We start from the raw sequence: 72,089 nt of genomic DNA, 5'->3' as shown, positions 1-72,089 counted from the left end.
TCTTGAAAAATTATGGACATCTGCTGCTTTTAGCCATATGGTTGTCGCTCTCCCTTAAGTTTGTGCACATGAGTTGAAACCTCCATTTGCCCTTCGCATAATCAAGAATGGTTACACTCTCATTGAGCCAAGCAAGACTAATATAAGCCATTTGGGTGTTTGGAAAGACTTACCCTTTTCAGTGCTCAGAGCTCTATTAGATAAAGAGGAGCAAAGCAGGCTAATTAGAGTCTGACCATTTGGCCATTTCAGAGCAAAGATTCATTTGCACTGGCCTTACAATCTGTCTCTCTCCTCTCTCCTTTCTCTCTCTCTCTCTCTCTCTCTCTGTCTCTAATAGAAAAATAAGCTACTTCACTCTGCATCACTGGCAGTGACACCTGCAATGGAGGGGGTAATGGTGTTTAATGACCTTTTAAATTTTTATTCAGTCAGAGAATCATAAAAGAGGAGTCAGGCAGCCACTGGATCTCTTAATAATCCCAATGCTATGGCAACGAAAGCATACTCAGCCCTTGGACTTTAGGTGGCTAACCAACCCTCAACTGGTTCTCGTGTTGGGAGAAACGTAGAGATAAACAAAGCCGTGGAGAGATGGGATTGACAGATAACAGGGTAAAAAGTGGCTTTTTTTGGTGGTTCTAATAATAAAGATTTTAAAGTGTAAGTGTCGCCTGTGGATCTTTGGCATGTTCAGTAGGAATCATGGCCTGCTTGGTCAACACAGCCAGGAAAATGCTTTACATTAACAAGGCTGATGGAAAGAGGAAGAGAGAGAGGGAGGGAAATGGATGAAGAGTGTTTATGCTTTGGAAGGCTGCAACTATGTGTTTGCTCTCCGGGCTCTGGCGGGAGACACAAATCTAGATCTGATATGAGAGTTGCGACCTTTACACATCTGAGACCTGTTGTATCACAAGACCATATCTATTATTTGTTTATATAGCTGAGAGAGAGAGAGAGAGAGAGAGAGAGAGAGAGAGAGAGAGAGAGAGAGAGAGAGAGAGATATGCTTTCATTTGTAAGAATTTGACAAATCACGCTCATCCTAAACATGTGCTTTTGTGATTAAATATTGTGTACCCAATAGTCCTTGGAAATATTTTTATTTTGCTTTTGTTTCACAAAACTAAAAAAACAAACAAAAAAAGAAATAAAAAAAGAAACCAAAAACCAGAAATTACTAATTAAAATAAAAAGATTACACAGGGCAATTGATTAAAATAAGTAATTGTGTTTTAGTTAGAAAGAAAAAAGTAATTTAGTTACTTTTTAAATAAAAAAAGTAGAAAATGTTTAAGCCTTGATGTTATCAACTTAGTGTTTAACATATTTAATTTAAACACTTTATTAATATGATTTGATTTGAGACAGAATAACTAAATTATGTTTGGTTCATTTCACAAAGTGACTGTATCACTTCAGAAGACTTAGTGAATAAGTTGCATCAATTACTTTTATGGTATTATGTTTATTTATTTATTTTTTATTTTTTTGTCTTTTGAAGCTTGACAGAGTCACTATTCAATTGCATTACATTAATAAGTCTTGTAAAGAAAAATAAAAAAATAAAAATTCCAAAACCAATACCAACAATTTGGTTAGAGATGTTTGTCAGGCCTTTTTTTTTTTTTTTTTTTATCATTCTAAAAAATACCTGACAAAGGTCTTTTACTGAAATGTTTTGTAATTTAATAAAGATTTACAAGCTATATGGCATAGTGTGTGACATATCAACCCCCCCCCCCCCCCCACCCCCCCATGACCATCAAGTGTTTATTTAATTATTTTTATTTTCAAAGGAAATAAAACAAATTAATGTGTTTGGCCTTTTTATATATTTGTTTGGGTGACTCTCATAGCAAAACATATGTGCTATTTTGTGACTTTTTTTTTTAACCAACAGTATTTTTCTCTCTCTCTTTCTTCTTCTTTTTTTCTTGAATTTATTAATATTAATGATAATGCTAAATTATATCCAGCATGATGAGTTAAAAGGAGCACATTTCTTGTTTGGTGTCAATCAAAGGGTACTTACTGGTGGGGCTGTATGGGTATATAAGGTATATAAGACATAAAAAGTTTGGGAAACTGCATTAGATGACTGTGTTCACTGAAAATGCATAACTTTTTTGAAAAAAGTCTGCTCTTCCTATGATTGGTAAGACTTTGGTTCTGATTAATTTGAGCAAGACAATTTTGGAGATGAAACAAATGATAGTTTTGAAGCAGTCAGCAGTCCTAGTCAGTCCTCATATCTTGAAGATGCAGTCCAGGTCCAGCAGTCAATCTTGCACGTGGTCTCCTGTCCACCCTCAGTGGAGTAAATGCAGTGTTGTGTTGTTTTAATGTCAGTGATAGACATCAAACCCCGTTCTTTCCCAAATTCCATCTGCTTCATACAGATGTCTCAATCAAGCCAGCAGCTGTGTGGTGTCTGTACTGTCAGAGAGGGCTAGGGCTACACTTATACATACTTCTGTTTAGACACAGGAAATGTACCTGCCATACACCACATGCTACCTGACCTGCCCATCTGCTGCCTGTCACTCAACCCTCACATGGGCCCTCAGCATGCTAACACAAGCCTGGACTCTTCCTACACACACAAACACACACACAAATTTTGCAAACTCTTCTTCCAACACTCCGAATCATTTCTGTCGCTAAAAAAATAAAAAAATAAAAAGTTTAAATTGTTTTAGCCTACTCCAAATGAAGCCAATTGAAACTCTGAAGGCAATGTCAGAGGCAAAAGCCATTTCAGCATAAACAATTAAATGTATGTACCATCAGAGATTAAATAATGGTTTGCTGTTGCATACTGCAGATGTTATTATTCTATATGCTTATCACACAACAAACAACAGGTGATCTTTGGTATGGTTTGAACTAAAGTGTTATTTTTTTATGTTAAAATACTTTTCTTCTATACCAGCCTAAAGTGCAGAGACAATTATATGTAAGCCATTTGTAGGTTGATTTCTTCAAATCTCTAAGGTACTATCAAAACATTGCTCTGCCTGCTTGAGCATCCCAACCCACTCAGCATGGTAACATTGGCTCAACCATGACTGTGAGTTTGGGACAAGACTATCTGTTTGGCAACTAATTGCAGACAGGTGGAGTGTGCAGAAAATCGATTTGAAAAGCCATTTTTTGGGGGGGATTCCATTCTGTGACATAAGTGGCACCAAAATTACATACTGTTAAGTATCTAGACATCACTCCTTTTTCCACTGACATACAGATTGGATCGACAGCATCTGGTTTTCAGTTTGTTGTTGTGAATATACAGTAGAAGAATAGGAAAGAACAGAAGTGCAGAGAGAGAGAGAGAGAGAGAGCGAGAGAGAAAAAATAGACTCCTTGACCTTCTGGTGACACCATCATTCAGTCTCTCAGGGTACGGTTGGGCACTGGCTAGTTGTACAGCTACACACAAACATGGACAAACAGATGCTATTTCTGCCCAAAGGACAATACTTGCACACACTGACAACATATAAATTACATGCAATCATCTGACAGTGGGCATATGCTGGAAATATTACATAAAATACAGTCCATGTACTGCAATAAACTACAATAAGATCTAAACATATTGCAAACATCATGTGTTAGCAACATAAACACAAAAATTAAAATACATAAAAAGAACAATGACAGCATAGTTAATGAACATATGCATAAAGTGCACATACATACACACTCCTTATGATAATTGTCAACATACTGTACAAACTGTACACACTGACAGCTATCTAGTTTTGTTCTTTAAAGTTGGGTGGGTGTTATTTTTTATTTATTTATTTATTTATTTCAGGTTGATTAAAGATCTTCTGTTGATTTCCTTTAGAGTCACGCTGAACAGCCAATATAAAGCCGTGTGACCAGCTCATCAAACACGCCACATGATACCCACATTAAAGGTAATGTTTACAACATTTCATCTCACATTGTTTTATTTTGCTCTCTGGCTTTAATGAATTTGTCAGAATTACCATGCTTTACAACCGTCTGTTTTATTGTTCTATTTGTTTATCTATTTCTTATTTCCTCGTCTTTCCGCGCTTTCATCTGTCATTCTCCGCTGCTCCCATTTTATTAGCCGCTCTGCAGCGGTACCGTTGATCGCTGCCCATTTTCGGATTAGGAGATTAAGTTATTCATCACTCACCAAGCTCCCTGCTGTGCCACTGCTATCAGGACACCACCAAATCAAAACATCTCTGCCAACCATTTCAAAATAATTGAATGCACAATAATTTCCCTATTAATACATTTCTCATTTTTGAGATTATGCACGAAACATCCACATTATCTGTGGCAGTGTTTTCCTTTTTCTCCTCCCTCTGTGTCTGTTAATGCCTTGCTCCTCTCCAGTAAACCTAATAGACAGGATTGTATAGCTCATGCCACAATGAAGGGATAGCTTACAGATAGCCTCCTCGTTTTTTTATTTATTCATTTTTCCTATCCCTCTCTCTCCATCTCTGGTGGAAGATGCAAAAGAAAATGAAAGAAAATCTATCATTTTCGAGCTGTGTGGTGGAGATGAGCTGTGATGGTTGACAAGCCAGCAGTAACCCAGCCTCTCACAGCGGTCTCTGAGAAGTTGTTTTGTCATTTTCAGTAGTTTTTAAGTGTTAATAAAACATATCTGAATTCAAATTTTCACTGACCAACGACAGCCCATCAGAAAAGGTTAGTGATGCTGAGCCTCTTTAAAAATGTAATGAAACAACTCATGCCAATTTACTTACTAATGTCCATAATTTAGATGCATATAATGTTTAAATTTGACCAATCAGAAACGATACTGAAATGAAGCATCATCAGTTTCTGTCAAAAATGTGCAAGGAAACGGCAAATGATAAGAAGAAAAGCAATGTGCCTCCTTCTAAATTAATAACCAATAATAATCAAACACAAATATCAGAGGTAACCTTTCTAACCAATCAGCTAGCAGTGTTGGGCAAGCTACTCAAAAAAAATTTAGCTAGCTAAGCAAAAGTAAGTAGCTAGTTATAGTACAAGCTACATGCCAAAAGGAGCTTGCTAAATTTAGCATACTTCATATATATATATATATATATATATATATATATATATATATATATATATATATATATATATGTAAACAAAACAAACATATAAATTCATATTTATACTTGTTACCTATACAAATCCATGTGTCTAATATGCAAAATCACTGTTTTTATCCTTTATTTCTCATATGTATACTACTACCTGTACAAACCCATACCCCTTCACACTTCATTTCCTTTGCACATTGCTGTATATAAAAACCCTATGTACATATACAGTACTATTCATATTATCCTGCAATTATGTGTATAGTTGTTGTATATTGGAAGTATTTCTGAATACTAGAAGATTTTGTTCAGAGAATAAAATCCTTGTGTGTGGGCACACGTGGACAATAACACTCCAATATCTGATGGTATCAGATGGTAATAAATAATAAACATGTTAATGCCATAGTACTTTTTCTATACTTAATGTTATTTAGTGTTATTTCGTTGGAAAATGTCTCCACCTGCAGTAGTCATTTACATGCTGAACACATGTTGAACTTAATAAAAAGTTTCTTCACCACTGACAAACAATAGGGTGCATTTGCAGGTTTGGTTTCCATTGATTGAAGATAAATATCCACTGAAACCAGTGTTCTCTTTGATATCCGTGTTTTAAAGCATTTTATGTTAGTGAGTGAGAAACCACTCCGGGAGAGTTCTTCAGTGCATGTGTAAGCATTCTGAGTGATTCAGATTGAATCGTGAACTAATTTAAGGCCCAAACATACTCTACGTACAGTAAGTATGTGAATGCAAATGCATCTTGATATGCAAGCTTGATTTAACACGTCGATGCGTTCTGAAATGTGTCAGAATGCAATTCATAACCCAAAGCAAGTGCTTTGTCACTAATAGCAAAATTAGTGTGAACTGTCTGCTTCTAGGGTGTCTTCTCTTTCAAGTCAACTACTGTCAATGCGGAGCAACACTTCGAAGAGAATTTTGCTGAGCAAGTAAGTGTAAGTCAGTATATTTATAGCAACTTACCTGAATGACACTTCCAGTTTAACAGCACTGACGTTTGAAGGTAAACCTATCGCCCCGTTGAGTACTGAGGTTTATTCCGCCACGGTAACGCAAGAATGCATGTTAAGCATGTTTAACTGGACCTCGCGTTGGCAATGCGGTGGCCAAGCAATCTCATCTGCGTTCACGTACTTGTGTAGAGTGTGTTTGGCCTTTAGACCCCTTTGCTATCACGTGTGACAAATTCCTTATATGCCCACAGAGATATGCTATGATTCCGCATGGTACCTGTGAAATTTGTCATGGGTACTGTAGTTGCTCACATTTATGCAGTACACACAGACACACACATACACCAACGAATGACATATCAATGAATATGTAATTTATGCACGTATTAGCATGAGAACAGATAATTAAATCCATTGTAGGCAGCCAACCAAAACACCTCTGAATGGAATCACATGAACGGTCATTATGCTGTCATCATACTTCTGTGAATCGTGTTTTGCTTTTGTGCTAAGAATAGTCTTCCAGAGCAAGGACAGAGCACACAACAAAGCTGGTCACATTTAGAGGTCCTCAACAAAGATCACAGTGAGCCCTGGCTGTGTTAATCACTTGTGTTAAAAGTGCTGCAAGCTTGTAAGAGGGTTGGGAGAATTTAAGTTATACAAAGATGTGTTAAGTACACCACACCAGGTCACATGGCAGAGTATATTATGGAAGGTACAGTGGAAGTGAAGGCCATAATGTGTCTTAACAGCAGAAAAAGTGATGGCAAAATGCAGGAATTTAACACAGAGAACATGTCTCATGGTTATGAAGCCTCTCGTGTCTAATTATACACAGTTTAGGAATGGCTCTCTGAAGAGAGCTAAATTTGACATCTGAACAAGTGAACATTTTCTCCAATGAAATGCATGTTTTAGTTGGCTATTTTACCTGTGCAGAGACACATACAGGACATCCAATCAGTGATATATGTACTGTATTTTCTGTAAGTGAGAGAGACACTGTGAAGCTTATATACATAATACATTATGAAGTAATTTTAGATGCATTATAATGCATTCATAAAGCTTTAGAATACACTTTATAATAACTTGAATATTTTTCTTAAATGGATAGTTCACCCAGAAATTAAAATCATCTCATCATTTACTCACCCTCATGCCATCCCAGATGTGTATGACTTTCTGTCTTCTGCTGAACACATACACAGATTTTTAGAAAAATGTTTCAGCTCTGTAGGTGCATACAACGTAAGCTAGTGGTGACCAGACCTGTCAAACTTTAAAAATCATATAAAGGCAGCATCCAAGTTATCTAAACAACTCCAGTAGTTTTTATATTTATAATATATATATACAGAAAGAGATTTATAGTAAAAAAAGGGCTAAAATATTGATCTGTTTCTCACCCAGATCTATCATATTTCTTCTGAAGACATGGATTAAACCACTGGAGTCAGATGGATTAATTTTATGCTGCCTTTATGTGATATTTGGAACTTGCATTGTATGGGCTTACAGAGCTGAGATATTCTTTCAGCAGAAGACAGAAAATCATACACATCTGGGATTGTATGTGGGTGAGAAAATGAAAAGAGACTTTTCATTTTTGGATGAACTTTCCCTTTAAATAACAAACCCCAAAAATAAGTAATCTCGGTTATAATACAATCATATACTTTTAAAATATAATGCAAAACACTCTGTCAACACCATATTTCATGTGCTATATCATGTGCTAAATTGCAATAAACTCTTTAAAGGTGTAATCGTTATGAGTTACGTGTTATAAGTCTGGTTACAATAATTTATTAAATGAAATAACTAGGGATTGGGATAATAAGAATTTAACAATTCTGGTTCAACATGATCACACAGGAAGTAGGCATGCTGTTTCCGAGAGTTCAAGTACACTAGGATTGGCCACATTATACCAACTCAGTGACAAGCGCCATCTCCTATCAGACATTTTTGCATTTGCTCCAGCTTGTTTACCTTTCACTGTCGCACGACCGTAAGTGCATTGTGTCAGCAAGGTGGGAGACCCAATATCGGATCCTGTTTTGAAACCAGGAAGTATTCACATTCGCATAATCAGTGACAAGCATGATATGGAGGTTGCATTTTCCCTCTAACATTGCATTTTTACTCCGCTGATGGTTAGGTTTAGGGTTTTTGGGTGGGGGGGGGGGCGGTCCAGTTCATAAAATATGCATGCATCTTCACAGTATTTCAGCCTGTACAGCTGGAAACAACTCGCTTCACAACTCGCTATTGGCGCCCCTCTGTGCCTCTACACCCAACATCACTTACCGCTTTGGCCACTGAAGGCAGTGTTTCGAATTTCAGTAATTTGACCAATTTTACCTCAAGTCAACCTATTGTTTCCAATTTCACTGTCAGATCAGTCTGTCCGATTCCAGTTCAACTTATTGATTCAGGTATCTTAACAATTTAATGCTTCTCGTAGGTCACATCCACACTTATCAGTTTTCTTTAGAGAAAGCATTGATTTTGCTATGTTTACGCCTCACATCCACACTGGAATAGCGTTTTCCTCCACTGAAAATTGACACTTTCGAAAACGCTCTCCATAACCACATTCCTTAGAAAATGACAATGTTAAGAAGCTGAAAATGTGAACAGATTAGTGTGGATGTGGCCATCGTACTTTTGAGGAAGCATATACTAGTGCAAGAAACACTGTCACAGTATTTTAGTATTGTGGTGGGAAAAAGTAGACGTACAAGAACCGTTACTGGAACCAAACTTCATAAAAATCATTTGGGGCCAGTATGTTTTATGGATCTCGATTACCAACCTTAGATATAACAGTTTACAATGAGTATTATAAAGGCATTATGAATATCTTTATGATGCATTGAAGATCGCTTTATAATACATTTCATGTAGGCTTTATAGAAAGTGTTACCAAACATATTGCTGACTTGATTTGATTAATAGTGTAGGGCTTTACTGGTTATTTAGATCAGTGTAACTATCAGAAATAATTAATAATTATTTCTTTAGTTATTAATTAATATTTTAATTAATTAATTGAATCTAACTCATTAAAACCTCATATGGGGCTCCAGTAAATGTAGTGCACTACGTTTAGGAGCGGGTTTGGTTATTAGCAATAATTAATAATTATCAAAGACAGTTATTAATTATTAAAATCAATAGAACATTGATGAGAATCAATGGTAGCTTTTATTAATCCTTTAAATCAACAAATATCAAAGATAATCGTTATTTGTTAACATCGATGAAACATTAATTAAAATTAACACTAGCTTATTGATCATTCAAATTCAACAATCATCAAAGATAATTATCAATTATCAAAAATTAATAGAATATTAATAAGGATTAACATTGACGGGGCACCACCCTGGAATCAGGGACTAATAACCAGATAGTATAACAGTCTCAATATTAGATTGTTTTCTTAGGAAAATCGACATCCGAAGTATATCGATTTTCGGGAAAAAAACAATGAATGAAGGCTTGAATCCGAGCACTGACATCCCGTCAGCATGACACAGGTGTATGCAAAACAAACCAAAACACTTCTCTTTGTAATATAACAAAGTTTATTTATGCAGTAATATCAATTAATAATTAATACAATGCAGTCAATAAACTTCCAACTTCCAACTACAAACTAAAGATATGATTAGATATGGAAATCAAAATAATCCTATAACACATGAGGGTGTGTGTGTGAGAGTGTGTGTGTGTATGGAGGGACGCGCTCAAAATGGCGGACATGACTCTCGTGGAGAGTACGTCACGTGAGACTTCCGGCCAGGGAATATGACCGCGAATGTGGGCGGAGAGAAACCAGTCAATGGTAGCTTAGGGACAAAGCTGAGCTTTATCACGAAGCTATCTACTAGCCAAAAATGTGTGCCAGAATGTTTGTGAGGGGTCGCGTGTGTGTGCGGTTAGTACGAGAGAGAGAGAGAGAGAGAGAATTAAGTGACGGCCCCAAAGCCGATTTCGCGATCGTGGGAGAGAAAGCAGCTGTTAGTTTATCACTCAGAGATGCGGTGGACGGCTCGTAAACCGTTCCGTGTTCTTTGATTCTTTAATGGATAAACTCAGTTTGCCGGTCTCACCTGCGATGGCGGAAATGCACAACAGCCCAGTGTGGTTGGACCACAATACAGCAAATCAGATTTGTGATAATTAATACCCTGAGTATTAATAATGAGCGGACATGGCAGTCCGTAAACTGTACAAGCAAAAAGCTTGGTACACAAGAATAACACACTATAATATTCTATCTCTGCCCAGACATAAACCTCTTACTTGAATCGCATGAGGATGCAGAATGTGTGTTCATCCGTCCTTTAACTCAGACTCGGTTCCTCGAGGCTCGGGTGATGATGGGAGGCCGTTTCCTCCCTCTGTCGGCGGGCGGTATGGCTGCTGATTCTCGGCGGGCTGGCGGAGAAATTAGTGACGTTGACTTGATTGAAGATGGAAGAGAAATCTTTAATCTCTTCACTTCTGCAGGCAAACGGATGAAGATGCAGATTGCTCGGCTGTCTCCTTCGGATCTGTTAGAGTGTTCAGTGGAACACAGAGTAATCTCAACTCATCCAGCGAGATGGAGATTGTATGGCCACAGTTTCAAGTCGGATGTTACTTCCTTGTGCTACAAGGCTACACCTGAGAGCAGCGATGAGCTGCGTCTACACACGGCAAGCAAAGTTGCTGGAAGCAAATCCCGGAAGCATTTCAGAGGTATTTCTACTCCTGATGATGTCATGGTTGAGGTGCGTTCTGTTGTGTGCCTCATCCAATAGGAGTTGAGAGTTCGATCCTTTAGTGAGCAAGGCTTCATGGGATTTGTAGTCTGTTTTGGACTCCCTTTGTTTGATTTTGGCGTGATTTTTGTCAGTATAATTTATGACTTATGTGGGGGGGGGTGAGTTAGGTTTTACAACTGTGTTAGGCCTAACACCATTATGACAGACACATGATTTCACAGCAGGCAGAGAAATAAATAAATAAATAAATACATATATGTGAGTGAAAGTGTGTTTATGTGTGTGGACTCTGGAGCCACCCTCTCAAATGAACATGTGTTCTCTCTCTGCACAGATGACACTCAAAATGCATTATAACCATTAATGAAAAAGTTAATGGGCCATTTTCTTACATATCAATTTACATTTTACAATTTGGGCACACAAATGATGTCTGCTATGGCAGGCCCTTAATATTTTGCTCAAGGAAACAGTTCTAATGTGTTTTGTGGACATCAAATGTAGTGAATAATGATGCGTCCATCGCATGCAAATAAGATGATAGTTGGAATGGGCTGATCAACAGTGCTCGCATAAGAGGTTACAGCCTGCCATGTATTGCGCTCAGTTTCAGAAATATCATCTACCTTATCACAGTGTGTCTATGCTTGCAAACAAATACACAAACAAATACGCTCAATTACGATCAGCTCACTTGTGTGTATCTAGGAAATTATCCATTACAATGTATCCTAGTCTTCATACCTGTGCTGTAATGAGTTTCATAAAACACATGAATTTAATGCAAGCAGGTAGAGGCCACTGATGCACTGTATACTGCAGGCTTACATTATATTAACAAGTTAACTGATATACTTTGTGTCATACATTTAAAAAGTCCATGGAAACCCTCTTCTATCCAAAACACTGAAGCAAGTCTCAACATTAAGGATGGCCTGGAGCCAGAATGAGAGATTTTTGGGTCAGTTGATGAAACATCACTTGCCCTATCAGGCCAGTACAGTGTTGTTACTACATAGTGTATTAAATTTGTTGATCTTGTAAATTTGCTGTTTTGTGTTTTATGTCTTGCAAACTTAAACATTTGGATTTGTGTGGCATACTAAATTTTGAATTCTGATGCCTCATTCTGATTATTTATTTATTTATTTATATATTTATTTATTATGTCTGGTTGTTCAAATGTGTGACCAAGTTAACATTATCTATGGGTTGAAATTTTTAAACAAACCAGTGATGTTATAAAAGTGTGTAAATGTATAGCTGTCATGGACTTTTTTTTTTTTTTTTTTTTTTGCATATACAGTATATTCTGCCATATGTAAAAATATGTTGCTAAAAAAAAAGCTATTTGCCATATTTGAGTGGACCAGTCAAACTGTTGGCAGGGAAAGTACAAATCGGAACTACTTTTGTTAAGTCCTACTGAAGTGTGTGTATGTTTAACGGCAGTGATTAAATGCAGCATGGTTATTTGGGATCTACTGGGGGTATCTGCTGTCCCGTCTGCTTTCCAACACATTTCAACATGCTGAGCTACTTCTCAGCTTTACAGAAAATAATCATTTTCACCGTGGGGCGTCGTTCTCCATGCATGTCTCCCGCGCGATGGTGGTGCTGTATCTTGCACAGTTACAGCTGCGGTCCTGGGGGCCGGGCGACTGAGCACAAGGGCTTATGGGTGTGAATATATGTATCAGTGCCATCTGCATGCAAAGTGAGAAAACGCAGGGCATGGAGCCAATCACATACCCATGCACACCTGAGGAAGGCGTCATCACCACAACCTATTGTTTTAGGGCACATTTCTGTACGTGTGAGGCACATGGGAATGTTGTCACACCTTTTAAACTCACAGCCACTGACAAACACAAACACACACACACACACACACAAATGCAAATCTGTGTTGTTTGATGCATTTCACGGCTTCACAGGTCATGCTAAAAATGCCACTACATGACATTGTTTGTCTCTATCTTTGTGTTTGCGTGTGCGTAATGAGTATTCAACAATGCATTTTAAAATACAACTCAATTCCCACTCCAACTATTGCTTTGATAAGCACTATAAGTGAATGACACCCTCTGCTACAAGACGTATATTCGGTACTCCCCATATACATTAATGCAAATGAAAAGTTGCCCACGGTTTGACACTTTCCCTCTATATTCTTTTCCTTTCTCATTATTCCTCTACCTCATTCCCTCTCTTCTCATCTCTCTCCCTCTACCAGCAGCAGTCCAAAGCAATGGCCAATAACACAGCATGCTGGAACAGATACCTGCAAAGTTAATATCATTAATCAATACCAATGGAATTGTGTGGACGGACGCAGTAAAGTGAGCCTCGCAGCAGTAACAATCTCCCTCCTTTTAAACCTCATTTGCAAGCCCAAGATGGCCGCTCGAATGACTGGCAGCAAAGTTTTTCCAACAAATTTCATGGGGCATGAGCCAAAGATAATGGGTTTTCAGCCCAATGACAATCCAATTACAACGCCAATCAAAGCTGACTCCATGCAGGCTAATTATCAGCTTCAGCCGTCAGTTCGAATACTAACATACCACTTTTTATTTTAACTAAAATTCAGTTTAGAAAACCAGTCAGGTCTGTGGTCCCTGATGAGCAGAAAGCAGTGGAAAGGTCTACCTCTGTGATTTCTTCTACACTGATAATGAACAGCAGGGTCCCGTTTCAGCAGAACATAACTACAAATGTTTAGGGGTGGCTTCCACATGTCTGTGGAAGCATAAGGGACATTATGAGGATACTAAAAATGGGCTTGTCTTCAAATGTGGTTTAAGGTAAATCACACCTATGTAATTAAATATTTGGGTAAGAAAAAATTGGTTAAATTTAAGTATACCCAATAATATCCCTGATGTCTATTCAATCTTTGCATTCATCAGTAGATGTTTTCATGAGGTCTATGATTTAGAAAGAATTTGCCATTTTTAAGTCAACATTATATCAAAAATTATATATTTTTTACCTTATTTAATGTATGTAATGTATAAATTGTGTTCATAATCTTTAATCAAACTGTAATTCATTGCTCTTTCACAAAAAAGTCTTTCCATCAAAGCGCAAAGGGCTGTTGGATAATGTTCTTAAACAGCCAAATAGCTATTCAAGCATTGTTTCAGTGGGTCTGGCTAATTTATGGTAAGAAATGCGTACTTTTCTCGATCCAGTCATCCCCAATAAAATTAAAAAAAAAAACATTATGGGAGTAGAATGTGTTGTGAATGGGGTTTCACATTGGCTGTTAGTTGTAAATCAGATGTTTGTACAAAAATATGATGTTTAAAAATAGAATACTCTGCATACCAATAAAATACATTAGTATATTTCATGGGGATACAGTATAAGTATTCTATAAGTATATTAATATCATACAGTGCATTCTGGATTATGTGTTCTTTAATAGAGAACTTAAACAGTTCTTTAACATCTAAATTACATACCTGTACTAACTGGGTTTTGATTAAAATTGGGCAAAATTGAGACCGATTAGTCATTTCTCATCAGATTCGTTTAAAAATGCATTATTTGCTTTCTTTTTATGTTTATGTTATTTTCTATTTTCTAAGTGTGACATGAATTTGTGATTGGCTTGTGAATGGCTGTTCCAGAATCCAGGATTATTTTCAAATCACAGCATCCATGCAGTACAATTTTGAGAGGATAGCACAGATACAGCGGTGTAAAAACAAAGGATCATGAGTGTGTCCGCACCACTCTGAGATGCACTGGGATGAAATGCACTGAAGATATGGAGGGCTGGCACAGACATGACATCTAATAATGTCTTTCCTCTACAAGTCTGTCCAGCTTGAGTTGGATTTAGAGGAGGTTTATCTCCTTTATATAACCGACATTCACATTAAACTCACACACAAACATACACACACAAACTAACAAACAAAAACCTGCATCAATAACACAAATGATTAAACATTCATGGACTTTTGTAGGGAACATCTGCTCTATATAGAAGTCTAGCCTGAGGGACTGGCTAGAAAGAATTAGGAGGATTTCTCCCACAGAAGCTCAGGGAAGCAATAAGATGGTGCTTAGTCTTGAATGTGGCACACAGAAACAGACCCACACATGTGTGCACCATCACTCACACACAAGTTTGCATTCAAAAATAACATTCAGTTGAGTTATTTGTGTTTAACACTTTCGCATGTACGATCAAACCAGTGTGACTGCACTAGGCTGTCCTCAGACATGTACGATCAAACTGGTGTGATCTGTATTCATGCTGCTGTTTACCAGAAAAATCGGTTGTCATAATCAGTGGTGGATTTAGGCATGGGCGACAGGGGTCGGCGGCATCTTGTGGTGGGGCGGCACGAGGCACCCCACACAAACCGCACTCATTAACTGGAGTCACTATCAAATCATAAATATCCATGAATTTGCAATACAACTGCATTTCCACAGGAACCACACATTGCTACTGATTTGGCAACATAAAAATAAAAATCTCCAGAGTACCAAGACATTGTCCATTAAACACATAAACAAATTCTAAGTGTTCCTTAGTTTGACATAAAACTGGCAATCTATAATAAACTTCACATTATGCAGGCCAAATTGTTTTATTTTGTTAAGTGTACCCATGGATGGAGAGTGCATGCAAACCCAATGTTATTCTGCTAATAAAATCCTGTTGGCCTATCAACTTTGTAACAGCTAGAATAAGCCATTTGAAAGGGAATATTAACACAAAGTTAGTTCTAAATAAAAATACATTCTAAGAAAACATTGGGTGGCAGTGCTGCGAAACTCATGAATATTAATTATTTTATGCTAAATAAAAGATTCTTTGAAATCAACTATCTTGATAAACAGTCATTCTTAATGACTGATTCAAGCACTCAAATATATATTTCACATAATATGGTAATTTCATCTCTACACCTGCCACTATCAGTCTTGGGATTTTGTTAGTCAGTAGATGAACACCTAGATCAGCAATTCAATCAAGAACATGACTGACTAGTCTAGTGGTTACTTTTTGTGTCTAGTTTTTAGAGGTTCTGGTTTCTAATTCACCCAAATATAACTTTTTATAGTAATGAACCAAGATTGCATCTGTATGTCTGTGGATGGGTGTTACACTTTAAAAATAAAATGCAATAAAAGATGCGGGGAGACGAGAGTAGCGGAAACACAAACACATTTATTCACAGTTCTGTATTTGAAAAAAGAGCTAACTCTGACGTTCAGACAGCGACAACCACAAACTCTCCACTCCAGCAGCAGGAATCTGCACGAGAGCATCGGTGACCAAGATGGCACAGCTCATGAACACCCATCTCCCATCACACAACCCAGCCATGGAACACTCAGTTTATATAGGAAGGAAACACTGTGCACCAGTACTCCCCATTAACAATCAGCTAACCTTGTTACCCCACATCTGAGACCGATTAAGAGAGAGGGATAGAAAGAGAAAACACACTCTACATACACACAAATAATACGGCCGATAGGGGACATATTATGCTTTTCCATTTCCCGGAAAAGTGCGTGAGCTGCAGAAAAAACTGCTGACACTAAACACTGATAACAGACATAACGAACATTTATCATAAAATTCAAAATAACACATTCCAGCGCCGGATCGTCAATCGAAACATACAAAGATCAGATGAAATAGAAACTCCTACTTCAGAACTGGAGATGTTTCATCTGGATTATACACATACCTGACGAAAGCTATTTCACGCAATTGACCACTGATATACTTTCACGTGATTGGCTGCCGCTGTAATCAATCACATGATCAGTCTATGTAGTCATTTGTGCGTCCGGTGAGAGTTGAGGCAGTTTGGAATGAATAAACCCCTACACAATGTCAACATCTTACATTTATTATTTTATACATTTGTATACTTACACTGGGGTGGCAAATGGGGTGGCAATGCCTTTTCTTGGGGTGGCATTTGCCACCGTTTTCCACCCCGGTAGATCCGCCCCTGAGGGTTAAATCAATGCTGTAATTTATTACTATCCCTTTAAGTTAGCACTATGGTATGACAAGGTTTTAACACATCTTGAATACATGGAAGTGAGAGTGCGCAGTTACATATCCATTTTCTGCCAATATATATATATATATATATATATATATATATATATATATATATATATATGTAAAAAAAAAAAACATTTATATCAGCCAATGTAACCAATATGGTCACGATGTATTGTGCATCTCTATTTAAAACTAGAGCTCTTATATAAACAGCTCAGATGATATTTGGCCAAAAAGCATCTAACTACCAATAAGCTTCAATAATAAGTAATAATTTTGCTTTAAGTTGTATACTGTAGGTTCTGATATAAGACATGTCATGCAAGCTAGAAGAGGGGCCAATGAAAATGGAAAGGACAATTTTGAATAAACCCAGCACACCTCTCATATTTTACGAATCCTTTCGAAATAATGTGACTGGACAGAGCATTATTTAGTTCAGCTGATTTACTCTGCACTTGATAATAGCCAACCCTGTTTTTCTTCTTTATTTTCTCCCCAAACTGCTATTTCAGTAAGTGTTTCCTATTGATTGCCTCTACCGACTACAAACCCACACAGATCTGCCCCATCTGAGAAATTATTATCTTTGATTATCTCTGAGTTTGTGGTTCAATAAATGTATGAAAATTTGAGGCCTTGCTGTGCTCCCCACCAGAGCCGGAGCATACAAGTCTCTCTCTCAGTCCTTCAGTGTGTTATCACTGCTCTCTACACAAATTCCGCACTTCTGAGGAGATTAATGACACATTGTCTGTGGAGATAACATCTGTCGGCACTGCTCCTGAAATATCAAGCTTAATAAATATATTTATGAGCCTTGCTCTCTATAGCACTAATGCAATCAGCCGTTGCCGCTCATGCTGGCCCAAGACACTGAAAACCCATTGACTTATTTTGTAGCAAATTAGTCCAACACCTAATCGCTGAACCCTGCTATGCTTTTTGAATTACGACTTTGAAACACCCATCCGCTCTGCAGCAACTGTGGTTTGAATTATATCAATTCGCAGACTTGCCGGTGTCCAGATTTCATTAGCAACACATTAACAATGCTTTACATCTATTACCACCCTGACACATTCTATAAATAACTGGCATAGAAACAGAGTATTACCATTAAACGTTGCAGCGCTACGATAAAGAGATACATCATTAAAGCTGAACAAGGGTCACAAACAATAGGCATAATTGACTTTACGAAGATGAGAGAACTAGTCATTGTGTCAGTGTGGACATATGACACAAAGGTGTGTCTTCTTTATTAACAGGATGTCAGCCTCCCCCTTATAGTCCTCTTACTTTGGAAACATGCCACCCATGAGCATGAAGAGGTATTCAGTATTATTTTTTTTCCATACAACATTGGTTTTGTAACTTGTGCTGACACATATCAGTCAGTACATTTACATGCGAGGTTATAATCAAGCTACAGCAAGTTGTGCATAGTCAGGCTACTGTCTTCCTCTGTCTATCAAATTATACATGACACAATGCGTAATTAAACAATTCAAGAAAGAACGTCAGATGAGGATGATCCTGTAATACACGTTGTGCTTTACCTCTGTCTCTTGGAGTCTTGGAGTTCATACTATCTAGGTTTGTTAGTCCAACTTTGGTCAGTTCGGTCAATTTCAGTCAGACTAAAGCATTTACACATACTGTATACCTTGAAACACATGAGGTAGCTTAAATACACAGACAAATAGAGCTGAATTGAAATAACATTAAAATGTCTACACATGCTGGATGAAGCCAAGCTGCAATTGCATTATCAAGGTCTGATAGTCAGTCAGACTAAAGCATTTACATAAAAAAAAAATAATAATAATAAATAAATAAATAAAAAAAAGAAATAACTGAAATCAAAATTTTAAAGTGCATGTAAACATACTGACTGTGGATGTACTGTAGCATAAAGCAAAAGTTATTGGTTACTGAAAGAGAAAAAAAAAAAAAATGCTGAGTGCATCCTTAAGATAAAGGTGTAGTGTGTAACTTTTTCCAATGTTAAAATACTTTCCTCACTTAATCATATCCCAGCTCAATTCTGTCTGCTGAGACAACTATACAGTAAGCCATCAAAACATTGCTCTGTTTCTTTGAGCAGCCTGAGACAGCAACATTGGCTCAACAAATGCTGTGAGTCTGGGGAGGGACTATCTGTTTTTACAACCAATGAATAATGTGTAAAGCATGCAAAAATCCTATTTGAAAACAATCTATTGTTTTCGCAATTCCATTTGGTGACGGTAGTAGCAGAGATATTACACACTTCAGCTTTAAAGGGGTTGAGTTCACAGCAAGGAGCCATTTGTTGCCAGGGTAAACATGTCTCCCCCTCTTCGCCTCCGTCCCACGGTCCCTAAACCTGACAGAGCAGTAGCCAGGGGCTACATGAGACACTGGATACAGTACAAGGTCAATTCCCCACCCACGAGGACAGCAAGAGGAAATATGTGATTAACTCTTTATCATTGCGACTTCACAGCAGTATGAACAGCTCTGCAATGTGATTTGCCCCCCGATCTGACACCCCACTCTCCTGTTCTCTAAATATTAGTCTAATCTGAGATATGTATAGTACCTAAAGGCTGGGAGATAAGCCAAGAGGCTAAGCTAACATAAATTAATAACTCTGATGGAGATCTGCCTGTTTAGCATAATTTCAGTGCAAAAAGCACTCTGACCCCCCAATGATACTCTTTATCTTGATTATTTTGAACAATGTGAAACAATATAAATTTGTTTACTACTTAACCTTTAGAAGTCAGTTGCTACGCCAAATCTGGCACTCCTACAGCAATGTGGGATCACTCAGAATTCAATGTGTTTTAATGTACATCTCTCTCTGACTCTCTCTCTCTCGCTATTTTCACTATCACACTTGATAAGAAATGAAGTACAGATTCTGTTAATTTAGCTGAAAAGTCCCTTGATTTGTATATTTGAACATTTCAGTCTAGTCACTGTGTGACGATAAGGTGTGTTACACAGTTTCATTGTGCATAAAAGAAAGTGAATCACCATTCACTTTAATTTAATGGGGAAAAGATGCAATCAAAGTGAATGGTGACAGAGGCTAACATTCTGCTAAACATCTCATTTGAGTTCCATAGAAGAAGTTAAGTCATGTGGGCTTGGAACATGGGAGTGAGTAAATTATGATATTTATTTCATTTTTGGGTGATCTATTTATTTAAGCCCTGCTGATGTGTGGGGGTACAAATGACATAAAGGAAACACTGTTTTAGAGTTATGCTTTTAGATCATGGCTTGCTCTCTTGTTATGCACATTTTTAACTTTGTCATTTAATAATGTATTCAGTAAGGCCAGCATACCTATCAGTCTGAGATACTTTTGACCTAAACAAATCATAAAATGGGCATTCAATTTTGTTTCGAGCAAACTTTCAAAGACATATTACAAAAAGAAGGAATATCACACGTCTCATGAAGACAGATCTCACAAATCTCACAAAGAATCCCAGTGTGTCAACACTGCCAAGTTAGTTTACGAAAATCAATTTCTTTCTTTCCTGAAAATTAAGAAATGATCATATGCACATAAACAGACACGCGCAGAGTTGTAGAATGTTTCATTAAAGGCATTTGCACCTTGTGTGAGAGATGGGCAAACCGAAGCAGAGATGTTAACTGCTATGGTAACCAACCCCTGGGGAGTAAGCATTCTCATCGGATCACCTCAACATCTGGCTCTTAAATGTTCACTTACAAAAATGAAATGGACAAAAGATACTCAAGAAAAATAAACAAATAAATAAACAAGAACACTAATGATACACATGCATTTGCTTTACAGAATATCCATACACATACATACACAGTGTGGATTGGACAAAGTGTATACTCTTCAGTTACAATTCTTCTTCTTATTATTATTATTATTGAGTAAAATGAACTAATACAAAGATTCCAAAAAGAAAGAAATAAATAAGATAAAAATAACAATTAGAATAATTTTACCACAGCAGGTCAAAGAAACAACAAGACTCAGTGTCCATGACCTACAACCACACTCATCTTAATGTAAGGTTATATTTTATTGTTGAGAGGTAAAGTAAAATTCACATTTTTTTTTCCCCCACTTGACCTTGATAATGGAAGAAAAACTGCTGAATTTTGAGCACCAGTTTCCTTAATAATCTTTCATTGTCCCTCACAGCCAGTCCCAAAGCTTAGTCATGTGACCTCACCATTATCTACAAGATACGCCTTTATTCTGTGCTCCAGAGCTTCACAAACTAACATCTATTAATGTCCTTATGTATTGCATTTAAAAAAATAAAAAATAAACATAACTAGGAGGGCTTCTTCAAATGGATATTTTTAACAAAACATTATCATGTAATAAAATGAGCCCTTAATTAGGGGTACAATTGACTTAAAGATACTTCTCACAGATTAAAAGACCTGTTCCAGTAATTTAGATCAATGTGTGCTTGTTGAGTCACTCCCATCCCCCAAACACTGATGGAACATGAGTGTGAGCATATAGGGTACAATGTTATGTCAGACAATCAAAGCAATAAGACAGACTAAAATGGAACACTTCCTTGGAGTACCAAACGTACAACTGATAAAACGGGTCATTCACAATAATGCATGTTTGATGTTTATTGTTGTTTAGAAAACTTCCATTATCCAGCTTGCAGATTTATTATTTCATGCAAGGAAAATAAACTTTGAGAGTCTTGACTCAATCTGAGAAAAAAAAAATAAAAAAGTTGAAAGTTAGAACAAAAAATCACTTACTTTGGTATGACCCCTGATATTTTCTATTGTCCACTAAAAACAATTCACAGCCTTGACTGAGCGAGAGTGATGATGCACAGACAAATGTATTCAGGTGGAAATGACCCAAAATGTCAATTAGCAAATTATCATTGGCTTTAAAGAGAATGGGATCTTTTCTTTCTCTTTTTTCCCCTTAAACTGTCTGACAACCTTATCCCCTGAGACCATTACAGAGTGATTTTTTGAGGTATTGTATTCATGAGGGGTTTCCAGTAATTGGATTAAATTGGTTCCAGAATGTAGCAATTTATATTGTAATATCCCATTACTTCTAATACTGTTCTTAATTAATTAGTTCTTCTTTTTCTTGATGTATAAGTTAGCTACTACAGGAAGCCAGCTTCAGTTTGGCCCCTTCCCCTCTTTCTCTTTCACCTCTCCTTATCATCACTTTGCATTCTGAATATCAGAGGTTACTTGGTTGGTTAGATTCAGGGAAATGTGGTAAAGAGACTCATTTGAGATGATCATAATACTTTGTGTATTTTTTCAGCTAAGAAAAAATTTACAGGATGTATACCCTATTGTGGTGATGTGGCCATGGTCGAGCAACGTCTGTGGAGAGCGAGGCTGGGGGAGGAAGGGCAGTAAGGATTGACATCTGTGGGAAATTATCTTTAATAGCTGTTCTGTGTTACAGTGAGAGCTGGAGAGGGATTAAAAGGGAGTCCAGACCACCAGAGGTGAGACAGAGAGAGAGAGAGACGCATGCAGCAGTGATCGTGTGTGCCGTTGATTATGTTGTGCTGAAAAGCAAACTTATGTGTGAAACTGAAAAGTGTGAATAAAGAATTATGTGGAATGTTCACCTGACCCCCGCTTTCTCCTTCGTAGAAAAGCTAGAGACGTGTCACAGCTACGTATATTCTCAACATATGTCTATATTCCCAAGGAACACACAAACTGATAAAATGTATACCCTGAATACCCTTTGGATAAAAGACACCGCCAAATGCATAAATGTCTCTGTATTTCATGACACACTGGTTTAGCAACCTGATGCTGAGTCAACAGCAACCAAAATGATCAAAAACATAATGCATTTGTTCACTGAAAAGCAAACAGAAAACCTGCAACTTTTAAAATATGTAACTTGATAAAGCTGTGTTGTAGATGTTTGATCTTTCTTGTTGTTTTTAATATAGGAAAGACATTCCTCTTTGCCTAAAGGTTGCCTAAATGAATACAATGCTTAGACAATTTCCATAAGCAAATACACTGCCTGGCCAAAAAAAATAAAAAAAATAAAAATAAATCGCTTGGATTTAAATAATGGTTATGATATGGGGTTGCTTCAAAATGTTCAGGTTAGGCTCAGCAACGTTATGCGGCAATAAAATGAAGTCAGCTGACTACCTGAATGTATTGAATGACCAGGTTATCCCATCAATGGATTTTTTCTTCACTGATGGCACGGGTATATTCCAGGACGACAATGTCAAGATTCATCAGGCTCAAATTGTGAAAGAGTGGTTCAGGGAGCATGAAGAATCATTTTCACACATGAATTGGCCACCATAGAGTCCTGACCTTAACCCCGTTGAAAGTCTTTGGGATATGCTGGAGAAGACATTATGGAGTGGTTCGACTCTCCCATCATCAATTCAAGATCTTGGCCAAAATTTTATGCAACTCTGGATGGAAATAATTGTTGTGATGTTGCATAAGGTTGTCGAAACAATGCCACGACAAATGCACACCGTAATCAAAGCTTAAGGCGGTACTGAAGACGGAAGAGTCAAACCACTCCATAAAGTCTTCTCCAGCACATCCCAAAGACATTCAGCTGACTTCATTTTATTGCCGCATAATGTTGCTGAGCCTAGACCTGACCAATTGAAGCAACCCCAGATCATAACACTGCCTTATATCCAAACGGTGATTTTGTATTTTTTTTTTTGGCCAGGCAGTGAATGTTTTAATTAAGTAAATTAAATAATTTATATTTTCCTTTTACAAAGCCTCCAGGCAGTGTGTGTGTGAATGTGGATATATGACATGTAGCAACTATACACTCGCTCTCTTTTGAAGATGAAATACAAGTGATGGGCAGTGGGATGAAAGAGGCAGTCAAAGAAAGCTGTTTCAATGACAATGTCAGACCACAAAAAAATAAATATGCATTGTTAAGTATCTACTGCTGAAGTCAGGGAAATTGTGGCAAGGGATTAATTGGTTTAAATTACAGGATGTAAGTTTTCAAATGTATTACTTTTATCAAAAAGTGAATGAGCTCTCGATTGCAGCATTGGAGAGCGGGCTGTCCAGTCTGACGCTGAGGACTCGACTGGGATCCCACCTTCGGGTGTGGTCACCCAGTCGCAGCCTGACATGCAGCTGGCAGCCATGCTTGCCTGGGCGGCTGCGGGTGTTGAGCTGGAGTGGAACCCTCCACTCCCCCTGAACCCTCGCAGCCTGACGATTGATTCCTGGGCCCAGAGTGCCACGCACGGCCGCGCCCCGCCCAGGTCCCTTTCTTCCCGGAGGTGCATGAGGAGCTCACGAGGTCATGGCAGGCACATTTCACTGCCCGGACCCGGTCTCTGAGCTCCTCTGCTCTCACTACTCTCAATGGTGGGGTTGCCAGGGGGTACTCAGCGATTCCCCAGGTGGATAAGGCGGTTGCGGTGCACCTGTGCCCGTAAAACGCCGCCACCTGGCGGGGCCGCCTGAGATACCCATCCAGCACCTGTAGGGTTACGTCGTCTCTGGCGACTAAGGCCAGTGGTGCCGCTGAACAGGCCACCTCCGCCCTGCATGCCATGGCTCTCCTGCAAGTGCACCAAGCCAAGGCGCTAAGAGAACTGCACAAGGGTAGTTCTGTATGGCGCAGACTCTCGGGCAGATGATGTCCACCCTGGTGGTCCAGGAGCGCCACCTACGGCTCAACTTGGTCGAGATGTGGGAAGCTGACAAGGTACGGTTCCTTGATGCCCCTGTCTCCCAGGTCAGCCTGTTCGGCGACACCATCGAGGACTTCGTCCAGCAGTTCTCGGTGGTGAAACAGCAATCGGAAGCTATTCAGCACATCCTGCATTGGCGCAGTTCAAGACCTCGCACCTCGTCTGCTCGTCGCCAAGGCATCCTCCTGCCGCAACAATACCAGCTCCGCCGCAGCCTGCCCCCGTGGCCCAGCCCCGGCGTGGAGCCACCCGCAGGAAGCAGATGCCACCCGTCTCACGGCCAGCCACCAAGAACCCGAGGAAGGCTTTGAAGCGCCCCTGAGACGGGCGACCCAGGCACGTGGAGACCTGCTGCAGGCCTAGAGATGGTAAGCAGACCACTCCATCCCCTGGTGGAGGGCTGGGAGGAGAATCCTTTTCCTTTTTTTGATTCGCCGTGGTTTCTTCATTCCCTGGGTCACATATCCAGTGCCCACTGCCGTCGTTCTCATGACCACCAGCCACCGTTCCTTTATGGCAGGTATGGCACTCCGCCCCTGCGTGCCCATCTGTGGCACAAACATGCCCATGCCAGGCCGGTTCGGACAGACTGCGGGGATGACTTTCCTCCTCCCTCCTCCCTGATTGGCCCTATGGTGGGTATCCAGAGCCAGGTAAGTGCTTTGATGTTCCCAGACTCAGCACAGCCATGAAGTCGGGGCTCCAGACCCCTCGACGTGGCGCCTCAGGCTCCGCCCCTTTGCGAGGCCCCACCCGCCGGTACGTCCAACTCGACTGTCCCCTTGGTCCCTCTCACTCGGAGCTTGGGGGCGTGGCTCACGATTCAGTTCGCCAGGCGCCCGCCTAGGTTCAACGGCGTCCGCTTCACCAGTGAAAGGCGAGAACAGCCTCTACTTCATCGTACCCATAAAAGGCGGTGGGTTGTGGCCAATCTTGGACCTGTGAGTTCTGAACCGGGCCTTGCACATACTCCCGTTCAAGATGCTGATGCAAAAACGCATTTTGGCGAGCATCCGGCATCAAGATTGGTTCACGGCGGTAAACCTGAAGGACGTGTACTTCCACGTCTTGGTTCTACCTCGACACAGACTATTCCTGCAGTTTGCTTTTGAGGGCCAGGTGTACCAGTACAAGGTCCTCCCCTTCGGTCTGTCCCTGTCACCTCGTGCCTTCACGAAGGTCGCAGAGGCAGCCCTTGCCCCGTTAAGGGAAGTGGGCATTCGCATCCTCAACTATCTCAACGACTGGCTTATTCTAGCTCACTCGTGGGACTTGTTGTGTGCGCACATGGACCTGGTGCTCAGACACCTCAGCCGGTTGGGGCTTTGGGTCAACTGGGAAAAGAGCAAGCTCTCCCCGGTTCAGAGCATCTCTTTTCTCAGCATGGAGTTAGACTCAATCTCAATGATGGCGTGCCTCACGAGAGAGCGTGCGCAGTCGGTGCTGAACTGTCTGAGAGCGTTCAGGCAGAAAACATCGGTCCCACTGAAATTATTTCAGAGGCTCCTGGGGCATATGGCATCCTCAGCGGCGGTCACGACGCTTGGTTTGATGCATATGAGACCGCTTCAGCACTGGGTTCAGACTCGAGTCCCGAGATGGGCATGACGCCACGGCGCACACTGCGTGCTCGTCACGCCGGTCTGCCGCCGTCTATTCAGCCCTTGGACTGACCTAGCATTTCTACGGGCAAGGGTTACCCTAGAGCAGGTCTCCAGGCATGTCATGGTTACAGTGTATGACTTCAAGCATGGCTGGAGCGCCGTGAACAATGGGCGTGCAGTCGCCGGTCCTTGGACTGGCCCGTGACTGCGTTGGCACATCAACTGCCTCGAGTTGCTAGCAGTATTGCTCGCCCTGCGGTGGCTTTTGCTGTTGATCCAGGGCAAGCACGTGTTGGTCCAGACGGACAACACGGCAACGGTAGCGTACATCAACCACCAAGGCAGTGTGTGCTCTCATCGCATGTTGCAACTCGCCCACCGTCTCGAACTCTGGAGTCACCAGTGACTCAAGTCATTGAGAGCCACTCACATCCCGGGCACATCGGATGCACTGTCATGGCAAGTCACACTCGGGGGAAAGTGGAGACTCCACCCTCAGGTGGTCCAGCTGATCTGAAGTCGATTCGGCCAAGCATAGGTGGACCTGTTCGCTTCCCGGGAAACCTCCAACTGCCCGCTCTGGTATTTCCTGACATGCATGCAGCTGGCCCCTGGGGCTACGCAAGTATGCGTTCCCCCAAGTAAGCCTACTTGCACAGATGTTGTGCAAGGTCAGGGAGGACAAGGAGCAGGTCGTCCTAGTAGTGCCCTACTGGCCTACCCAGACCTGGTTCTCAGACCTCAAACTCCTCGTGACCAAGGACTCCTCCTGGTCCTTGGATGGGATGCGGAAGACCTAAGTGGCCTACCACTGCTGGTGGTAGACACGATCACTCAGGCCAGGGCTCCCTCTACAAGGCGCCTGTATGCCTTGAAGTGACGTCTGTTCGCTAAGTGGTGTTCTTACCGACACGAAGACCCCCAGAGATGTGCAGTTGGATCAGTACTTTCCTTCCTGCAGGAGGGGCTGAAGGGGCGGCTGTCCCCCTCCACCTTGGAGGTGTATTTAGCCGCTATTTCAGCAGATCACAATGCAGTAGACGGTAAGTATTTGGGGAAGCACGAGTTGATCGTCAGGTTCCTGAGAGGCACTAGGAGGTTAAACCCCTCCCAGATCGTGTCTCATCCCCTTGTGGGACCTCTCCGTGGTTCTTCGGGGGCCTATGGGGAGCTCCATTTATTATATTTACATAGAGTCAGCTGAGCTAAAGGAATTCTCTTTGAAGACTGCCCTCCTGACGGTGCTCACTTCCATCAAGAGGGTAGGGGATCTGCAGGCATTCTCTGTCAGCGAAACGTGCCTGGAGTTCGGTCAGGGTTGCTCTCATATGATCTTGAGACCCCGACCAGGCTATGTGCCCAAGGTTCCCAAGACCCCATTTAGGGATCAGGTGGTGAACCCGGGAGGAGGCAGACCCAGCCTTATCGTTGCTGTTTCCGATGCATGCTTTGCGCATCTATTGGGATCGCACACAGAGCTCTAGACGCTCTGAGCAGCTCTTTGTCTGCTTTGGCAGACAGCAGAAAGGGAGCGCTGTCTCCAAACAGAGGATCACCCACTGGGTCATTAACGCCATCACTATGGCATATCATGCCCAGGACGTGCCGCCCCTCTTGGGGCTATGAGCCCACTCTACTACGAGCCCACTCTACTCTACTGCGCATAGCGCCTTTTCCCTCCCCCAGGTGAAGACGTGTGCTTTGACTCCCAGTTGTGTCCACAAAGTTGTGGACCCTGGATGACTTTCCTCCTTAGCCCTGTGGCAGGCGGCTTTGCGGAGAAACTCGCTGCCGGCCCAGTACGTGTGCTAACTAGGACCTGTACTGGGGTAGGTGCTCCACATGCGCTGGTTCCCTGTAGATAACTCCATGTGATGTATCTTCTGCAAAATGGTTTCCCTGTTGGTAAACTATGTCTTCCTTGGGCAGAGGTTCCTCTGCCCCTGGTCACCATGTCTGTAGAGCTCCTCCCCCCTCGGGTAGGACCTACCACAGGACTTCTCCACATGACATACTTCCAACAAAACTCGGTAAGACCATGTGATGTATTTCCACTCAAATACCCCCCCGGACAGGGTGTGGTCTCTGCGGTGTCTTCCCCTTGGGAGTGACACCTTCCCAATGTGGACACTTATGGCCCCCTGTCAGTAAACGATTTGCACTCTTTTTGGGGAGAAAAAAGAGGAGAAGAGGCCATGGCTGGGCTAGCCTGTCCCCATTTTTTGGGCAATCGACTTATCCCCGAAGTACAGGGGACCGTTCGACGCTCATAGGAGCGTTGGGGGAGGTTACGTGACGGCCTGGTGCGCTGGCTACGAGGCACACAGTGGTAACATAGTCCAGTCATTGTGGCATTTTGTATAGGGACCCCTAGTGTCACTACATCGACACAACGTCGAGTGAGTGACAGATAGGGAATGTCCTGGTTACTTTCGTAACCTCCGTTCCCTGATGGAGGGAACGAGATGTTGTGTCCCTCTTGCCACAACACTGAACTACCCGCTGAAATGGCCGGGACCTTGTCTCGGCTCCTCAGCACAAAACCTGAATGAGTGGCTGCGAGTCAGCTCCTTTTATACCCGTATGTCCGGGGGAGTGGCATGCAAATTCCACTCGCCAATCCCCATTGGCCTTTTTTCAAAGATCAGAGGTGTTCGGGGCTCCCAAGAGCGACCACTAGCATCACTACATCGACACAACGTCTCATTCCCTCCATCAGGGAACAGAGGTTACGAAAGTAACCAGGACGTAAATTGCATTTGTTAGCATGAACTAACAATGAGCAATACTTTTACAGCACTTATTTCTTAATGCTAATTTTAACACATATGGATACATTATACTGTATATGTTAACATTAGCCTTATAAAAAATTATATAACAACAAACAATTGTATTTTACAAATTCACATTACCCAAGATCAGTGGCGATTTCTCAGGGCCAGCAAAGCCTTCTCTGCTGGTGTAACATAAATATTTTTTCATCCTTTCATTCTCATTCACCTTTTTGCCTATGTATTTTCAGTTGCTTTCCACTCCTAATTAATCTACAAACGAATAGCAAAAAACAAAAAGTTTATCCAATCAGAATTTATTCCTCGATGCTTACAAGTGAAGTGTGACAGCTGTTTCACAAATCACATGTCCGAAGCCATGCTCCTTAGCCGAAGCAGCACGTGAGTCTGAGCTCTACCCCATCAGGCCTTCAGAATTTCCACAGAATCCCTCAACAGTGCAGTGAATAGGCATCTAAAGTCAGATTGTCAGATTCATCAGCCAATCAGATTGATTTATTTATTATAGCCCAGGCCATCTAGCTGGCCTTGAGTGACACTATCATGCTTTAAGTGATATACGTAATTTGAAAGCGAAGAGCATGAGATGCTGACGAGTTGGCTGTCACTGCCACAACACCATTGAGAAAGATATCCTTATGGAAGATGTAAACAGGAAAGGAAGACTGATTTTCACTTCAAGCAAATTGGTAAGTGCTTTTTCCATTGTTATAGCAACATCAGGAGTTTTCTAAGTGTAAATTAGGCTGCTTGAGCATTCAGTGTTGGTTCAAGTTTTGAAAAGTAACCATGTACCCTTATGGAAAAATTTATTGCAAGCAAAATTTTAATCGCAAATATTAGATAGCTTTTTCTTGGTATTAGACATCCTTGGTTCTGGCTTTCGTGCGTGGATGTGTTTTAAAATGTCATATTGTATTATTAGTTGACTGCCACATAATGTATGATAGGCATACAGTGTCTTATTCATTGTGAAACTGTGTTTTCTTAATCTGAGTTTTAGGTAAAAGATTCTGTTAAGCTTGAAGAAGAAAGAAGAAAACAAGATTATATAAATCAACAAATAACAAAAATAAGTACATGAGAAAAAGTGCATTTGTTTTCAGCCACTAAGTTCATGAATAACTACAGAATGCGGGTCACATGAGAGCCAACAAGCTGTCACTTCAAAGAAACAGTCAATATTACATAAAGCCATGCTACTGCATGCTTATTCTATTAGCATGAATGCTAAGATGACACCTGAACAAAGGGGAAGGTGGCAGAGCTTGTATGCAAGCTGCCACGAGAGGATGTGTCTGTACATTCTGTTTTCTTCACAACAGCTGAACAAACACACATTCACAGTGGTATTTCTAAGGGGAAATAAAATTAGCACTGGCATTGGTGGACTGTGGGTTGTGGTCATTTTCGTGAATTAATTATATTTAAATTTATGCATTTGGCAGATGCTTTTATCCAAAGCCATTTACAGTGCATTCAAGGTAAACATTCTCTCAATAAGTGTGCTCCCTCAGAATCAAACCCACAACCTTGCCATTGCAAGAGCCACACTCTACATGTTGAGCTACAGAAAAAAAAGAAAAAAAAAATTGGGGCCATTCACACCGAATGTGTCTTTGTGTCCAAAGCAAGATACAGTGCAAAAAACAGAACACAATGCAAGTGTCTCATGATGTTTTATATACAGTATATATAGCAACAGTTAATTCCAGTCCTCATATCTGATTGGATGAGAGACGTTCAATGAGTGTTGATGGTCTCACACCATCATCACTCGGACGCTTCACTGTGTGTATCACTCCGCTTGTGTTCGTGCCATTCTAAACTAAAGTGTAAGAGCAACGCAGATGTGTTTAGAGATATGTCTCTTTACATTTAATTTTGTGACATTACATATTTTAGCCAGCAGGTGGAGGCAAAAGACCATTTTTTGTGTGTAATATGAGCCAGTTGGTGACATGAAGTGAGTCAGCATCACTCAGTGTTTATATTCAACAGCACTTCTGTGATTTCTCCTATTACTACTACACTACTAAAGCTAGGAAATAGCTTTAAATGGCTTTAAACTAACAACTTCAGCATTAAGGCTTATCAAGGCTGAGAGACACAACAGACTGATTAATTACACAAACTCAAGGTGCTTACCTCTTACCGGACTTTCCAAATTGGACAGGACAAAATGGCAAAGGTAATTGCGGTTTCTATAGTGAAAGACTCTTGTGCACCAGCTACCGTAATAGGGAGGAATACCATTGCTTGGACAGCTATTTTTCCACTGAGAAAATCGGATACATTTCACCAAAATGACATTATTTTCAGAACACACTACAGCATCATCAACAGGTGAATGCACATGCTCCATCTCTCTCTCTCTCTCTCTCTCTCTCTCTCTCTCTCTCTCTCTCTCTCTCTCTCTCTCTCACACACACACACACACACACACACACACACGCACACACAAACACACACACCCTTGTTTCTCCAATAACATGTTAGAAACAGCCCAAGCTGTGATACTAGTAGTTCTGAAGTTAAGTTTTTGAGAGTCTTGGATGCATCAATTAATTTGAACCAGCAATGGCAGATTCTGATCCGTCACGTAAGAAAGTAGTTCCATGCACAAATGCAAATATATATATACACCGATCAGCCCCAACATTAAAACCACCTGCCTAATATTGTGTAGGTCCCCCTCGTTCTGCCAAAACAGCACCAACCCACATCATATCTCAGAATAGCATTCTAGAGAATGTTGTGTGTGAAAATCCCAGAAGATCAGCAGTAACAGAAATACTCAAACCAGCCCATCTGACACCAACACTCATGCGGTCCAAATAATTAAGATCACATTTTTTCCCCCATTCTGATGGTTGATGTGAACATTAACTGAAGCCCCTGACCTGTATCTGAATGATTTTATGCACTGCACTGCTGCCACATGATTGGCTTATTAGATAATTGCATGGATGATTGTTGGTGCCAGACGGGCTAGTTTGAGTATTTCTGTTACTGCTGATCTTCTGGAATTTTCACACACAACAGTCTAGAATTTACTCTGAATGGTGCCAAAACAAAAAACATCCAGCGAGCAGCAGTTCTGTGGACGGAAATGCTTTGTTGATGAGAGAGGTCAACAGAGAATGGCCAGATTAGTTTGAACTGACAAAGTCTACGGTAACTCAGATAACTGCACTGTACAATTGTGGTGAGAAGAATAGCATCTCAGAATGCAAAGGTAAAACTTGAAAATAAAAAAAATAAAAAATAAAAATAAAATAAAAATTAAGATAAACATCATATAAAAGTAGGGCTACTAAATATTAGATCACTTTCAACCAAAGCACTAGTTTGGATGTGCTCTGTCTGACTGAAACCTGGCTTAAACTGAATATATTAGTTTAAATGAATCTACTCCCCCAGGTTATTGTTAAAAACATGAGCCTCGTCTGAAGGGTCGAGGAGGAGGTGTTGCTACAATTTACAGTGAAGTTTTTGGTGTTACTCAGAGGACAGGATATAAGTTTAAGAATTTTGAAATAATATTGCTTAATGTGACACCATCAGATACAAATAAGAAATCTCTGTCATCTTTTGCCCTTGCTACATAGATCTATAGAAATTTTGCCGCAGAGCGATGACATCTCAGATCATTACCTAATCTCTTGTATGCTGCAATCATGATGTTACTCAATCTACACCACGCTATCGTTCAGGTAGAACTATTCTTTCAACCACTAAACATAGCTGCACTAATAATCTTCCAGATCTATCTCATATCCTCCATAAACCACAAAGTCTAGAAGAACTTGATGTAATAACAGAAAATTTAAATACAGTCTTCTCTAGCACTCTTGATAGTAAACCTTCACCCACCTTTGATTACATTTTGTTTTAATAAAAAAGCCCCACACCATGGTACAATGATCACACTCATGCTCTCAAGAGAGCAGCTCAGAAAATGGAGCACAAGTGGAATAATACAAAATTAGATGTATTTCGCGGTGCATGGAAGGATAGTGTCTATAGCTACAGTCAGGCACTAAAAGCTGCCAGGTCAGCATGTTTTAGCAAACTCATAGAAAATAACCACAACAATCCTAATTCAGTACTGTGGCTTAATTGGTTAGGAACAAAGCCTCAACTGAACCAGATATTCTGTCACAGCCAACAGTAATGACTTCATGACATTCTTTACTGATAAAATTGAAATAATTAGAAATTAAATTGGAATTATGCAAGCGTCTGTCACAGTACCTCAGAAAACACTGTCTCAAAATTTTCCTCATGAGCAGCTTCAATCCTTCGCTGTTATACTGCCCTACAAAGGCAAAAGACCTTAACTCGCTAGAGTTTGGAACTGAGAAAAATGACTTTAAAGTTTTTTAGTTGTCCAGCCAAATGTATTATAGGTAGGACACTGGAAATCTGGCAATTAGATGTTTTAGTAATTAAATTTATCTACATAAAAAAATCTTGAGCTCAAACTTTACTTTTGACCCATATTTTGAAGTTACTGTACTCTGCCTTTGTATTGTCTGCAAAAAGCGAGAATTCACGCCAAGGCAAAAGGCAGTAACTTCCACATTATCAATATTTTGTTGCTAATCACCATTTACAAAATCATTATAGTAACACCTGTATAAAATCTAGTGATCGTGGCATTTATTTTGGATGATTTACAATTACTTATAGCCATGTACTTATTGCTGTCCTGTGCTTTGGTTGTATTCTGATGGCATTTTTAATACATTAGACATGACACATACCTCCATAGCGGTAAAGAATATCTTAATTTGGTGTGCAGCAAAACTAACAGGTTGACTGCAGATAGGTGACACTTAATTATATGAATAAATACAAGATAAGCATATTTCTAATGAGTAAACATAATAATTTAATTAATAATGTAATGCAAAGATATAACAAATTATGTACAAATTTAAAATGCATGGGATTGAAATAAGAGATAATAAATACAGCCACAGGCCTACAAGGTAGTGCCACAGCTGGTTAATCAAGGGTTAAGTTTGGCTACCATGATTCAGTGCACAGCTCTCTGACTGGTGGACTGTCTTGGCCAATCTCAAAGGCTATAATATAGAGTAATGTGACTATATTAATTGTTTTTCTGAATCTGACCATAACTGACATCCAGACAAAAATGTTATACATGAGGTTGGATACCATTTTGAAAGCAATTTATTTATTGCAGTGTTCACTAACATAAAAGGATACAAGACATAAGTTAGCCTATGTGCTTTTACATCGAATTGAATGAAAGTAGCCTAGCCTAAAAGATCGACTTGTGGATTAATATTAATGCCAGCAAGTAGGAATAATGCTCAGAAATCAGAATGCTTGTGGACTGTTGTGGATTAAACATCTGCAATGACGTTCATTGCCATGGATTTTATCGGGTTACTAGAAAAGGTAGGATAGATTTAATTGTGAACTGTTACTACTGATTTTATGTGTGATCATGCTACATGCTACGCTGTCATGGCATTCGAGTCCACACTCATGCAACTAGTGGGCAGCCCCAGACTGTCACTGACACTGATGTTGACAGCTGTCACTGACAGGCTGGCACTGACTGAATAATCTGCATTATGGAAAAAAAAACAAAAAAACTTTGAGAATATTTACAATTACTTATTGCTGGCAAGATATCTAGTCTTTGGTTGTTTACAGTGCTTTGTTATATGGAGCATTTTGGTAGCCTATTCACTGGAATCTTGAGGTCCTGAAAATGGACCTCAAGATGGCGCCGAGTATGGCTGCTGCGTTGCGAGCTCCGACACAACATAGCAATGTTTTGTTTGTTTTGTTTACAATTCTTATGTTTTTTGTCTTGGATGTTGTCTGCCTTATTGTCTACGACAGACAAACACTTTTGGACATTGGTTCAGCGATCTCACACCGAAAACCGGACTTTACATTCCTCAATGCCGACCCGCTGTTTACAAACACGCAAGCGGAGCCCTTTGTCTGGGCAGCACGGCCGCGGAAACGCAGGAGGAAAAGGGGAAACAGAGCCGGCGTTCTCATCAGAGTAAGACGCCGCGCAAATCGACCCCCTCTACCCACTATTCTACTGGCAAATGTTCAGTCTCTGGATAACAAGCTTTGCGAGCTGAAAGCGCGGATCTCTTTCCAACGAGAGACGAGGGACTGCTGCATTATCTGCCTAACAGAAACTTGGATGTCTGCAGAGATTCCAGACTCAGCCATTGAATCCGCGGGGTTCTCCATGCACCAAGCGGACAGAGCAAAAGACCTCTCAGGTAAAACTAGAGGAGGTGGTGTACGTTTTATGATCAACAAATCCTGGTGTGATCAGAGGAACGTACATTCCATCAAGTCTTTCTGTTCTCCTGATCTGGAATTTCTTATGCTTCTGTGTCGACCATTCTGGCTACCGAGGGAATTCACAGCGGTCATTATCACTGCTGTGTACATTCCCCCACAAGCCGACACAGACCGGGCACTCAAGGAACTGTATGAGAGTATAAGTGAGCAAGAAACCGCGCACCCTGAGGCCACGTTCATTGTGACCGGGGACTTTAATAAAGCCAGTTTAAAATCAGTCGCACCAAAATATCACCAGCACATTAGTTTCAAAACACGAGGGGACCGGGTTTTGGATCATTGCTACTCTCCGTTCCGGGATGGCTACAAATCCCTCCCCCGCCCACCATTTGGCAAATCGGACCACTCTTCCATTCTGCTTCTGCCCGCTTACAGGCAGAAACTGAAACAGGAAGCACCCACCCTCAGAACGATCCAGTGCTGGTCAGACCAATCAGACTCTATGCTACAAGACTGTTTTGATCACATGGACTGGGAGATGTTCCAGTCCACCTCTGATGACGACATTGAGCTTTACGCTGATAGCGTAATGTGTTTCATCAGAACGTGCGTAGAGGAAGTGATTCCGACCAGGACAATACAGATCTATCCGAATCAGAAGCCGTGGATCAATAGCGATGTTCGCGCGGCACTTAATGTGAGGACCTCCGCTTTTAATTCCGGGAACGCGGAGGAGCATAAACAAGCCAGTTATGCCCTCCGAAAAGCTATCAAAACAGCAAAACGCCAGTATAGGAGCAAGATTGAAGGACAGTTTAACACCACCAACTCTAGAAGCATGTGGCAGGAAATTAACATCATCACGGACTTTAAAGGGAATAAAAACTCCGCCATGAACACCGCTGCCTCTCTACCGGATGAGCTAAATACTTTTTATGCTCGTTTCGAGGGAAATAACACCGCCCTCGCGGAGAGAGCTCTCGCGGCTGAAGCTACAGAGGTTAGTTCACTCTCCGTCTCTGTAGCGGCTGTAACCCGATCCTTCCGACGGGTGAATATCCGCAAAGCCGCGGGCCCAGACGGCATTCTGGGCCGCGTCATCAGAGCGTGCGCGAACCAGCTGGCTGGTGTTTTTACGGACATTTTCAACCTTTCCCTCTCTTTGTCTGTAGTCCCCACATGCTTTAAAACATCCACCATTGTGCCTGTTCCAAAACAATCAAAAATAACTTGTTTAAATGACTGGCGTCCTGTTGCTCTGACCCCCATCATCAGCAAATGCTTTGAGAGACTAATCAGAGATTACATCTGCTCTGTCTTGCCACTCAATCTTGACCCGCTGCAGTTTGCTTACCGCAACAACCGCTCCACTGATGATGCCATTGCATTTACAATACACACTGCTCTCTCCCACCTGGAAAAAAAGAACACTTATGTGAGAATGTTGTTTGTAGACTACAGCTCAGCATTCAACACCATAGTGCCCTCCAAGCTAGATGAGAAACTCCGGGCTCTGGGCTTAAACAGCTCGCTGTGCAGCTGGATCCTGGACTTCCTGTCAAGCAGACGCCAGGTGGTTAGAATAGGCAGCAACATCTCCTCATCACTGATCCTCAACACTGGAGCCCCACAGGGCTGTGTTCTCAGCCCACTACTGTATTCCTTGTACACACATGACTGTGTGGCAACACATAGCTCCAATGCCATCATTAAGTTTGCTGATGACACGACGGTGGTAGGTCTGATCACTGACAATTATGAAACAGCCTACAGAGAGGAGGTGCACACTCTGACACACTGGTGTCAGGAGCACAACCTCTCCCTCAACGTCAGTAAGACAAAGGAGCTTGTGGTGGACTTCAGAAGAAAAGACAGAGAACACAGTCCCATCACCATCAATGGAGCACCAGTGGAGAGAGTCAGCAGCTTCAAGTTCCTGGGTGTCCACATCACTGAGGAACTCACATGGTCCGTCCACACTGAAGTCGTTGTGAAGAAGGCTCATCAGCGCCTCTTCTTCCTGAGACGGCTGAGGAAGTTTGGAATGAACCTCCACATCCTCACGCGGTTCTACACCAGCACTGTGGAGAGCATCCTGACTGGCTGTATCTCCGCCTGGTACGGCAATAGCACCGCCCACAACCGCAAAGCACTGCAAAGGGTGGTGCGAACTGCCAAACACATCATCGGAGGTGAGCTTCCCTCCCTCCAGGAAATATATACAAGGCAGTGTGTGAAAAAAGCTCGGAGGATCATCAGAGACTCCAGCCACCCGAGCCATGGGCTGTTCTCACTGCTACCATCAGGTAGGCGGTATCGCAGCATCAGGACCCGCACCAGCCGACTCCATGATAGCTTCTTCCCCCAAGCAATCAGACTTCTGAACTCTTGATCTCTCATGATCAATATACATCAGCACTGCACTTTATTACCCTTACTCTTATATCTCACACCGGACTGTCATAAATTATATTATTATTATTATATTATGTCTCTCTTAACAACTGACTATCAACCGACAGCCTGAATGTCAATACAGTACAATACTATACATTCTATATATATATATATACTTTTTTAATTTTTTTAATATATTTTAATTTTTAATTTTTATTGAATAATGTGTATCTATATAGTAAAAAACAAAGAAAAACAAAAAAAAACAAAAACAAAAACAGCGTATTGTATACTGTACAGTGTATGTTATTATTTGTATATTGTTGAGTGTAATTATGTGTATAACAGATGTTTAAATTGTGTTGTGTTAATTTGATGTTATTGTAAATTGGTATATGTCTCATCACTGTCACGACTGCTATGTTGATTGGAACTGCACCCAAGAATTTCACACACCATTGCACTTGTGTATATGGCTGTGTGACAATAAAGTGATTTGATTTGATTTGATTTGGATAACCGAGTAGCCTATTTATGCTATAGGCTGCTAGCTAGCTAAATGAAGTAGATTGCTATCTATCTATCTAATTCGTTTGTCTAATGCATCTTTTGTGTTACACACTTTCTTACCTTGACCTTGATGTGGGTGTTTCAAAGCCATCTCAACCATCATTTTCCCTCGAGAGGCCATCCTTAAACACTATAGAAAAACATTCAACAATATTTGTATACTACACTTTTATTCAGGTATCGTGTGTCAGATTGCTTCAATGACAGATGTATGACAGTACACAGGCTACACTGTAAACAAAGGCAGAGTGCAGTAACTCCATGCCGGCACAGTAACTTCATTTTGATGCACGGCTAAACAAAGGCAGAGTACCCTAACTCAATTTGAGCGTTCCAAAACAAAGTCAAAGAGCGGTAATTGGAGTTCTGCCTTGGTTTCTCCTGGGCTTTTGGAAGTTACTGTTAAGACAACCCATTATTTTCTCGAAAAAACAACGAAATTGACTCAAGATACTTATCCACATGATAAAGGAGGTCTTGAATGTCTCAAAAATATCAATAACTAATTTTCGACAAAAAACAAAGTTACGGCCTTTTGCCATTGCACGGCAGTATAGGTCATGAAGAGCTAACAAAATTATTGAAACATCAAAAGCCACAACATGTACACTGGTGGCCAAAAGTTTGGAATACGGTACAGATTTTGCTGTTTCTGAAGGACATTGGTACTTTAATACATCAAAGTGGCATTCAGCTGATCACAAAGTATAGTCAGGACATTACTGATGTAAAAAAACAGCACCATCATTATTTGAAAAAAGTCATTTTTGATCAAATCTAGACAGGCCCCATTTCCAGCAGCCAACATTCCAACATCTTATCCTTGAGTAATCATGCTAAATTGCTAATTTGGTACTAGAAAATCACTTGCCATTATATCAAACACAGTTGAAAGCTGTTTGGTTTGTTAAATGAAGCTTAACATTGTCTTTGTGTTTGTTTTTGAGTTGCCACAGTATGCAATGGACTGGCATGTCTTAAGGTCAATATTAGGTCAAAAATTGCAAATTTTGCACAAATTGCAAAAGTTTCTAGCTTTCTATAGAAACTCATCAGTCAATCATCGTTTTGAGGAATGAAGGCTATACAATGCTTGAAATTAAAAAAAAAAAAAAAACTGAAGATTTCATACAAAGGTGTACACTACAGTTTTCAAAGACAAAGGACAACTGGCTCTAACAAGGACAGAAAGAGATGTGGAAGGCCAGATGTACAACTAAACAAGAGGATAAGTACATCAGAGTCTCTAGTTTGCAGGATTAAAAAAATTAATGGCATAAGACATGGGATACTTCATATGCCACTGCCTGAACCTTGGATTTAGGATAGACCTTAGCGAAATGACCGGCCGGTTGAACTGCGATGCACCTCACTTATCTCTGCCAGTATCACCTTAGTCTAATGATGGACTACACTCCTGAAATGTAATACATAGACTATCAATTAACTGCCAACAAAAGCCTTCATCAGCCAACTAACAAAGGACAATGCATCTATGTAAACTTCTGCAGTTAATCCAGGATGGACTTCAAAGACATTAATCTTACAGTTCATACAAAATCTTTGTTTAAACACTGGCCCTTAACACTTACTTAGTTTACTCATTTTAAAGCATGACTTGCACTGCACATTAAGTAATATTGGCGTTATATTCATGATGTTAGCCAGAGGGGAACTGGCCCCCACTGTGAGCCTGGTTTCTCCCAAAGTTATTTTTATCCATTAACCAACATCTTATGGAGTTTTGTGTTCCTTGCCACAGTCACCTTCGGCTTGCTCACTGGGGTTCTAAATACAATAATTATTTAATTATTTATTTTTATAAAAAATGTATGATCATATTTAATCAAAATACACAGTGATGACTCTAAGACTTTATAGATATTAGTTTAATTTTCTGTTAATGCATGATTTTCTGTGAAGCTGCTTTGAAACGATGTGTGTTGTGAAAAGCGCTATACAAATAAAAATGACTTCACTATATATATATATATATGCAGCTCTGGAAAAATTAAGAGACCACTGCAAAATTATCAGTTCTTCTGGATTTACTATTTATAGGTATGTGTTTGAATAAAATGAAAATTTTTATTCTATAAAGTACTGACAGCATTTCTCCAAATAAAAATATTGTCATTTAGAGTGTTTATTTGCAGAAAATGACAACTGGTCAAAAAAAAAAAAAGAAGAAGAAGAAGAAAGATGCAGTGTTTTCAGATTTTGAATACTGCAAAGAAAACAAGTACATATTCATTTTTAAACAACACAATACTAATGTTTTAACTTAGGAAGAGTTCAGAAATTAATATTTGGTGGAATAACCCTGATTTTTAATTACAGCTTTCATGTGTCTTGGCATGCTCTCTACCAGGCTTTCACATTGCTGTTGGGTGACTTTATGCCACTCCTGGCATAGAACTTCAAGCAGCTTGGCTTTGTTTGATGGTTTGTGGCCGTCCAACTTCCTCTTGATCACATTACAGAGGTTTTCAATGGGGTTCAGGTCTGGAGATTGGCCTGGCCATGACAGGGTCTCGATCCAGTGGTCCTCCATCCACACCTTGATTGACCTGGCTGTGTGGCATGGAGTATTGTCCTGTTGGAAAAACAATCCTCAGAGTTGGGGAACATTGTAAGAGCAGAAGGAAGCAAGTTTTCTTCCAGGATAACCTTGTACGTGCCTTGATTCATTTGTTCCTCACGAAGTTGAATCTGCCCGATTCCAGCCTTGCTGAAGAACCCCCACATCATCATCAATCCTCCACCAAATTTCACAGTGGTTGCGAGACACTGTGGCTTGAAGTAACCATTAGACGACCAGGTGGAGGATCGGTGATGATCTGGGGGTGCTTCAACAACTTTTTAACTTAACATGGCACCTAAGCTCCTGCACAACAAAATCAGAAAATTATATAAAAACTGCAGTGTTCGGTGTGAACAGCCCCTAACTTTTAAAATCAAATCAAAAACTCCAGCAAGGACTGCATCAACATCATTGCTGAAGCTGATGCTTTAATTTTGTTTCTGCTATATAACCCTGGCTTAAATTACACAGGGAGCAATAAAAAATGGGTAATGATTGCATTATTCAAACATACAGAGTCTGTATCAGGAACACTGTGTTTCACTTAAACACAATCTCGCTGGTGACCATGTGATTTCAGTATATACTGAGGGTTCTTTGGGAAAAACAGACATAGAAAGAATGAGTTTCTGTGTGTGTGTGTGTGTGTGTGTGTGTGTGTGTGTGTGTGTGTGTGAGAGTGTGTGTGTGAGAGAGAGAGAGAGAGAGAGAGAGAGAGAGAGAGAGAGAGAGAGAGAGAGAGAGATCATATCTACACACACCACTCACTTATACAGAAATATGTTCAGCAAACAAAACAAGGCAAAATATTTGGCTACTTCATTGACTTTAAAAAGGCCTTCGATTCTGTTTGGCATAACGGACTCTTCCTTAAACTCACTCAAATTGGAATAGGAGGAAAGACATATGATACAATAAAAGACATGTACAAAGACAATAAATACTGTGTTAAGATTAATGACAAAAGAACCAATTAGTTCAATCAAACCAAGGGAGTTAGTCAAGGCTGCAGCCTCAGCCCAACTTTATTTAATATTTATAAAAATTAATTGGCCACAACCCTTCGAAAGTCACTGTAGAGCCGAGGAGGGCGGGGCCGGGCTGGAATGACGCACGCCCGGTCCCCAGTCAGCCTGATGGGGCGCGCGAGGGATAAAGGCGGCCGGGGACGACAGTTCGAGAGAGAGAATTACAGGCAGCTATACTGTGTGTGTGTATGATTTTGGTTAAGTTTATTATTAAACTATTATTTATATTCTTAAGCCGATTCTCGCCTCCTCCTTTCCACAGAACCCCCTACACTGGTGCCAAAACCTGGGAAGGAGGAGGGATTCCCGTCGCAGAGTCCTCGACACTGCCGTCCACCCAGGGGAGCGCCGCTGCCATCCAACGGGGGACGGAGTAGCCCGACCACCCGGACGCGGGGAACGGCCGCCGTCCACGAGGCGAGTGGGTACAGGACTCCCTGACCGCCTGGAGCGAGGGAGCCGCTGCCGGGGGTGGAGGAGTGCCCTGCCGTCCGCGGGGGGAGGAGGGAAGCGACTCTCCGACTGCCTGGAGGGGTAGGGCCACTGCCAGGGGCGGAGGAGTGTCCCCACAGGACGCCGGGAATGCGGAGGGGCGTTCTGTTCACTGGGGGTCGGAGGTCTGACTCCGGTCCGCCTGGGGAGGAGCGGCTGCCGTCCATCTGAGAGGGTGGAGGAGTGATCGAGGACCACGCGACAGCGCATCAGAGAACCGGTGAGTTTCTTTTTCTCTCTCTACTCTCTTTCTCTCTGTCGCTGCGTGTTGGCCTTTCCCTCGCCTGTTTTGTTTTGGGGGATGACCCGCCGGCAGTCGGGGCGCAAGGCATGCCCCCCGGAGAGGAAGTGGGGGGATGTACGTCATGCCGGGGGCTCCCCGGCCTGAGGCAACGCCGGGAGGAGTGTAGAGCCGAGGAGGGCGGGGCTGGGCTGGAATGACGCACGCCTTGTCCCCAATCAGCCTGATGGGGCGCACGAGGGATAAAGGCGGCCGGGGATGACAGTTCAAGAGAGAGAATTACAGGCAGCTGTACCGTGTGTGTGTGTTTTTGGTTAAGTTTATTATTAAACTATTATTTATATTCTTAAGCCGGTTCTCGCCTCCTCCTTTCCACAGAACCCCCTACAGTCACCTTGCCCTGGACTGATCTTAGATGGCAGAGAAATCAAATGCCTCCTTTACGCTGACGACCTCTTGCTGCTGTCACCTAATGAAGAAGGACTACATGAAAGCCTCTCAATTTTAGAAAAATATAGCAGTGATTGGGCCTTACCAATAAACAAGGTGAAGTCCAAAGTCATAATTTTTCAGAAAAAAACAAAACAAACAAAAAACTAAAATCGCATTATGAACAACAAATATATTTTTACAATCAGGGGAACAATCTTACAATCTTACAATCCCTGCTTCAGGACAGTTTGATTTGGCAATAAAAGATCTGACTGACAAAGCCCGTAGGACATATTACAGCATAAGAAAATCCCCCACCCCAATAAAATGTGGCTGAAAGTCTTCAACAGCATCATCAAACCTATACTTCTATATGGCTGTGAAATCTGGGGCCCCAAATATAAATTAAATTATAAGTCCTGGGATAAAAGCCCTGTTGAAAATTTCCACCTAGAATTCTGCAAAAACATCCTGGGAATTCACAGAAATGCTCCAAGTCTGGGTTATAGAGCAGAATTGGGCCGGTTCCCTCTCCTCAATAAAAGCCAGAAGACAGCAGCTACGTTCTTGTTCCATTTGTCAGACACACCTCCAGATAACTATAATCACTGTGCCTTTACACACAGGGCAGGACACTCAGAGAGTGCCCATATGCACTATTTAGTGGAAAAATATCAACTAAATTCATCCATCCAGTTCAGACTGGCAAAACTGAAACAGACAGAAAGAACAACCCAGGAAGAATACATTCATGATTGGCAGCACAAAGTCACACAAGTACATAAATTAAGCTACTTCCACAGAATCAAGACTGATTATAAATTGGCACCATATTTGATCAATATTAAAGACTATCGACAAAGAAAGATACTGTCAAAGTATCATCTCAGTGAGCACAGTCTGTCCATAGAGACGGGCCGACACAGACAGAACTGGAGACTCAGAGAGGACAGACTGTGTTCACACTGCATTGAAGGAGTCGTGGAGGATGAGCTGCAGTAAATATGAGACATTTAGAAACATTTACTTTACACAAATAGCTCATATTGTACCTGAATTCCAGAACATAAATAATTTAGACAAACTCTCATATCTTAAAGGAAAGTATAGTGTATTCAGCTGGCAGCGCAGTATGTATCCTTCTGTCATCATATGAGGGAGAGAGGCTGACCCCTCATGATATTAGAGCTCTATTCAAACCACTATTTTAATTTCATTTTTTCTTCCCATTCTCATTGCTCTCTGCATTTTACTTTGTCATTTGTATTTTATTTAATTATCATTATTGTTTATTTATTGTATGCTTATTACTCAATGCATTGGCAACATTGTACATTGTATACGATCATGGCAATAAAGCTAATTTGAATTGAATTTAATTGAGAGAGAGAGAGAAAGAGAGAGAGAGAGGTGGTATTTTTTTTCCTGAAGGGGACTTGTGTTTCATGTCTGATCTGAGGGGAATGCACATATACAGGTTCCCAAAAGCATGTGAGAGTTTATGTGTGTATCCTGGGCTCAGTGTGTTCAGAACTAACCTGCAAATATTTAATGAGCAATTGCCATCATCTTTTTTATAATATATATTTTATTTATAATTATTTATATATAACTATTTACAATTTTGTGATCATTATATATTCAGTTATTGTTATTTGATGGGCTTTCTCAGCAAATATTTACATTTGTGATTAATTTGATTAATTAATCGGCATACCATGTAATTAATTTGATTAAAAGTTGTAATCTATATATATGATTCTGATATACACTATATTGCCAAAAGTATTCGCTCACCCATCCAAATAATTGAATGCAGGTGTTCCAATCACTTTCATGGCCACAGGTGTATAAAATGAAGCACCTAGGCATGCAGACTGCTTCTACAAACATTTGTGAAAGAATGGGCCACTCTCAGGAGCTCAGTGAATTCCAGCATGGTACTGTGATAGGATGCCACCTGTGCAACAAGTCCAGTCGTGAAATTTCCTCGCTACTAAATATTCCACAGTCAGCTGTCACTGGTATTACAACAAAGTGGAAGCGATTGGGAATGACAGCAACTCAGCCACGAAGTGGCAGGCCACGTAAAATGACAGAGCGGGGTCAGCGGATGCTGAGGCGCATAGTGCGCAGAGGTCGCCAACTTTCTGCAGAGTCAATCGCTACAGACCTCCAAAGTTCATGTGGCCTTCAGATTAGCTCAAGAACAGTGCATAGAGAGCTTCATGGAATGGGTTTCCATGGCCGAGCAGCTGCATCCAAGCCATACATCACCAAGTGCAATGCAAAGCGTCGGATGCAGTGGTGTAAAGCACGCCGCCACTGGACTCTAGAGCAGTGGAGACGCGTTCTCTGGAGTGACGAATCACGCTTCTCCATCTGGCAATCTGATGGACGAGTCTGGGTTTGGCGGTTGCCAGGAGAACGGTACTTGTCTGACTGCATTGTGCCAACTGTGAAGTTTGGTGGAGGGGGGATTATGGTGTGGGGTTGTTTTTCAGGAGCTGGGCTTGGCCCCTTAGTTCCAGTGAAAGGAACTCTGAATGCTTCAGCATACCAAGAGATTTTGGACAATTCCATGCTCCCAACTTTGTGGGAACAGTTTGGGGATGGCCCCTTCCTGTTCCAACATGACTGCGCACCAGTGCACAAAGCAAGGTCCATAAAGACATGGATGAGCGAGTTTGGTGTGGAAGAACTCGACTGGCCTGCACAGAGTCCTGACCTCAACCCGATAGAGCACCTTTGGGATGAATTAGAGCGAAGACTGCGAGCCAGGCCTTCTCGTCAAACATCAGTGTCTGACCTCACAAATGCACTTCCGGAAGAATGGTCAAAAATTCCCATAAACACTCTCCTAAACCTTGTGGAAAGCCTTCCCAGAAGAGTTGAAGCTGTTATAGCTGCAAAGGGTGGGCCGACGTCATATCAAACCCTATGGATTAAGAATGTGATGTCACTTAAGTTCATATGCGTCTAAAGGCAGATGAGCGAATACTTTTGGCAATATAGTGTATGTCAGAAGTTTACATACACTTAGATTGAAGTCATTAAAACAAATTTTTAACCACTTCACAGATTTCATATTAACAAACTAAAGTTTTGGCTAGTCATTTAGGACATCTACTTTGTGCATGACACAAGTAATTTTTTCCAACAATTGTTTACAGATAAATTGTTTCACTTTTAATTGACTATATCACAATTCCAGTGGGTCAGAAGTTTACATTCACTAAGTTAACTGTGCCTTTAAGCAGCTTGGAAAATTCTAGAAAATGTCAAGCCTTTAGGCAAGCCTATCAGAAGCTAACTGGCTAATCGGAGTCAATTGGAGGTGTACCTGTGGATGTATTTTAAGGCCTACCTTCAAACTCAGTGCCTCTTTGCTTGACATCATGGAAAAATCAAAAGAAATCAGCCAAGACCTCAGAAAATAAAATTGTGGACCTCCAAAAGGTTTATCCTTGGGAGCAATTTCAAAATGCCTTAAGATACCACATTCATCTGTACAAACAATAGTATGCAAGTATAAACACCATGGGACCATGCAGCCATCATACCACTCAGGAAGGAAATGCATTCTGTCTCCTAGAGTTGAATGTAGTTTGGTGTGAAAAGTGCAAATCAATCCCAGAACAACAGCAAAGGACCTTGTGAAGATGCTGGAGGAAACAGGTAGACAAGTATCTATATCCACAGCAAAACAAGTCCTATATCATCATACCTGAAAGGCTGCTAAGCAAGGAAGAAGCCAATGCTCCAAAACCACCATAAAAAAGCCAAACTACAGCTTGCAAATGCATATGGGGACAAAGATATTACTTTTTGGAGAAATTTCCTCTGGTCTGATTAAACAAAAATGTAACTTTTTGGCCATAATGACCATCGTTATGTTTGGAGAAAAAAGGGTGAGGCTTGCAAGCCGAAGATCACCATCTCAACCGTGAAGCATGGGGGTGGTAGCATCATGTTTTGGGGGTGCTTTGCTGCAGGAGGGACTGGTGCACTTCACAAAATAGATGGCATCATGAGGAAGGAAAATTATGTGGATATATTGAAGCAACATCTCAAGACATCAGCCAGGAAGTTAAAGCTCAGTCGCAAATGTGTCTTCCAAATGGACAATGACCCCAAGCATACCTCCAAAGTTGTGGCAAAATGGCTTAAGGACAACAAAGTCAAGGTATTGGAGTGGCCATCACAAAGCCCAGACCTCAATCCGATAAAATATGTGTGGGCAGAACTGAAAAAGCGTGTGCGAGCAAGGAGGCCTAGAAACCTGACTCAGTTACACCAGTTCTGTCTGGAGGAATGGGTCAAAATTCCAGCAACTTATTGTAAGAAGCTTGTGGAAGGCTACCCAAAACGTTTGACCCAAGTTAAACAATTTAAAGTCAATGCTACCAAATACTAACCAATTGTATGTAAACTTCTGACCCACTGGGAATGTGATGAAAGAAATAAAAGCTGAAATAAATTATTCTCTCTACAATTATTCTGACATTTCATATTCTTAAAATAAAGCAGTTATCCTAACTGACCGAAGACAGGGAATATTTTTTTACGATTAAATGTCAGGAATTGTGAAAAACATTTAAATGTATTTGTTTAAATGCATTTGGCTAAGGTTTATGTAAACTTCTGACTTCAACAGTGTATATATATATATATATATATATATATATATATATATATATATATATATATATATATATATATATATACACACACACACTGGCGGCCAAAAGTTTGGAATAATGTACAGATTTTGCTGTTTTGGAAGGAAATCGGTACTTTAATTCACCAAAGTGGCATTAAACTGATCACAAAGTATAGTCAGGACATTACTGATGTAAAAACAGCACCATCACTATTTGAAAAAAAGTCATTTTTGATCAAACCTACAAAGGCCCCATTTCCAGCAACCATCACTCCAACACCTTATCCATAAGTAATCATGCTAAATTGCTAATATGGTACAAGAAAATCACTTGCCATTATATCAAACACAGTTATTTGGTTCGTTAAATGAAGCTTAACATTGTCTTTGTGTTTGTTTTTTGAGTTGCCACAGTATGCAATAGACTGACATGTCTTAAGGTCAATATTAGGTCAAAAATGCCAAAAAAGAAACAGCTTTCTACAGAAACTCGTCAGCGAATAATTGTTTTGAGGAATGAAGGCTATACAATGCTTGAAATTGCCAAAAAACTGAAGATTTCATACAAAGGTGTACACTACAGTTTCCAAGGCAAAGGACAAAGGGCTCTAACAAGGACAGAAAGAGATGTGGAAGGCCAGATGTACAACTAAACAAGAGGATAAGTACATCAGAGTGTCTAGTTTGAGAAATAGACACCTCACATGTCCTCAGCTGACAGCTTCATTGAATTCTACCCGCTCAACACCAGTTTCATGTACAACAGTAAAGAGAAGACTCAGGGGTGCAAGGCTTATGGGAAGAATTGCGAAGAAAAAGCACTTTTGAAACAGAAAAAAAAGAAAAGGTTAGAGTGGGAAAAGAAACACAGACATTGGACAACAGATAATTGGAAAAGAGTGTCATGGATCTTAACCCCATTGAGGTTTTGTGGGATCAGCTAGACTGTAAGGTGAATGAGAAGTGCCCAACAAGACAGCCACATCTATGGCAAGTGCTACAGGAAGCGTGGGGTGAAATGTCACCTGAGTATCTGGACAAACTGACAGCTGGAATGCCAAGGATCTGCAAAGCTGTCATTGCTGCATGTAGAGGATTTTTTGATGAGAACTCTTTGAAGTAGTTTAAGAAGTTCTCAACATTTTTTTTCAAATTGTAATAGTAATTTTTCATATTATTAATGTCCTGACTATACATTGTGATCAGTCGAATGCCACTTTGGTGAATAAAATTACCAATTTCTTTCAACAAGAGCAAAATCTGTGCATTATTCTAAACTTTTGGCCGCCAGTGTATATACATACATAAGACCCCGAACAGAGGTCTTAATAGGACAAACCACCATCACATTAAATGCAGTTATAACATAATAAATTCAGTATTTCTCAAACAGCTTAAGTTGGAGATGAAGCTACTTTTCTGTCATCATTTATTCTCCCTCACATTGTTCCACGCCTGTATGACTATATTTCTTGTGTAAAATACAAAAGTTTAAATTATAGGCAGAATGTTTGCCCCAGTTACCCTTCACTTTCATTGTATGGAAAAAGGATGCAATGGAAGTGAATGGTGAAAGGCTAAATTCTGCAAAACATCTCATTTTGTGATCCACTGAAGAAAGTAAGTCATATGGGTTTGGAACAACATGATGGTGAGTAAATTATTCTATAATTTACATTTTGAGGGGATTTATCCCTTTAAGGACTTCTTGAAACCTCTTGAAAATATGGATTTAGTGGGTATATCTAGCCTACAAATAGAAAAATACATAAATAAAAACATTCACAAAAGGAAACAAGAAGACATGAAAAAGATAGAGAGGAGAAGAAATTCTTGAACTGCAGCACAAGATGAGGTTCCTTATCTAAGGTACACTGGTATGAATAATTTCTGGCCAGTTGTTTTGCATCTCCAGATCAAATGGTATTGTTTTACCACAACTGCTCTTTCAGTGCTGACAGCTAGAGGGAACACAATTATCTCTGTGAGAGAAAAAGCACGGTGGAGGTTGGTGACTACTGAAGTCCATTATTATCCTCACCTCCGGCTCATGCTATCTCCTCACCTGTTAATTTCTTCTCACCATTTGCCATATGGAGGAGCTGTGCACAACGAGTAAACAGTTCCATTTCCATCGGCAGCAGGTCATTACAGGATGTGTTCATTTTCCTTTTCACAGGCTGGCTTTAGCAGCTGCACCTTCACTAATTCTATAGGTGCAATTAAACATCTGCTTGGTATGAGTGATTAATATGAACCAAGCACAAAACTTTGTAGATGGGGCTCTTGGGGGGATTCAAATTTTGTCAAATTCAACTCAGATTTAAAATTCCATACTTTTTTGTCCATCCTCATGGTTAACTTGGTCATGGAGGCCAAGTAATGATTTAAAAGTGATAGCTACCTATCTCTCTACCCCATTGTTATTGCTAACATTGTTGTTAAGAAAACATTTCTGATTGGTCATTTTATTTTAAAGGTGATGCATGTATTGTTTTATGTAAAAAAAAAAAAAAAAAATACTTTCTCCTATTCAGCTTAATATGCAAATACAACTGTAGGTAAGCTAATTGTGGTCTGATTTATTTGAAAGCACTGTGGCTCTGTGGCACAATCAAAACAATGCTGTTTGTTTGAGCATGCCTGACACAGCATCAGTGGCTCGACCAATGGCATAAATTTGGGGCAGGACTATCTGTTTGATCAATGACAGGCAGGTTTAGTGTTCTGGAAAACTGTTTAAAACAATTATTTTAGCAGTTGTGGTGATGCTAGTTGTGCAAAAAATGCATGTACCATAACACTGCATTCAAGAAAAGCTAAATATCTGTAGGTAATGACATTTGTGTAAAATACATCAGATAATTACTTGTGCAATCAAATTCACCAATGATTATTTTAGCCCAAAGTGTCATAGATTGAATATGAAACTGAATTAGATTTTGATTACATTTCTATTTAACTATCTTTGATGCATGTAAGATTAAAATTGACAACTTACACCTTGCAAACAACAGTTGTTTCTGTTGAGAACACATCCTAAATTATAGTTGGCCTTTCTTTGACACATAACTTCTAAATGTTGCTTTTCCATGGCTGTTCCAAACTCTTTAAAAGCAGAAGAGAGTTTTTATATAGGCCAATATTTTGTTTTTCTCCTCCCGACCAATGTCAGTCTTTTGCATTTGAAATGCAAGAAACAAATGTACCAGAAATGAAAATGTGCATTTCTACTGAAAGAACACTCATTACAAATACATGTACATTCAATTCTCTGTGATTTGTGTTTCCTTACATTTGAAGAGAGAGAGAATGTAATAATAAAAAATAAAACAATTTCAACCCTGAGTGAGGCTAAAGGCTCAGATCCATTGTTTCCCCTTGGTCAAACCTTCAACCCCAAAATAATTTTATGTCACACTTCAGAGTTTAAGTCTAGCCAGCCAATATGATCATTATTCATTTTTAACAAAATACAAAATAAACCAGACTGAAATGCATCATGATAAGGACTCATCCGCATCAACAAACCAGGAAAACTCCTAAGCCAACTAAAGAACACAATTTACCTAAGAACATGTTTTGTTTTTGCTTCTGTTTAGTGGAAACAGCGTGTTCTTGATTATCAGTCTCAGTCTAGAGGTGTTCATGTAAATAGGTCCACATCTTGGGAAGCTAATATACAAAGAAGCCCTGTTCCGTGTGTCAGGATCTGTGGAACAAGGAGATTAATGGAATCCTGAAAGTGTAAATTATATCCTTTACCCGCTGCAGAGTGGAGAGGAAGGTCGACAGCCCCCAGGGAGGCTCCCCACAAAGCAATTCCAGCAGCTCCACACATGCAGATCTCCTATACACAGAGGTGAAGGGCAATTTCCCCTAGTCTCACTTCTTTATTTATTTCCACAGATAGACTGGCTGGACACATCTACATATCCACGTGATGGTGGCTGCACATGTTGTACAGAGGTAATAATGTTCTAGCAGTGGGAGGTTGAAGGGCGGCAGGGACAGCGGATTTCACAGTACAGCTCTAAACCTCACAGACTGGATGTAGAAAAAGATTAAAATGTAATATTTTTGATTGCCAATTTAGATGGATTGAGGGCGTTTCCATACACTTAAAGGGATAGTTCACCCAAAAAATAAAGTCTGTCTATTTACTCACCCTAATGTTGCTCCAAACCTGTATGACATTCTTTCTTAAGTGGAACACAAAAGCAGCTGCTGGACAGTAGGTTAGTCTAAGTCACCATTCACTTTCATTGCATATATATGTATATATATATATATATATATATATATATATATATATATATATATATATATATATATATATATATATATATATATTTTTTTTTATTTATTTTTTTTTTCATACAAAGAAAGTGAAAGGTGACTGAGGCTAACATTCTGCCTAACATATCCTTTTGTGTTCCACGTAATAAAGAAAGTCATATGGATCTGGAACAACATTAGGGTGAGAAATAATGAAAGACTTTTCATTATTGGGCAAACTACCTCTTTAAAAACATATGAATGTCAATGTATTATGTAGATAAGAAAATCAAACCAAGTAACATTTTTTGTTTTTTGTTTTAAAGAAAGACAGCACAAGCACACTTTTCCAGCCAATGTTTGTTTAAATGATAAAACTGTAGATATAGTGTACTCTTTAAAATTACTCTTCAAAATAATATTTAGACGCAATCTGGTTGTGGGTCATGTCCATAGTTAATACGATGGACTACATGCAATAGGCTCTGGTGTTTGCACTGAAAATTAAATGTCCAAATAAACAGTATTAACCCAGAAAAATAAAAATGTATCATATTGTGTCAGAATGCATTCATGGCAGCTGCATGAACCATTAACATGGATTATTCTAACATGGATGTTTAAACACAAATCTTAGAAACCTATTCACACAACTGCTTTTAACCATCTAACAGAGAGGAAATGAAACAACAACAATAAACTAAAAAAAGAGGGGAAAAAATAAACCACACCTAACCTCTCAGAATTGCAATTGACAGAAGGGCACCTTAGGACAGAGAGCCATAATTATAAACATCTTGTATTGTATGTGTTCTAATAGAGTGATGCATGTCTGACGGATGAAAACATTTCAGATTTCTTTTTCCTCCTTCATTCTTTCTTCAGATCTAGCAACACTGATGTCCTCCACAACCCTCTTTTTTTCTTTTTTTTTATTTTTTATTTTTTTTTTTTTTTTTTTGAGATACAATCGCTGGATGGCACTTTTCCAGTATAAGACACATTTGAATAATACATGACCTGCCCTTTCACTGACATCACATTGCCAGAGCTCCAACAAGGTATGAATCTTATTCTATATACACTTCTAATGTTCAGCTGTTCACAATCTATACTGTCAACACTTTATCACAAGATGCAGAGTGGTGCTGCCAAGTTATCAGAGTGGTCGGCGGCCGTGTATGATCTAGTCAGAGCATCTGGCTCTTCACTGCTCGTGACATTAGCCCAGACAAGAGAATCAGTGGACTATTGAATGCAATTACAGTAAGCAAGACAAACAATAAAGATTGATAGGGCTTTTTCATTTTATCACACGGGGAAACATAACAGTGGTAAGGCTTTGCCTTCAACTGCCTGCATCTAACAATGATTGAAGGTGTGCCATGGTGTGGGCAAAAGTAGAGGTGTGAGAGAGAGAGAGCGATTAGGGACAGAGAGAGAAAGAGAGACAGAGAGAGGCCTTTTATTTAAGCACATGCATCATAGACAAACGGAAATGCTTTCCCCCACACATATACAGTGTGCACATAAGAATTCACGTTCACAAACGAAATGCAAACGGAAGGTATAGACATGCTAAGACAATGTGTGTGTGTGTGTGTGTGTTTGTGTGAACACCTTCTGTTTGCATTTTCTGTTTCGGGTTGGTGAATAACCACATTCTGCAGATTTGAAAGGAAAGAAAAGCCCTTAACGTGCCCGTGTTCTGTTAATGATGAATATTTACACAACATCGATCACATTTTCACAAGCAACCTCAATGATTAAGAGGGGAGAGAGTCACCATGCATATTTAAACAATGCGAGAGATAATAAATGAGCCCTTTCAATACGATCAACAACCTCAGGCAAAACAGAGAGAAAAAACATCAGAGGAATAAATATTGCTGCTGTTGACCACACTGAAAGGCCAAAAAGACCCCCGTCTAAGAGCCTGGATATATATTCATACTGCAGCTTTGCTGCATTTAACCAAAGCATATTTAAAACAAAGTGTGTTTACTGAAAGGCGGAACTGACAGGTCAAATGACCTGGCAAGATTCTGAAATGTGACGCATTATGAATTGTAGTTTCAGCCAGACACAAATTTTAATTCCTTGAAAGAGAATAGGGGAAAAAATCAATTTTCTGGGAGACACTGTAGAGATGACATATCAAAGCAAGGCTGTTCTATTATTTGCTTGAGTAATCATAACAATACAACATGCTTTCCCCCAAGATTTAATTGCAATGTGAAGGAATAAGCCAATGCAAGGAATTCCAGATTAGCACAAGCATGTTGCTATGTTTTTTTTTCACTCAAGATAGTAAGAAAAAAATAAAAAATAAATAAATATATATATATATATATATATATATATATATATATATATATATATATATATATATATATATATTTTTTTGTTTTTTTGTTTTTTTTTTTTTACTGCTAGCGCATTTCACTATTGCAATATCATTAGCTATTTTCACCAAACGTGTGCTTTCTAGAGGGCATGCCATCTGACCTTTCGTACAAAAGTGTCAACATGATCAATGTCACAAATCTGCTTATTTAATTACTAGGGGTGTGCAGCGGAGCCATTATCTGTATTTGTATCTGTATCTGTTCAAATGACAAAAGTATCTGTGTCTTTCTCTGTATTCGGATAGAACCAGGTGTGGGCGGGGCTTAAACCGGAAGTGTGTCAAAACTAATTGAAATGCCCATTTTTAAGTATTACACTTACATTTATAGTTTCTATAAATAAAATATGCCTTGTATATGCTTTTTTATAATAATAGCCTCATGATAATAATAATAATAATAATAATAATAATAATAATAATATACAATTATTATTTAAACAAATATTATTATTAATTATTATTATTAACTGTGGAATATGTTGTGGTTTTCCTCCTGCATGAAACAGAATATTTGCTTGTCTGTGCATGTATAACAACATTATTCTGAAGGCAGGAGGTGTCAAGCAAAATGTGAATTGCATTTTTGCAGTGAATAATACATTCAAATTCAAACATTAAAAGAAATTAAAATAAAATCAATATAGCCTACAAACAGGTGAAAGTCCCATAAGTCTATCAGGGATTTTTATGATAAGACACCATTATTTAGTAAAATATTATTATTAATAATAACAATATTATTATTATTATTATTATTATTATTATTATTATTATTATTATTATAATGTTACATTTATATAGTGCCTCACCAGAGTTCAAGAACACTTTACATTTTCAAATTTAGCACAGTTTGAAGAAGAAGAAAAAAACAGACGAGCTCCGACGTGAAATCATCACTTTAGGTCAATTTATCATCATGCTCAGGTTTAGGCTATAAATAAATACATGGGAATCACGTGTGAATCGTGTGATACATTAACAGAGACATTTCAAGAAGTGGAAAGTGCATATGATGTCGTATCTTAGTTAATGTTACACTTGATAAGCTCCAGACGCAAACAATTAAAGGAGACCAGAAACTGAGTTAAGACCGCGCACATCCAATCTGAAATCTCACCATGCACATTTTCATTCATAAGGTTTCCACTTTAGAAATATTGGCTGCACAGATTCATAAATTCATTGTAATTTTGGATATGTTTATTTAAAATGTCACTTTATCCTTATGCTTTTTGGATAATCAGTCAAACGAATATTTTTTATATTATTCAGATGAATCCTTTATTCGTTTTGAAGTCATTATCCATGCCTTTCCGAATCAAGTATTCCGCTTCGGGCACATTCCTATTAATTACTGACCCAGAATTTTAAACATTTATTGTACTTTTTATGTCAGAGTTTTGTTTTTGTTTTTCCTTCAAAATCCTTAACCTTTGTTTACTTCCAGTATAAAAGGTGCTGTAAGTGATTTTAGCCATTCTACTTCCACGAGACTAAGCCGTTGAATTAGCCACGCCCCCTCTTTCCAAAACCCTGCACTCCAAAGAAAACAAATTAGCTTTATTGAGACCGACATCATGCAGAAACAGATATTTAAAACAACAGCAGCAAATTAGCGCCCTCAACAGACAACTGTCATGAACAAAATTATTTAAAAATGGCAGAAAGCCTCAAAAACTACAGTACTATGAGAATGAGCAAAATAATTGACAGGTGAAAAGTGTCAATGTCCGCAATTCACGGACACATTTTTGTTTGTTGTTTACAAAGTCTACAGCTGTCACAGAGACTGGTAAGAAATCTCAAGACACTTATTTCATTAATATCTTTAAGGAAGTAGGAACATTTTTGCATACCTTTCCATGAAAAAAAAAAATCGCTTACAGCAACTTTAAATTTATTGATTTAGATTTTCAATGTGAATTCAGACTTTGATCCTTACTGTATTTGAATTCATTGTTATGCACATCAGTTCTCTTGAGTGCAAAGGATACACAACCTAAAAAGACATGCAAGACAAACACACGCACACACACATACACACACACACTCAACAATACACAGAGGTAAAGAACAGTCATGGCGGAAGTCAGTGGGGATAAAATAGTTTCTAACATTTACACCCAATTACACAGGCCAAAGGAAACTCAAGAAACTGCTCTTCAAATGCCCCGTCGTCAAAGTTTGCAACTTGCATCTCTGCATCTGAAGGATGTTTTGAGGATGTAGGTGTGTGAGAGGGGGATGACAGTTCAGGATATTTGCATGCACACACAGTTTCACATGCAGTCACACAGGCAAGGTGCTGTGCCCTTATCAACTCAGATAAGGCCTGACTGGCCTTTTACCTAGGGGAGCCATGCCTAATCTAAAAAAGCCTGTCGCTAAAAGAGATCCCTTCTTCAAGGATAGCAGGGGTAAAGTGAATGCCAACTTTGCTCCTCTGCCCCTTTACTTACTATTATCTGCCCCTTCATTTGTGCCCAGACTTATTACTTCCATAATGCAGCATTTTCACTCTGGCTCAAATACTCCATTACCAATGAATATTGTCCCTCTTGCCCTTACTGTCTGCTAAGTGCAAATGAATGAGCAAATAAATATTGACAAACAGTTTTGTTTTTTTCTTCTCTGCTGGTTTGACTTTGTCTGCACCGTGGCAGTTATTACAATAAGCTCTCTGTCTCTTATGTGTGCATCTTCTTTCATCAATGATAAAAGGTTGTACTTAATCCAAGGATAACATGTCCGTCACGTTTATTCACAGACAATAAATAAATTGAGTACAAACAGTTGTCAGTGGTTAAATCAATCAAATCCATGGCCACTTATCATGACACCTATTACTGTTTAAAGATACAAAAACAAAGTTATGCACATTGTGGTGAACAATTGGACCAGGTGACATTCCAGGAGCCAATTTATGGCAGAGCCCCTCCCTAACTGTCAAGGCAAAGAAGAGTGGCTCCATTTTGATTGGATCATGGCAGGACCAACACAAACAAATTCCAAGCACAGCTGTCAGATAAGCTGCTTGGAAAACTACAAGATACTTCAGAAAGTAAGGCCTGGTCCTTCCAACATGTTGGAAAAGACTTCTCATTGGTCCATGAGTGGTTTCTTAGCAACCTCTCAAACCCCCCATTCTAAGGTTTGCCTAAAAGGTGAGAAGGACCATAAATCAAAGATGGCGACTGTCTGTCTGTTTGTTTACTGTTCATTTATATGATTATAGAATTTTTATTTTTTTACTTTTGAAAATTCCATAAACTTTTATTTGAAAGTGTATTGGGCACAGTGTAATCTGATTGATGAGGGCATTCGCTTGGACGAGTGATAGACATTGACTGGTTGAATCAGGATTTCTAGTTTCAGTCGTGACAAGTGGCAGGTTCGGGTCTGCGACCCGGAACTGTTTGGGACCTGACTTCTTGTTTTTCACTGCTGGCCTGACCAGCTGTTTGTTTTTGCTCAGAATCTATGCCGTGTGTGGATGCTGTTTTGGGGGCACAGCGCAATTGTGGCATGGAAAAGTACAACTGTCTAGATGAGTGACAGACTTTGACATTATCGACAGGACTTTTCAGCTTTGATCGGGGACGCGTGGCCGACTGGGTCATGGCCTGGAGCTGTTTGGAACCTGACTTCAGGTTTTTATTGTTGGTCTGGCCGGCTGGATCAAGTTCAGTGGATTGCAGTCTGCGGACCTTGTGATTTTAAAAGAACAATGCAGCATGGGCGAGTTGGGTAAACAATTTTGTTAACTTTATTATTCATCCTGTCCAATGAACAAACAAACTCCAATCCTGGCAAGTACACTTCTACATCTTCGGATAATTATATACTGGTAATTGTGTGTTGGAACAATGGGACATCTATTATCTCTTCTGAGAGACACTATCTGAGTTTGCATATGTTGAATTATGTGTTTGTGGATCTTCAGAAGTATGTATTAATCAAGGCTGACAATTATACCATCATAAATTGTCCTCCTCACCGTACAATGCATGTGAGTAAGGATCCACCTGTTAAATCAACTATACGAAGAAGCATGATAATACTTTTTTTATTAATATCTGGGAACATATCACCAAATCCCAGTCCCCAAAACATTACCACTTCTTTCCTTACTCCTGCAGATTTTAAGTCTAGATCTGGTTTAGGTTTTATTCATCTTAATGTAAGAAGTTTGCTTCCTAAAATGGATTTGGTGCGTATATGGGTAGAAAAAATTCTGATACTGATGTTTTGGTAATTTCTGAATCTTGGCTTAATAACTCGGTTTTAGAGAGAGACATTAATATTGATGGTTATAATGTATTTAGGACTGATTGCCCAAAAATTGCCCATAAAAAAAAATAGATATGATGTTACTTTGCTGTTATCCAAATTGATCTCTAAACAATTTGAACTTCTTGCACTTAGTGTAGTTTTCTCAAAGAATGTAAAATTTAATATGTAGGATGTTGCAGACCTCCGTCAGCCAGAGCTATGCTTTTTCATCTTTAATGGGTCTTTTGTCATCACTAAACTTTAAGGAACTCGTTTTAATTGGTGATTTTAACTGGAACTGGCTGCAGCCATTGCCTGATGAAATAAAATTATCCTGTGACACCTTTAATATTTCACAATTAGTAGTTCCCTATCTGTCACTCACTCGACGTTGTGTCGATGTAGTGACACTAGGGGTCACACTTGGGAGCCTGAGACACCTCTGGTCTTTGATAAAAGGCCAATGAAAATTGGTGAGTGGTATTTGCATGCCACTTCCCTGGACATACAGGTATAAAAGGAGCTGGTATGCAACAACTCATTCAGATTTTCTCTTTGGAGCCGAATGGTCATGCTCATTGAGCTGTATTCTCACGACTGTTCATTCACCTCTGCTGGATCTGACAGCACATTTCAGTGACTTCTCCCTCATCTGCACTGGTGCATTGCAGAGAATGCCCCTGGGCGCTTTGGCAGAAGAAAGAGAGTATATTTTCTGAAAGAGTATATTTCCCTAAAAGAGTATATTTCTCTGAATGAGTGCACACAGTCGGTGCTGGCCTGTCTGAAGGCGTTCAAACAGAAAACAGCGGTTCCACTGAAACACTTTCAGAGGCTCCTGGGGCATATGGCATCCTCAGCGGTGGCCACCCTGCTTGGGTTGATGCATATGAGACCGCTTCAGCACTGGCTTCAAACTCGAGTCCCGAGATGAGCATGGCGCCGCGGGACACATCACATGGTCATCACGCCGGTCTGTCACCGTCTTTTCAGCCCTTGGACCGACCTCTCATTTCTACAGGCAGGTGTTCCCCTAGAGCAGGTCTCCAGGTGCGACGTGGTCACGACAGACGCCTACAAAACGGGCTGGGGTGCTGTTTGCAATGGACACGCAGCCGCCGGCTTGTGGACGAGCCCGTGACTGCATTGACACATCAACTGCCTTGAGTTGTTGGCAATTCTGCTCACCCTGCGGAGGTTTCGGCCATTGATCCAGGGCAAGCACATGTTAGTTTGGACAGACAACATGGCAACGGTAGCATATATAAACCGCCAAGGCGGTCTGCGCTGTCGTTGTCTGTCACAACTCGCCAGCCATCTCCTTCTCTGGAGTCAAGTTGCTGCGAGCCACTCACATCCCCGGCGACCTCAACACTACAGCGGACGCGCTGTCATGGCAGGTTACCCTCAGGGGAGAGTGGAGACTCCACCCTCAGGTGGTCCAGCTGATTTGGAGTCGATTCGGACAGCCACAGGTAGACCTGTTTGCCTCCCAAGAATCCTCCCATTGCCCGCTCTGGTACGCCCTGACCGAGGCACCCCTCACCACAGCTGGCCTCCTGGCCTACGCAAATATGCATTTCCCCCAGAGAGCCTACTTGCACAGACTCTGTGCAAGGTCAGGAGGATGAGGAGCAGGTCTTCCTGGTAGCACCCTACTGGCCCACCCAGACGTGGTTCTCGGACCTCACGCTCCTCACGACAGCTCCCCCCTGGCAAATTCCCCTGAGGAAGGACCTTCTTTCTCAGGGCAGGGGCACCATCTGGCACCTGCGACCAGACCTCTGGAATTCCATGTCTGGCCCCTGGACAGGACGCAGAACACCTATACCACCCGCGGTGGTAGACACGATCACTCAGGCTAGGGCCCCCTCTACAAGGCGCCTGTATGCCTTTAAGTGGCATCTGTTCGCTAAGTGGTGTTCTTCCCAACGGGAAGACCCCCAGAGATGCGCAGTCAGATTGGTGCTTTCCTTCCTGCAGGAGAGGTTGGAAGGGCGGCTGTCCCCTTCCACCTTGAAGGTGTACGTTGCTGCTATAGCAGCACACCATGACACAGTGGATGGTAAGTCCTTAGGGAAGCACAACCTGATCATCAGGTTCCTGAGAGGCGCCAGGAGGCTGAATCCCTCCAGACCGCGCCTTGTTCCCTCATGGGACCTCTCTGTAGTTCTTCGGGGTCTACAGAGAGCCCCCTTTGAACCTTTGCAGTCAGCTGAGCTTAAGGCACTCTCTTTGATGACTGCCCTCCTGACTGCGCTCACTTCCATCAAGAGGGTAGGAGACCTGCAAGCGTTCTCTGTCAGCGAAACGTGCCTGGAGTTCGGTCTGGGCTACTCTCACGTTATCCTGAGACCCCGACCGGGTTATGTGCCCAAGGTTCCCACGACCCCTTTTAGGGACCAGGTTGTGAACCTGCAAGCACTACCCCAGGAGGAGGCAGACCCAGCCCTGTCATTGCTGTGTCCGGTGCACGCTTTACGCATCTATTTGGATCTCACACAGAGCTTTAGGATCTCTGAGCAGCTCTTTGTCTGCTTTGGTGCACAGCGGAAAGGAAGCGCTGTCTCCAAGCAGAGTATCGCCCACTGGCTTATTGACGCCATAGCTATGGCATATCACGCCAAGGATGTGCCGCCCCCGGTAGGGCTACGAGCCCATTCTACCAGGGTTATAGCGGCCTCCTGGGCCCTGGACAGGGGTGCCTCTCTAACAGACATTTGCAGAGCAGCGGGCTGGGCAACACCCAATACCTTTGCAAGGTTCTACAACCTCCGGGTGGAACCGGTTTTGTCCCAGGTAGTGGCACACAGTACAAGCGGATAAGCCGGGATAGCCGGCTGGGTGTATCGCTTGCACATAGTGCCTTTCACCTCCTCTGAGATGAAGACGTGCACCATTAATTCCCAGTAGTGTTCACAAACTATGTTCTCTGGTTGACTTCCTCCGAGCCCTGTGGCAGTCCTGTTTTTGGAGAGACTCACTGCCAGCCCAGTACACGTGCTAACTAAGAGCCCTGTTCTGGGGTAGGTGCTCCGCATGTGGCAGTTCCCTGTAAGGTAACCCCATGCGATGTATATCTTCCGCTAATTCGTTTCCGTGTTGGCAAACTGCTTCTTCCTTGGGCAGAGCCCCCTCTGCCACAGTCTCCATGTTTGTAGCAACTCCTCCCCCATTAGGTAGGATCTACCATGAGACTCCCACATGGTCGGCAAGACCATGTGACATATTATCCACTTAAATATCCCCCCTCTCTTTGGGCGAGGTGTGGTCTCCACGGTGTCCTCCCCTTGGGAGGGACACCCCCCGACTAGACCTGGCGGCCCAGTCGGATAATCCCCCTTCTTTTTTAAGGAGTGGAAAAAAAGAAGGGGAAAAGAGGCCACTAGTTAGCCTGTCTCTATCTTTTGGGTAGTCAACTTGTCCCCAAAGGGCCGTTCAACACTCATAACTATGCTGGGGGAGGTTACGTGTCAGCCTAGTGTGCTGGCTAAGAGGCACACAGTGGTATGCCCGTCACACACCGCCAGTTCACGTAACACAGTTCAGCCAGTTGCGGCGTTTTGTATAGGGACCCCTAGTGTCACTACATTGACACAACGTCGAGTGAGTGACAGATAGGGATCATCCTGGTTACTTGCACAACCTCCGTTCCCTGATGGAGGGAACGAGACGTTGTGTCCCTCCTGCCGCAACGCTGAACAACCCGCTGAAATGGCCGGACCTTATCTCGGCTCCTCAGCATAAAACCTGAATGAGTGGTTGCATACCAGCTCCTTTTATACCCGTATGTCCGGGGCAGTGGCATGCAAATATCACTCGCCAATTTTCATTGGCCTTTTATCAAAGACCAGAGGTGTTTCAGGCTCCCACGAGTGACCCCTAGTGTCACTACATCGACACAACGTCTCGTTCCCTCCATCAGGGAATGGAGGTTACGCAAGTAACCAGGACGATACACCTATCAGACTTAACTTAAAAAATCCAGAAAAATCATCACTTATTGATTTTATTTTTTACAAATGCTCTGCATAATTATTCAATAGCATCTGGTTATGCACATGATATTAGTGACCATTGTGCTGTCACTACAGTTAGAAATGCAAAATTACCCAAAAGAAAACCTCATATTATCTTTAGCTGATGCACGTCTCAATTTAGTGAACAAGGCTTTTTTCACGATCTTGCTCGGTTGATTGGAAGAAGACATTTCTGATCCCAGATGTTGAGTGTGCCTGGAAATATTTTTATGATGGGTTTACAACTATTATCAATAAGCATGCTCCATTTAAAAAATATAGAGTTAAAGGTCGGGACAATCCCTGGTTCTCATCCATGTCGGGCCTCATGTGTTCAGATTGAAGACAAAGGTAGGCATAACACAGTTGTAAAAAGTCTGTCTGAGGCCCACACACAAAGTCATAAATCTTACTGATAAAAACCACACCAAAATCAAACAAAGGGAGTCCAAAACAGACTACAAATCCCATGAAGCCTTGCTCACTAAAGGATCGAACTCTCAACTCCTATTGGATGAGGTACACGACAGAACGCCCCTCAACCATGACGTCATCAGGAGTAGAAATACCTCTGAGATCCATCTGGGCATTGCTTCCAGCAACTTTGCTCGCCGTGCGTAGATGCAGCTCATCGCTGCTTTGAGGTGTAGCCTCGTGGCACAAGGAAGTAATGTATGACTTGAAACTGTGGCCATACAATCTCCGTCTCGTTGGATGAGTTGAGATTACTCTGTGTTCCACTCTTTTTTCTGTGTTAACACTCTAACGGATCTGAAGGAGATTGCCAAGCAATCCGCATCTTCATCCGTTTGCCTGCAGAAGTAAAGAAAACAGATTTCTCTTCCCTCTTCAATCAAGTCGACGTTGCTGATTTCTCTGCCAAGAATCAGCAGCCCTACCACCTGCCAACAGAGCGAGGAAACGGCCTCCCATCATCACCTGAGCCTCGAGGAAACGAGTTGGAGTCAAACGACGGATGAACAAACATTCTACCAGCGTCCTCATGCGATTCAAGTAAGAGGTTTACGTCTGGGCAGAGATAGATATTATAGTGTGTTATTCTTGTGTATCAAGGTTATTGCTTGTACAGTTTACGGACCGCCGAGTCCGCTCATTGCTGCTAATAATACTCAAGGTATTACTGTAATATACTGTTATCACGAATGAGATCTGCTGTGTTGTAGTCCAACCACATTGGACTGTTGTGTATTTCCGCCATTGTGGATGAGACCGGCACATTGAGTTTATCCATTAAAGAACCAAAGACCGCGGGACAGTTTACGCGCCATCCACTGTGTCTCTGAGTGATAAATTAACAGCTGCTTTCTCTCCCACGATCACGAAACCGGCTTTGGTGCCGCCACTTTATTCTCTCTCTCTCTCGTACTAACCACACACACACGCGACCCCTCACAAACATTCTTGCACACACTTTTGCTAGTAGATAACTTCATGATAAAGCTCAACTTTGTCCCTAAGTTATCGTACAAGCGGAGACACACGGTAAACAGGCAGACACCATTAACCGGCTTCTCCTCGCCCACATTCACGGCCATATTCTCTGGCCGGAAATCACGCGTGACATACTCCCCACGAGAGTCACGTCCGCCATTTTGTGCTTGTCACTCCTTACACACACACCCATTCAGACACACACACACACACACACACACACACACACACACACACACACACACACACCTTCCTCTCATGTGTTATAGGCTTATTTTGGTTACCATATCTAATCATGTCACTGTTTAGTTTGTAGTTGTAAGTCGAACGTTTATTGATTGCATTGAATTGATTATTAATTGATATTACTGCATAAATAAACTTTGTTATATTTCAAAGAGAAGTATTTTGGTTTGTTTTGCATACAAATGTGTCAAATGCTGGCAGGGGATGTTAGTGCTCGGATTCAAGCCTTCATTGTTTCCTTTTGAATGTCGATTTTCTTAAGAGAACAATCTAATATTGAGACTGTTATACTGTCTGGTTATTAGTCCCTGATTCCAGGGTGGTGCCCCGGCGATATTAATCCTTATTAAATTCTATTGATTTTGATAACTGATAATTATATTTGATGATTGTTGAATTTGAAGGATCAATAAGCTAGTGTTAATTCTAATCAATGTTCCATTGATTTTAATAATTAATGATTATCTTTGATAATAATTAATATTCTATTGAATTTGATGGTTATCTTTGATTGTTGATGTGAAGGATTAAAAGAGCTAACATAGATTCAGATCAATGTTCTATTGATTTTAATAATTGATAATTATCTTTGATAATTATTAATTATTGCTAATAACCAAACCCACTCCTGAACGTAGCGCACTACATTTACTGGTGCTCCGTATGAGGCTTTAATGAGTTAGATTCTATTATTTAATTTAAATAGTAATTAATAACTAAATATATAATTATTAATTATTTCTGATAGTAACACTGATCTAAACAACCAGTAGAACCTACATCCACATTATCTAATTTGCTTTATGAACGTGATGTTGCATGGGCCAGGGCTAGGCACTCTGATCCTCAATCAGATTGGCTCTATTTTAGACAATTATGAAATAAATGTACAGTAGCGATTAGAAGAGCTAAAACTGAATATTTCCTTACTGAAACAACATTGAATTTAAATAAACCAATGGAATTTTGGAAAAATATTATTCCTTATCTGGCACTAAATAAACTACAGTGCTTCCACCATGTATAATGAACAACCTCACCAAAATTTCGGATAAGGCACAAATGCTTGATTGTTTTAATAAGCACATTGTTGATGCTTGATCTCTATTTCAGGCACTTAAAATCACTGATATGAAATCAGATATTGACTATGGAGAGAGACATCTAATAAATCGTAATTTTAGTTTTCGAGAATTTACCATCCATGAGGTTCAAACAGCTCTCATATTACTAGATACAAATAAGTCAGCTGGTCCAGATCAATTAGAAACTTTATTTATAAAATTAGCAGCTGAATTTTATTTTTCCTCTATTAACGTATCTTTAATCTTTCCTTATACTCAAATGAAATCCCAAAGATTTGGAAATCTGCCTTTGTTATTCCTTTGTTAAAAGGTGGTGATCCTACTAAATTGGATAACTATAGACCCATTTCTAAACTCTGCATTCTTTCAAAGGTTTTAGAAACTCTTATCAGTGAACAATTGTCTTTGTATTTATCTGAAAATAATATTTTATCTGTTAACCAGTCAGGCTTTAGGGAAAAACACAGTACCACTACAGCTGCTATGAAGGTCGTGAATGACATCATGGAGGCCCTTGATAAAGGACATCATTGTGCATCACTTTTTATCGATTTATTTAAAGCCTTCGGTACTGTCGATCATGAAATATTGAAACTTAGACTTAAAAATATAGGACTATCCGATAACACTATGTCTTGGTTTGCAAACGATTTAAATGACAGAACACAATGGGTGCGAATGGAAGGTCACTCATCTGTGCCTTTACAGATCACCAAGGGTGTTCCTCAGGGGTCTGTTCTGGGGCCACTACTTTTTACTATTTGTATTAATTGCCTTGATTTTGATATTATAAATTGTAGTTTTCATTTCTCAGAATTTCTATACCCTTTCGGTTCCATTTGTTCGAACAGAATTAGGGAAAAAAGCTTTTTGGTATGCTGCCCCCTGTGATTGGAACACTCTACAAAATGATTTAAAGATAAAAAGGCTGGTGTCAATGTGTACTTTTAAATATCTTATTTGAGAATTTGAGAAAGACCTATCAATGTGTAAATGTTTTTAAATATTTTTTTTCTCTTTTAACTTCTTTGAGAATGTGTTTTTATTTGTATTTGTATCTTTACATGTTATTTAAGACTGTAAACATCTGCGGCTGCTTGTCTTGGCCAGGACACTTCTGTAAAAGAGATTCTTAATCTCAGTGAGTTTAATTTCCTGCTTAAATAAAGGTGTAATGATGAGTCAACGGAGTTGAGATCCATGTGCAGCTTTTAATAACAATAAACGTAGTAATACAGACAGTCAGGGGTAAATCACCAGCAGCAGTAATATCAAAGGCAGTCCAAAGGGATATTCAATAACCAGGTAAGAGGTCGGGGCAAGCAGCAGAAAATCACAGGTTAAATCCAGATAAACAAGGCAGTAATAGTAGGCAGGCAGCAACGGATCAAAAACAGGGTAAACTATCCAGGGTAAACTATCCAGGATAATACACAGGAAATACAACAAACTCAGAAAACGCTCAGAAATGTCAGCCTAGGCAAAACAAGACTTCACAATAATAGCAAGTGAGAGTGTGACTTAAATAGATGCATGAATTGGAAACAGGTGAACAGGTAATCATTGACGGGTACGGGGATTATGGGAAATGGAGTCCAGAGAGTTAAAGTCAATCCAGGTGATGGAGCCCTCTGGTTGTGAGTGGGAGGAACAACAAAGGCAGGATTCATGACAAAAGGACAAATAAATAAATACAAATAACTAAATATTATTCAAGACCTCTTGAAGCAACATTAAATTACCATGTGGCAAAAGCTGAAACAAAGAAGCCACAAAGACAAATCTTTACACACAAACTTTTACTCCTAACATGGACACCAACTGCAACACATCCACTCCATGTTTCTTCATAGAACTGTTTATGTAAATTGCAGTTGTTCAATAAGCACAATAGTTCACACAAACTGAACTATGGTGGTATAAATCAATGCATGCATAATAGTTAATCTTTTAATATCATGTTTGGTCTCTATATCTTCAGAAAAATGCCAAGAGTATTTTTGAAGAGGTTTGGAAAAGGAACAATGCATAGATTAATCTTTAAAGATATTGTTCTAACTATGTACTGTACTTTCAAATATGCAAATGTTACACAGAGAAAGGAGGGTGAGCCACACTGTGTGGGCCTTTTCAGCATTAAATCATAACCCTGGAACAAGAAGCGCCAAACTGAAATATCCTCATCATCAGGAAGGTATAAAACTATCCTCCGGATGATCACACCTTTGTCCTGAGTCCCTGTTCAGAGGGTCATTAACAGGGTACACTTCTAAAACCCCTTTGTCCTGAGTCCCCGTCCAGAGGGTCGTTAACAGGATACACTTCTATAACACTTCTCCGTTCTGAGTTCCCAGCTGTTCGAGTTTGGGAGCAATAACAGCATAATATTCAACATTCTGAGTTCCCAGCTGTTCGAGTTTGGGAGCAATAACAGAATAATAATCAACATTGTGAATCTCTGGCTTGAATGGTAGAAGATGTAACAGGACTCAAACCATACAACGTACTAAGTCTCCGCTTCACAGAGAGAGAGAGGATAACAGATCACCCAATGTTCTTAGTGTCCTTCAAAGAGACAGCAGAAGATCAACCAAGTACCAAGTCTGACTAAAAGAGACTATTACAACGGCAAGTTCGGAATCCTTTTACCAGGGAGATCATTACAGCGACAAGGTTTAGCTCTGTCGAGCAAACCCTCTCTTCAAGTTTCATTGAAGAATCTTGCACTGACATAAGGGCTGTATATCTGCGTGTTCCAGATTGCAAGAACCCTCTCGGTGCTACCAGAAGATCAGCATTCCTCAGCTCCTTTGTGTTCAAGGCTGTTGAAATGGAATCCAGCTCCTTCCCCACTGTAACGTGGCCCTGAGCCCAAGTGGAAGACATCGCCATTACGGAACTCATCGATCAATCAAGGAGAACATAAATATCACTACTTAGACCTTGGCATTAGTGTATACTATCAGTTTATGATTATCTAATGTTCATTAAATTGCATAATCTGTGTATCTGTAACAGATCAGATGTGCATGTATTGTTGGGATCCATATGCAGAGGATTTATTAAACAAGCAAGGTACTAAAGGGAAATTCTAGAACAATCCAAGAAGCAGGCAAAAGGTCAGTAAACCAGAGTTCCAATGATACAAGTAACAGATCCAAGTCACTAGGCAAAAACAGAGTTCCAGAAATCCAGGCAAATAGTCAAAACATGATAGGGCAGGCAATAATATAAATGTACTGAGTATTGCAATAGAAACTGGCAATAATTCGCAGAGATTGTGAGCATAACTAGTGGTATATGTATGTATATATATTAGAACAGAAATTAGATACAGGTGCTACTACTGATTACAGTTGAACTGAATTAAAACACTGGAGATCAGGGGTAGATGCCACAGAACCCCTCCTTTTAGACACGCCTCCTGGCATGACTCTTTGACGAGACCAACCCCTTGGTTGTGGTGCAGGACGATTAGGATGAACTTGATGGTAGTGGATTACCAGCTTTCTTACGGACAGGCAGCAGCTAGCGAGACAAGGGAAATTCACTTCCAGCACCTGTACAATCAGCACAGGTGCCCCCCAGGGATGTGTGCTCTCTCCACTACTCTTCTCCCTGTATAAAAACGACTGCACTGCCAAGGACCCCTCTGTCAAGCTACTGAAGTTTGCAAATGACACCACTGTCATCGGCCTCATACAAGATGACGATGAGTCTGCATACAGAAGGGCGGTTGAACAGCTGGCTGTCTGGTGCAGTTAAAACAACCTGTAGCTGAACACGCTCAGAACGGTGGAGATGATTGTGGACTTTAGGAGGAACACCCCAACACTGACCACCCTTAATATTTTAAAAAGCTCTGTGGCACCAGTGGAGTCATTCAGATTCCTGGGCACTACCATCTCACAGGACTTGAAGTGGGAGACACACACTGACTCCATTGTGAAAAAGGCCCAGCAGAGGTTGTACTACCTTCACCAGTTGAGGAAGTTCAACCTGCCACAGGTGCTGCAGATAGAGTTCTACTCAGCAGTCATTGAGTCTTTCCTCTTCACTTCAGTAACTGTCTGGTTTGGTGCAGCTATGAAATTGGATATCAGAAGACTACAGAGGACAGTTCAGACTGCTGAGAGGATTATTGGTTGCCCCCTGCCCTCCCTTCAAGAACTGCACACTTCCAGAGTGAGGAAAAAGGCTGGAAAAATCACTGTGGACCCCACTCACCCTCCCCAATACCTTTTTGAACTGTTGCCTTCTGGCCGATGCTACAGAGCTCTGAGCACTGGAACCACCAGGCACAGGAACAGTTTTTTTCCCTCAGGCTATCCATCTCATGAACAGTTAAAACTGCCCCATTGAGTAATAAATATGTGCAATTCACAGTTTAGTCTTTTTATATTTATCCAACACATCTTACCTCTTCTGCCATTACATTCCCTTGCACTGTATATAACAGATTTGTATTTGTACTACAGATTTGTGTGTGTGTATATATATATATATATATATATATATATATATATATATATATATATATATATATATATATATATAATGTCTTATTGTGTATTCTATATATATACTTTATTTTCTATCCAATTTTTATTCTTATTCTATTTCTATTTTATTATTATTATTATTATTATCTCTGTCTTGTTGCTATATTGTATTGGTGTGCACTGGAAGCTCCTGTCATCAAGACAAATTCCTTGTATGTGTAATCACACCTGGCAATAAAGCTGATTATGATTATGATGATAATTACAGATGAGAAAGGGGTCTAGAATGTCACCTGCCTCAACTCAGAATCTCTCCTCTGGGCCATATCCCTCCCAGTCCACAAAGTAAAACATACATCTTCCCTGTCATCGAGAGTCCAGTAACTTTCTAACCAAGTAGGCTGGAAAGCCATCAACCTCTAGCCGGGGTGGTGGTAGGGCAGAATCCTCATCCAGAGATATAGATGGGTGTGCCGGTTTTAGAAGTGATACATGAAAAGAGGGAGAGACTTTGAAAGGCCCTATAAACCTTGGGCCCAGCTTTCGGCTGGGCAGGCGAAGTTGTAAGTCTCTTGTAGACAACCAGAACTTATCTGCAGGTTGATAGTTCAGGTGTTGTTGACACCTGCGATTGGAGTTTCTGTCTCCTAGCAGCACGTTGGAGATGAACATGAGCTTCATCCAGGTTCTCTCACTCCTCCTTACCCAATCATCTACCGCAGGCACCACAGACGGTTCACCACACCATGGGAATAATGAGGGTTGATATCCAAGCACACACTGGAATAGAGTCAGGTCTGTTAAGGCATGGATGAGGGAGTTCTGAGCATACACTGCCCATGGCAGGAAACAATTCCATTGTTCCTGGTTCCCTATCTGTCACTCACTCGACATTGGTGTCGATGTAGCGACACTAGGGGTCACTCTTGGGAGCCCGAGACACCTCTGGTCTTTGATAAAAGGCCAGTGAAAATTGGCGAGTGGTATTTGCATGCCACTCCCCCGAACATACATGTTACTGCCCATTCCCGATCTTTTCAGCTTCCCCGCTCTCACTACCCTCGATGGTGGGGCGGCCAAGGGTTATTCGGCAATCCCCCGGTGGATAAAGGCGCTCGCGGTGCACCTATGCCCGCAGAGCGCCGCCACCTGGCGTGGGTGCCCAAAACCCCCGTCCAAGGCCTGTAGGTTTACGTCGTCTCTGACGGCCAAGGCCTACGGTGCCGCTGGACAAGCCGCCTCCGCCCTGCACGCCGTGGCTCTCCTGCAAGTCCGCCAAGGCGCTAAAGGAACTGCACGAGGGTAGTTCCGCCCCGGGATTGATGCAGGAACTGCGCTCGGCGACCGACCTCACTCTCCGAGCGACGGAGGTCACGGCACGGTCTCTCGGGCGGACGATGGCCACACTAGTGGTCCAGGAGCGCCACCTTTGGCTCAACCTGGTCGAGATGGGTGGAGAGATGGACAAGACACGATTCCTTGCTGCCCACATTTCCAAGGCGGGCCTATTCGGCGACACTGTCGAGGACTTTGCCCAGTAGTTCTCGATGGTAAAGCAGTAGATGGATGCTAGCCGGCTTATCCTGCCCCGGCGCGGCTCAAGATCCCGCACCCCATCTACTCATCACCAAGGGCGTCCCCCTGCGGTGACTGCACCGGCTCCGCCGCAGCCCACCCCTTCGGCCTGGCCCCGGCGTGGAGCCCACCGCAGGAAGCAAACGCCACCCATCTCGCGGCCGCCCAGAACCCGTGAAAGGCTTCAAAGTGCCCTTGAGACGGGCGACCCAGAGACAACGAAACCCGCTGCTCTGGAGCTGGTAAGCAGATCTTCATCTTTTTGTTACCTTTTGCATTTAATTGCGCTGCATGCCCAAGTGGCTGCAGTACTCAAGAGCTCAGCAAGAGTGGTTTCCTTGTTCCCTGGGTCACGTATCCGATGTGTACGGCTGGCATCACGACCACCGTCCACCACTCCATTTGGCAGGTTGGCGCTCCAGCGGCGGTCTCCCGCCCTGAGCGCCCAGCTGTGGCACAAATCCGTCCCCGATGTGACAGTCTCCACGGGTCA

The sequence above is a fragment of the Myxocyprinus asiaticus genome, chromosome 21, assembly GCF_019703515.2.
Source record: "Myxocyprinus asiaticus isolate MX2 ecotype Aquarium Trade chromosome 21, UBuf_Myxa_2, whole genome shotgun sequence".
Classification (NCBI taxonomy): domain Eukaryota; kingdom Metazoa; phylum Chordata; class Actinopteri; order Cypriniformes; family Catostomidae; genus Myxocyprinus; species Myxocyprinus asiaticus.
This window is presented reverse-complemented; position numbering follows the sequence as displayed.